General features: G+C 36.1%; 3 protein-coding genes across 5 annotated transcripts; 1 reads left to right on the plus strand and 2 right to left on the minus strand.

The window, feature by feature from the left end:
- Nucleotides 1-4,637: 4,637 nt before the first annotated feature.
- Nucleotides 4,638-39,405, plus strand: LOC104604870 (rab GTPase-activating protein 22-like). 3 transcript variants are annotated; one of them, XM_088903724.1, is made up of 12 exons: nt 4,680-5,228; nt 12,494-12,589; nt 14,306-14,409; nt 14,798-14,995; nt 15,029-15,204; nt 19,313-19,435; nt 29,044-29,132; nt 30,662-30,767; nt 36,661-36,758; nt 38,127-38,387; nt 38,622-38,705; nt 39,055-39,405. In XM_088903724.1, the coding sequence occupies exons 1-12, from the start codon at nt 5,139-5,141 to the stop codon at nt 39,067-39,069; spliced, it is 1,440 nt and encodes a 479-aa protein (XP_088759850.1). In that variant the 5' UTR covers nt 4,680-5,138; the 3' UTR covers nt 39,070-39,405. The 3 variants fall into 3 exon arrangements, with proteins under 3 accessions (XP_010267740.1, XP_088759850.1, XP_088759852.1); XM_010269438.3 differs by having other exon boundaries at nt 4,638-5,228; nt 14,798-15,204; XM_088903726.1 differs by lacking the exon at nt 19,313-19,435 and having other exon boundaries at nt 14,798-15,204.
- An 8,592-nt stretch (nt 39,406-47,997) lies between these two features.
- On the minus strand, nt 47,998-51,581 carry LOC104604986 (COBRA-like protein 10). Its single transcript, XM_010269578.2, has 2 exons — nt 50,814-51,581; nt 47,998-50,069 (listed from the first exon to the last, which is right to left on the minus strand). Exons 1-2 carry the CDS (start codon nt 51,370-51,372, stop codon nt 48,649-48,651), a joined length of 1,980 nt encoding a protein of 659 aa, XP_010267880.1. The 5' UTR covers nt 51,373-51,581; the 3' UTR covers nt 47,998-48,648.
- Nucleotides 51,582-57,198: 5,617 nt separating this feature from the next.
- On the minus strand, nt 57,199-66,160 carry LOC104604871 (DDRGK domain protein). Its single transcript, XM_010269441.3, has 8 exons — nt 65,660-66,160; nt 65,149-65,248; nt 60,452-60,558; nt 59,838-59,939; nt 59,583-59,744; nt 59,245-59,301; nt 58,563-58,599; nt 57,199-57,670 (listed from the first exon to the last, which is right to left on the minus strand). The coding sequence occupies exons 1-8, from the start codon at nt 65,777-65,779 to the stop codon at nt 57,465-57,467; spliced, it is 891 nt and encodes a 296-aa protein (XP_010267743.1). The 5' UTR covers nt 65,780-66,160; the 3' UTR covers nt 57,199-57,464.
- Between the last annotated feature and the right edge of the window lie 5,929 nt (nt 66,161-72,089).

The following is a 72,089-nucleotide window of genomic DNA, read 5'->3' on the forward strand; positions in this document are numbered from 1 at the left end:
TTCTTGCTACAACTTTAACGCCAGAACCGAACTTGAACCAAAGTTTAACTCGCCTGAAGAAACAAACCTGCAATATTAATGCTAAATAAAAAACAAAGCTGAAAAAGAATGTTAATCCAACGAAAGAAAAAACAAATCTGAAAGTGAGTTTGAATAAGGAGAAGAAATTAACTCTGCAACCAATGAAGAAAACCTTGCAAAAATATTCTCAATCGAATTCTGTAACAAAAAATAATTGGTTTGAGAGTTGGAATAAGGAGAAGAAAACCAAACATGAGGGAAAAAAGAAGATGATCTCATACATTTGGAACTAACTCTGCAACTATCTGGAAACTGTCTATGCAACAATCTCAACAAATATGAAGAAGAAAAAGAGAGAGAGAGATAGAGAGAGAAAACGATCTCAGATGTTTGAAATACAGGTTTGAAGCTAAAACCTACAAGCAAGGTTCAAAGTATCGATACAATACGAGTTTCGGTACTTAGAAACGGCTGATACATACTTTTTTTTTTAGTTGTTTTCAAAGTTTAGTTTTTTGGAAAACTTATAAGATATTTTTTATTATTAAAAAAATTGGGGGTCCAAAACCCTAGAAATAGGCATTTCGGACTATATCTTTTTCAAAAGATACGTTACGATACATCCAGTATCGAGCGTATCGTATCGATACTTTGAACCATGCCTGCAAGAGATGCTTTGGAAGTTCAAACGAAAACCTCTGAGAGAGATGCTTTGGAAGTCCAAACGAAAACCTGCGAGAGATGCTTTGGAAGTCCAAATGTCTCTCGAGTGTGATTGGCTTTCATAGTAATTACGTGGATTAAAAAAATAGAAAATTCAAAATTCTAAGAAATTAGGAAAGGGGTGGGAGAGAAAGTATATATAGATTTAGATTTAGATTTAACTAGGGATGCTCACATTTCGATTAATTGAATTATGGGGTTTTTTGAAAGTAAATCGGTTTTATCAATTTTTGTACATCTTTGAACTAAAACCAAACCGGTACCATTGGTTAACTAGTTGACTGGTTTTGGTTTTTGACTGATTCGGTTTTTTTTTATTTTTATATTTATAATCCGTGTTTTCAACCCACCATTGACTTGGTTGGTTGAATTACTCAAACCGTCACTTGGTCAAGATTCTGGGTCTTGTTTTAGTAAAACCTGGTGGATGGTCAAAACCCATTGACTTAGTAAAAAGTGTCCAACCCGGATGGTTGGGCCGTTGACCCATTTGACTTGGAGACCGGGTCACGGGTTGCACAACTAAATGTGTATGCAAACTTTAGGAGGCCATAACTTTGCACTTTGATTAATGTTCGATTGAGGGGATTTTTTTTTTATTTTGGGTAACTTTTTGAGATATATGCATCCCAAAGGGCTGTAGGTGCCTTGTCCCACTATTTTTGCCAAAAAACCCTTTTTTTTGCCTCAATTGCAATTTTTAATATTTTTATAAATAAAAATTAAAAACATAAATTAAATATAAAATAATACATATATTACATGTAGAGCACAGTTATATATTATTTATTGATAGAATACATATTTATATATACCTAACACATGTACATAAATGTGTATATATATGTGTATATATATATATATATATAGATAGATAGATATATAAATTTATGTATTGCTGACATGACATGGTCTGACCCATTTGACTTGGACGATCAAACCGGTGACTCGCAAACCTAGAGGAAAAAACAGTTTGGCCTCCGAATCAGTTTTAAAAACACTATTTATAACATATATTATAAATAAATATATATAATATATGTAGTATATCTATAATATAGTATATATTATAAATAGACAATTATAAATATAATATATATATATATATATATATTTATATATAATATATAAATAATATTCATATAAATGCATATATCAGTCAGTTCGGTTAAATGCATTTTTTGGTTCGATTTTTTAGATTGGGCTTGGACCTGGGGCTGTTTTTTTTTTTTTTGTACTAAAAAGCAAAAAATCCATTAGCAAACCCAGTCATGAGACCTAGGCTGGGTTCAGAAAGGCCTAAAACATCCATTGGTCTTGATAATATATTTTCCTTTGATCTCGAAAATCTCAATAGGATTAGGGTTGTGGATTGTATTTTAGCAAATTGCGTTCTTATCCACCATAGGCTCATAAGAGAAAAAGTTCGGCCCCAAAAGCCTTATCATATAATCTAGATAAGCCCTACGTTATTTATGGATAACTTTTCTTTTAATAATTGAAAAATTAGATGGCTATTATTAATCGAAAATGAAAAGCTGGGACCCTCCTCGGGTTGGAATTGCCCAAGTTGAATCCCATTATAAAAATGAAATTTCCTAAATATTTTTATTGATTATTAGCTTGATGAAGTCTTTTCTGTTATAAGATAAAATTATTGATGCAAAAAGGTTGAAAATTAGGTCCATATCCAGTCCACCCCTCGTAAGACCCCAAATAGCAAGATCAATATTAGGTAATTAATGGCTTTTTCTTTTACATATTAGTGGTGCAAGATTTCAATATTGACTAATGAAAACAATTATGGTAGACAATTTGATGTTCTCTCTATGACTTAAATTTTAAAACTACAGCTTTTTGAGATAGTAAGTAACTAAAGGCTGTGTTTGGTTTTAAAGAAAAGGTAGGGAAACCTGCACAAGGTTTGTATAAGTTTCCCTACCTTTTCCTTATGGCCATTTAGTTCATTAAGACTTGGCACTATTTATTTTCATACATTTTATTGCTTTAGTTTATTGGCTAATTATGTTTTGATCGTATTTTTAGGTATATTGACATTATTATATAATAAAGATAAAATTATCATATGAATGAAGGTATGCAATCAACATGATAATTAGGTTAGTAACAAAAGATTTATTGTTTGTTCTCTTTACTTTTTGTCTCTGAGAGGGAGCCACTAGAGGTAGCTAAAAGTTGAGGGGACTTTCAGACATTTACCAAGTAAGGTGAAGAGAGATTTTAGATAACTTTCCTATGTAAAGAAAAATGTTTATAATATTGAATGCAACTAACAACCATGCTTCTAAGATGGGGTTGGTTACATGAATCTTGTTTTTCTATTCTATTTTATTTAATGTCATATATTTATTAATAATTTATGAGTATACCTGTTGTATTCTTTAATTAAAAACCAAGCAACACGAAGAATTGCCATTTAATGCTCATGCCAGCGAAAGGAAAAAATAATAAAACTTCAATCAACAACCCCCTTGGTGTGAATTTTGATAACTACCACCTGATTGGTTATAAGCTTTTCAACCCAGAATTTTGTTTTGTTTTCTTTTTTAATGGGGGTAGCCTGTTCACAAACCCATAACCCCATCAACCTTGGTCAAGGTGGGACTTAAATCCCAAGTTCCAACTAGGTTTGTCAATGAACTGGATATTGGTCCAATCCAATCTAGTTCAATATGAGTCCATTATATATAGACCAGGTTGAATCCAATCCAATAAATATTTTGCGTTGGACTACTCTAGTTCAATGTCTTATTTGACCATCTGACCTGTTCAAATTGGGTTTAAATCAGATTGTGTTCAACCCAAACCTGATCCATTGACACCCCTACTCTTATGTTTTGTCTATAGACTGAATATTGGTTCAATCCAACCCGATCCGATGTAAAACCATTACAAATAGACCAGGTCCTATCTAATATAATAATTACTTTGGACCAATAAGTTTGGATGGGTCTGATTCAATATGTCTTATTGGACCATCCAATATGTTCAAATTAGTTTAGTTTAGACTGGATTCAACCCAAACATAATCCATTAATACCCCTGATCCCAACTATTACAACCAACCAACCAGAGAGCTTACCAACTGAGCCAAGCCAATTGACTCTTCAATATAGATATAGAAATAATAAGTGGAATAATGAAATATTCGAGCATAGAAAAAGATGGGAGATTTTTTTATTAGTACCCTGTACTTTGGGCCTAGTGCTACTTTGATCCCCAAACTTTAAAACGTGATAATTTAGCACTCGAACTTTCAAAACGTGTCAATCCAATACCTACCATTAACCAGTCTGTCAACCAGCCGTTAAGTGGTACTTGAAAAGATATAAATGCCCTTTGAGTGTTATCTAATTCCCTTTATCAATCATTCAAATGTTGATAAAAAATGAATAGTCCCAAATCATTGCCTCTTCTATTCAAGAAAGTTGGGGCCACGTCTAAGATTTGGGACTGTTCATTTTCTATCAACATTTGTATGGTTGATAAAGAGAATTAGATGACACTCGAAGGGAATTTATGTTTTTTCAAATGCCACTTAATGAATGATTGATGGACTGGTTAATGACAGGCACTGGATTGACACATTTTGAAAAATTGGATGATAAATTATCACATTTTAAAGTTGGAGGACTAAAATGACACTAGGCCCAAAATATAAGGTAGGAGAAATGAATGTATTGACCGATTCCTGTTTGATGGATGGTCTCTGGTCTTTTACATCAGATTTCTTACCGCGTGCGCGTGAGAGTTGTCTTAAGTCAACAGGAGAAGGAGTCGCACGGACAGGACGCGCGCGCGCGCTCTCTCTCGACTGATCGACTCTCGTCTCGTTGGGTAAATTAAAGTAATGGAAAAACCGGAAAAAGACCAGAAATAGATGTGAAATAAGAAGGTGGAAAGCGATGGTCGGAGAAGTTGGAGGGAAGGAGAAGCGCATTTAACGGCCGTTCCATATGGAGAGGATGGGGGAGACGCTCCGACCATTTTCAGCATTTTGGCGGACAAAACCATGATGAGCTCCACGTAACAAATATCGAAAAATAATAAGAAAAACAAACTAACTAGTAAAAAAAAAGCCAGAGATAATCCTTCTTCGTCTTCTTCTTTCATCGTTCCCCCTTCTTTCTATTTCTGTGAATCGGTCGATTGGTCTTGCTTTCACCAGCACCCGATCTGGTTCCCCTGTAAGTGTTTAACATTTTCTATTGAGTTGATCTTGTAAGGGGGGGGGCCCAGTTCGTTTGTGCTGGTCGAAATTTTTGGCACCTGGAGATTCCGTTTCATCCCCAATCTGGTGTTTCTGAATATATATTTAGTGATTGAAATTCGCCTCCATTTCTTGATTTCTTGGGATAAGCTTTCGATTCGGCATGTGGAGGGACCCCGGAACTCCTGCGGATTCCTTTTATGAAGTCCGGCCCGAATGCACCGATGTTCCGAAGAGTCGGTTCAAGATCAGGGTTCGATTATTTTGCTTTTCTGCAATCTTTATTCTATTCGTATGTTGTTAAATATTTGAGGCTGTTGCTGGTTTTGTTGGGTTCAGTGTTTTATTTGCTAATTTAGATTACTGCCAATTACACATGCAATTTAAGAATTTTATGTTCTTGGGAGAATATATGCATTGTCGAATTTTGATGTGCTTGTGTCTCTCTTTGTTGCCATTGGAAAAAGTTGTTTTGCCTGCGGCATTTGCGAATTTTACCTGGTTTTCTTGATGCCAGGTTATAAACAATACGTTCCTACTAATGTTCCAAGGACATCTTGGCAAACACTCTAACAGATTGAAACATCTAATGGCACCATTTGGTTGGGGCCTCTGTCAAATTGACCTTGGACACATTCCCGGCAATTTCAGCATGCTTGTTAGGTCTTTCTTTCCCTGCATTTTTAAATTATCTTCCATCGTTTCAAATCCAAGATCATCTAAAACATATTACTAACCAATTCCCTCCCAGAGAATGGTTCTAACTACTAGGACATTCAATCACATACTGAGGTATTTCCAGATCTTAATGGTAACATAAACAAGTATATAATTTAGAGTAATTGATTTACTATAAAAAATGCTATATACAAGTCAGCTAGACCTGCACATTTAAGCTTTGAAATGCCAAGAGCTACTGCTGTTAAGATAATTATTCTTATTTAATTTGTATTAAGTTATAACGAATGTTCAAATGATTTCATTTTGTGGGAGAATGGACACCTAAAAGAAAATACAAACAATTTCACTTTATGGAAAAGTAGAAGTGAACTCTTTGTAGATTGATGTTTTAAGAGGTGCATCTAGACTTGCAAGCGAGACTCATTTTATGGGGTGCATCTTACTTGTCTTGTTTCTATGTTTTTCTGAATTAACTCTAAGTTGATGTTTGAATTAGGTAATTTACTATTGTTTCGACTGCTGCTACAGTAGTTCGAACAGGAAGAAGAAGAAGAAGAAGAAGAAGAAGAAGAAGGGTCTGTCGAAAATTTGATGGTTTCCCATCTAGTCGACCCCCTTAATCTATATTAGATTCTAATAATGTTTACAAAGACAGAAATGCCCTTACTTAAGTGTGGGGCAGAGTAACTCTAATAACACTGCCACATAAGCAAGTTACTTAATAAACAGAAGAAGACTAAACTACCCCTATTCGACACATCTTAACACTCTCCCTCAAGCTGGAGAATATATGTCATATAATCCCAGCTTGTTACATAGATAGTTCACTTTTCTTGAGCTTAGAGCTTTTGTAAACAAATCTGCCCACTGGTCATTGGAGCCCACATGTTTTGTATTTATCTCTCCAGTAAGAACCTTCTCTCTCACAAAGTGGCAATCAATCTCTATGTGCTTTGTTCTCTCATGAAAGACAGGATTGGATGAGATATGGAGTGCAGCTTGGTTGTCACAGTACAATCTCATAGGTTTATCCATGTGAAACCCAATTTCTTGTAGGAGATTCCTCAGCCACACTAATTCACAGGTAATGTGAGCCATGGCCCTATATTCGGCTTCAGCACTGCTTCTGGCCACAACCGTCTGCTTTTTTACTCTTCCATGTCACAAGATTTCCTCTTAGAAATGTGCAATAGCCTGTAGTAGATCTTCTGTCACTCACTGAGCCTGCCCAGTCTGCATCTGTATACCCAACTACTTCAAGTTTTCCTCCTGGTTTATACAATAGCCCACGGCCTGGAGCTCCTTTCAGATACCTCACAATTCTAAGGACTGCATCCCAGTGAGGTATACGGGGGTTCTGCATGAATTGGCTCACCACACTGACTGCAAAGGAGATGTCGGGTCTCGTGATAGTCAGATAGTTCAGCTTTCCCACTAGTTGTCTATACCTTCTAGGATCTTCAAATACTTCTCCTGTATCACTGCTCAACTTAACATTTGGTTCCATAGGGGTCTCAGCCGGTTTTGCACCTAACAGTCCTGTTTCTTCCAATAGATCAATGACATATTTCCTTTGGCACAGATTCACACATTGTTTTGACCTGGCAACCTCTATTTCCAAGAAATACTTTAATGTTCCAAGGTCCTTTGTTTGAAAATGATTTTGTAGAAATACCTTTAGTTTGCCAATCCCCAATTTATCACTACCAGTGATGACAATATCATCCACATAGACCACTAATAAAATCTTCCCAGCTTCTGAGTCATAGCTGAACACTGAGTGATCAACTTGGCATTGCTTCATTCCAAAACTCTTCACCATTTCGCTGAACTTCCCAAACCAAGCACGCGGAGATTGCTTCAACCCATAAATTGCTTTCTTTAGCTTGCACACCTTACCACCCTCCCCCTGAACAACAAACCCAGGTGGTTGCTCCATATATACCTCCTCCACTAGATCACCATGGAGGAAAGCATTCTTTATGTCAAGTTGAAGGAGAGGCCAATCATACATAACTGCCAAGGAAATTAGGACACGAACGGAACCAATTTTAGCCACCGGAGAGAATGTCTCCATGTAGTCCACACCATACAACTGTGAGTAACCTTTAGCAACAAGTCTGGCCTTCAGGCGCTCCACACTACCATCTGGCAAGTATTTCACAGTATACACCCATTTACAGCCCACGGCATGCTTGCTAGGTGGGAGAGTAGTAAGTTCCCACGTTTGAGTATGTTGAAGAGCAGAAAGTTCCTCCTCCATTGCCCACCGCCATCCAGGTGAACTAAGAGCTTCTTGAACATTGTTAGGTATGGAAATAGAAGACAAAAGTGAAACAAATTGGCGATGTGAGGTAGAAAGACGAGATAATGAAACAAAATTGGAAATGGGATGGAGTGTAGAACTACGTTTACCTTTCCGTAAGGCAATGGGTAGGTCAAGGTCTAAAGGTTCAGTAATAGGAGCCATGAGAGGATCCGCAGATGAGGTAGGATCAGGAGGAGGGGCCGGTGTTGTTCGACGTGTATACACTTGTCGGATCGGTGGTTGTTCAGTGGTGACCTGCACTGGATGAGATGATGAGTCTACTCCAACAACAGCCTTTGGAACTGAATCACTGACAGGAAGAGGAAGAGGAGGTAAGGGTGAGGACAAGGGTGCTTCATGACTGGAGAAGAAGGGGACAGACTCAAAAAAGGTGACATCAGGGCAGGCATAGCACTTTCGGGCAATGGGATTATAACACTTGTACCCTTTTTGAGTCCGAGAGTAGCCAAGGAAGACACATTTAATTGAGCGTGCATCTAGCTTGTCTATTCCAGGACTCAGATTATGAACAAAGCACACACAACCAAAGACACGAGGAGTTAATGGAAACGGAGATAAAGTGAGAAACAAGATTGAGAAGGGGGACCGACCATGAAGAATAAAGGAGGGCATCCGATTAATGAGAAAACATGCAGTGAGTACAGCATCACTCCAAAACCGTTTAGGAACATTCATGTGGTGAAGCATAAACCGAGCAATTTCAAGAAGATGACGATTCTTCCGTTCAGCCACCCCATTTTGTTGAGGGGTGAAAGCACACGAGGTCTGATGAATAATGCCATGCTGTTCTAAATACTGTTGAAATGAAGTAAGAAAGTATTCACGACCATTATCTGAACAAAGAACTTTGATTGGAACACCAAATTGTGTGCGTATTTCAGCATGGAATTTTTGAAAAATGGAAAATAATTCACTTTTTTCTTTCATTAAGTAAATCCATGTCATTCTTGAATAATCATCAATAAAGGAGACAAAATACTTGTACCCATTATAAGACTCTATTTTGATTGGATCCCAAACATCTGAATGAACCAAAGAGAAAGGACTCAACATACGGCTCTCAACTCTTGGACTGAAGGACACACGACAGTGTTTACCAAACTGACATGACTCACATTGTAAAACTGACAACTAACTCAATGATGGAACCAACATCTTGAGAACCTTGAGAGATGGATGTCCCAGTCGGCAATGCCATTGTAGAGGAGTAAGAGAAGTCTGAAGTGCAATTGAAGATCCACCACCGTCAAGGTAATACAATTCACCAGCTTCATGCCCCCCACCAATCTTCTTCCCCGTCTTGAGATCCTGAAAAACACAAGTGGAAGGAAAGAAGGTAACAGAGCAGTTAAGAGCTTTGGTTATTTTACTAACAAACATAAGATTGAATGGAAACTTAGGTACATATAAAACAGATGATAAGGGGACAAAAGCCATGCCAACTTTACCAACACCACAGATGGGAGATGAGGACCCATTGGCAAGTGTAACAGTTTGTGATGTGGAGGTTTTAGAAAGAGAAGAGAACACACTTGGAGTCCCGGTCATATGATCTGAGGCTCCAGAGTCAATAATCCAAGAAGGAGTTTTAGATGACATGCAAGCAATACCTGATTGGGCATATGTGGCAGTGGTATGCTGTGAAGTAGTTTGAAGGAACCGTTCATACTCATCACGCGGAACACTCACCATCTTCCTCCCAGAAGTAGAAGTAGATGTAGATGTGGGAGGTGTTCGGTTTGCCAGTTTACTGTCACTAATAACAACCTCGCCTGCTACAGCATGATTAGCCCATTTAGAGGGAGGACCATGTAGGTCATAACAGAAATTCACTATGTGTCCTTCCCTACCACAATGAGTACACTTGTAGAGTTATTTTTTCCTCTGCCACGGCCTCCCCCTGAGTTACGGCCACCCCGACCAATCATGGAATTGCCACGGCCCCCTCTGGGAGCATGACCTCCCCCTCTTGTACTATGTCCACCACCTCTAGCTGTCACAAGTGCTGATCTATCAGACTGTGTGGGGTTCTCTGTCTGTCCCAAAGAAATTCTACGAAGTCTTGAGAATACTTCCTCAAGTGTAGGAAGAGTAGAGCCCCCCAATATTTGAGCTCTAACTGGTTCATATTCCGACTTCAGCCCCACTAAAAATCTTGTAACATCTAGCTGCTCCCTTTGCTGTTGTTGAACTTGAATATCTGGAGTAAGGGGATGATAGACATTGAGTTCATTCCTTATATTCTTCATGCAGGCATAGTACTCTTCTAGTGTTTTGGTTCCTTGTTGTAAATCAAAGTACTCCTGATACAGCTGATATACTCTTGTTGTGTTATCTTGTCCAGAATATAGCTTCTTAGCATGCTCCCATATATCCTTAGCCGTATCAAGGAACATGAAGTTGGCACTGATTTTGGGTTCCATACTATTCCACAACCAAGTCATGATTTGAGCATCTTCTTGTTCCCAATCATCAAACCCTGGAGAGTCAACTGGTGGCTTCTCATCTCTTACATGCTTTACTTTCTTCTTTGCCTTGGGAAAAACTTCCACTGATTTAGCCCATGGAATATAGTTCTCCCCATTTAGCTTAATTGAGGTCATTTGTACCCCTAGGTAGTCGGAGGAAATTACTACACTAGGTTTTTGATCATTGTAGCCATCTCCTATTGCTGCCATTGTACTCTTTCACAGTTGCCTCTAACTTTACTTCTCAGCTACAAGCTGATTGATGTTGTTCACAGTTTGATATTTCAGCACCTATTGCAGCCTCTAAACACAACAGTGGAAGCACACACTTGTTCTTATTCACACTACTGCTGACTTCACACACTTACGTCACACATAAGCATCAGTTTACCATTCACTAATCACAAGTAGGCCCTCTTACAACCACTCAAAACAAATTGTGCATCACAAGCACCACAACACAGTCAAATCTCAAAACAAATTGTGCATCACAAGCACCACAACACAGTCAAATCTGCTGCACCCAGTTCAGACTTGTTTAACACACTTAAAAGGGCATTACACAACCACAAGGAGTTCGGCAAGGTCACTGCATTCCACCTTACACCACTCGGCCACTTACAGCAGCCCTAGCACCACTTAACAACTTACAGCAGCCCTACACCATTCGGCTACTGCACACACAACCCTTCCTAGGGCAACAATGAACCTAGTTCTCTAGGTTCTAATCAATACTAACAGCTTCTTGTAGGGTTTCTACCCAGAAATATAAGTAACACTAGAAGAAGAGAGAACCGACCTTCCTTTGAGAATATCAATCAACCATTCACTACTGAAGTCACTTTCCTTGTTGAAGAAGGTTATGCGCAACAGAGAGACAAGTTGTAATGTTTCTGACCTAGGGCGAACCAGTTCTCTCCATTGACTGACCAAAAACGAAGGTGAAGAGTCACGAACAATGCTGAGGTGCTTTACCAACTGACGTAGGTCAGGAGCATGGCTCTGATACCATGTTTCGACTGCTGCTACAGTAGTTCGAACAGGAAGAGGAGAAGAAGAAGAAGAAGAAGAAGAAGAAGAAGAAGGGTCTGTCGAAAATCTGATGGTTTTCCCATCCAGTCGACCCCCTTAATCTATATTAGATTCTAATAATGTTTACAAAGACAGAAATGCCCTTACTTAAAGTGTGGGGCAGAGTAACTCTAATAACACTGCCACATAAGCAAGTTACTTAATAAACAGAAGAAGACTAAACTACCCCTATTCGGCACATCTTAACAACTATGTTCTAGGTTCTAACTACGATTTTGTAGAGTTTGAAACTTTGAATAGTCTAGTCTATGTAGGACTTGAACCTACTACACTGTCACCTTCATGTTGATAACATTGATGATCTAACCGATTGAGTTAGCAGGATTCTATTTTTTTTTCATAATTTATGTTTGCACATTGTTATATATTAAGATTTTCTTTTCTTCTTTGATAAGTGGTGTCTCATTTTGTTTAGGCATGTGTCTTCTTGCACCTCATCCATCAAGTTTTAAGAATCTCTTTCACTTACTTGTTCTTTTCAATTTTTGAACACTGACAGATGAAGTTAGTGACCCACTTTCAATATCCAAATTTGGGAGAAATTTCTTCTCTTTCACTTTCCTGATATGGACATTGGTCTCCAATTAAAGTTGGAATAAGAATCAATTGGAGTGGTTCAATGTCATGTGTAAATGGATCAATAATTAGCTTCTCGTCATGCCAACTTCAACTGATATGTAATGCTTGTTGGCCCAACTAATATGCAATGCTTGTTAGACTACTTCCTAATTTCCTTATGATGAGTAGTGTTGTAGGAACTTGGATAATCAAGATTAAATCCATTGATAATTCTTCTTGTTGAAACTCTTTAAATGTGACATTTTGGATCTTGAGCATCTGTTTATCTATTTCTGTCAGTTCAGTTTGATCTGTATTTCCAGATCCACTATGGTTTTGTGCATTGATTCCTTCCACATCTAAATTTTCCTGCCTAATCTGTTTATGCAGGCTGGTAAAACTTTAAGTGCAAGAAAATGGCATGCTGCATTTAGTCCAGATGGTCACTTGGATATTTCGAAGACACTTGGCCGGATCCAACACGGGGTATATCATATTTTCTCAATGAGCTGTTAAAAATGTTGTACAGTTTGGCTATGCACTATATTGTAAGAGAGATGGTATTCTTATAACATTGTTTATTATGTGTATTCAAATCTTTAACTATTTATGGTCTCTGGACAAACTTGTCTTTTGATAGTTGTCTGTGCTGTATGAATTATTTTTGTAGGTAACCTTTTAGAAACCAGGTTATTGAAGTGGGTGCTGGAACTTTTAGTGGATCATCTATAAGTTTCTTATTACATGATCGGTTAACTTTTCTCAAAAAAGTTTCTTATTACATGATTCTATATATATATATATATATATATTTTTTTTTTCTTTTTGAAAAATTTGGTCATTGTTGACTCTGGATTACTAGAAAATCACCCTATTTCAATGCTTTCAAGTTAGAATTGCTTGAGGCCAAATATTAGGCTGAATAAATGTATTTCACGGAGATGGCTTCTTGAAGTATCATCAACAATTGTCATTATGGATTTTTGTTTCTACATGAAATGGGTGGAGAAATTTTCAGTTTAGAATATTTCATTTAATTTTTTAATCTTTTACAATCAAAACTTTTGTTTTCCACCCTTTTTAAATAGAAACCAATGAAACCCATATTGCAAGCTTTTAAATTGGAGATCTTGAATTTTCATTATTTTGAGTTTCTTTTCTTTGTATTTATTTTTTTTATTTTTCATTAAGCTTATCTTCCAGTTATTCATACCCTCTACTATTAGGTTGGTATCCAATACTGTAATTATTCTTCTCTGTAAGAATTGGTAGAAGTATTTCCTTGTTTTTTTCCCTTTTTTCTTTCTTCTTTTCTCTTCTTAAGAAAAGGCTAAAGAGAGGCTACTTGATGTCTGCACATTATCCAATTGCTTCTGATTTCTCACCTATTTTTCTGTTCTATGGTTTCTTTGGTTTTATTGGACAGTTTTTTTCTTTCATTATCAGGTCTCTCTTTATTTAATACCCATGCTAATTAAATGCTTTAAAGGATCATAGCAACTTCGTTGTCACTAATCTCAAATGTCATTTTAATATTTTAAATGGTTGAAAACCCACTTAATGTTCTCCTCCTCTCTCTCTCTGTTCATTTTTTTATTTTTTGTTTTTTTTATGCTGTTGTGATACCTTCAACAAGGTTTTATTACATAAATCTATATGTATTGTTTATTTTTGTATTCAAGCAATTTGTTTTTTCCTGGCATTCCTGGTGAAATCTACAATTATGTATGATCACAAGATCATCTTTGTCCTTCACAGTTTAGTCCATGTCTTCATTTTTGAACTTCATGTTTCTTTGGATTCCATGCTCAGAAAATGATATGGAGTTATAAGGAATCTATACATAAACTTAAGTTTTTAATATCTTTGGCTTTGTTTTCTCCTTCTGTATCCTTCAGAGGAAAGGGTTTCATGTACTTTTTTCTTCTCATTCCCTTAATTTAATAATTGTGCTTTCTGATTATCAAAATTACCAACAAAAGTGAATTTGGTTTTCTCCAATGAGCATTATCATTTGTTAGTGGATTATGAAAGAGATCTTCTTGACTTGTTAATAAATTACCAACATGCCTTTGGTCATGTTGGTGAAAGGAAACTTGTAGCTTTTAAATAAGGCACTGGTTTTTAATTTTATTATTTCTATCAATTTTTAGAAGCAAAAAATCTGTGAGTGTTAAACTTCGTTCTTTTGGATGAACTCAGGGTATTCATCCTTCAATTAGAGGAGAAGTTTGGGAATTTCTACTTGGTTGTTATGATCCTAATAGCACCTTTGAGGAACGAGAACAGATACGGCAACATCGAAGGTAACTTGGCTTACCTACTTCATACAAAATATTGGAAACTTAAAGCATGATATCGTATATCATACCGGTGACTATAAAAAAAGGGACATGGGATAATGAGGGTTAGTGCATAAATGACCAGTCAAAAACTGGTGTCAAGCCAGGGTTTGTATTGTAGTCAGGCCAGGCATGGGCTTACACCTAATTAAAGTATCATAAAATCTCATCCCAGGGTTGGATCATCTATAATTCCTAATTTAGGGCTAAAAGGAGAAGGAGAGAATAGTGTCAGTAAAAAGATACTTAGGGAAATACTTCCATTTGGTTTGAAGCCATACTTTGGCATGCACATTCGAGGGGATTGATACCACTTTTTTCTATGAAAACATTCTTGTGTTTGCAACTTCAGGGTGCAGTATGCCTTGTGGAAAGAAGATTGCAGGCAGATGGATCCTGTTGTTGGCAGTGGAAGGATTATCACTGCACCCTTAATCACTGAAGATGGTGTACCTATTCAAGATCCTTTAGTGCTTTTAGAAGCAAATCCAGATAAAGTTCCTACTTCAACTGCAGAAAAAAATGAAGATGATGTGAAGCCAGAGCCTTCTAATGACAACACATCACATGATGGTACATTAGATAATGACAACACATCACATGATGCTACATTAGATAATGACAACACATCACATGATGCTACATTAGATGCTGCAAGTTCAAATGGATCAGAATCTGTATCAAAGCCACCACCACCAGTAGGTGAAATTATTCTGGACAAGAAAATAATTCAATGGAAACTCACTCTACATCAGATAGGTAAACCTTTCTCTTTAATTATGGTATTTCATACATTTAAATGACAATTTCAGCACTATTGGCAGGTAGTTTCACCTTAAAATATTGTCTATAATTTCTTTTTCTTTTCAATACTTGGTTTTGCATATAGAGAGAAACAAATAGGTGGTTCTTATGTTGCCTTCATGAGTTGCAAACTGATGCCACCTGATTCAATTTAGATTCTTGCAGTAACTATTTACTATTGTGATTGCAAACTGAATTTGAACTTTCAAATCAATGTGTAGCTTACACAGTATATGCATATAAAAACTGTTGGTTCTCTGGGCCTTAAGGCATCATCAAGTTTCATTATATTATCTTACCATTTTCTTTAACTATTCCAGTAACATAGAAACTGATTATTATCATGTGATAAAGAGACATATTATCTATGGTAAGTTTTAGGAAATGTATAGAACATTCCATGTTAATTCCAAGGTTAACCTTGGAACCAGGATGGTTATGATGCAGAGTTAACACTTTCAAACCATGTTTGTTTTCCTTCTTTAACTGTACTATGCAAAGTTGATAACTGAATTTAGTCAAGTACTGGGTTCTTTGGGAAGGTAGTGTACTGCAATTTGTGTTCCTAATTTGCATCATAAATATAGTCCATGATTGGGAAACGAAATACCTCTTCTTGTCTGTTCCTTTAAGTAAGCTAAATTTTGTCTACCATAGCTAGATGTGTATCATTGGGTGTATGCATAAACTGACTGACAATACTTACCACATATGAAATGTCTAGCTATATTATACAGAAATACAAGAGCTTCCCAACTGAGCACTGAATTATTCCGTTGTGTTTTAATGACTTTCTATCTGATGTTGATAATATAGGTTTGGATCAATTTTCAATAGGTGTATCAACTAGTTTGGCCCCTAGTTTACCTACATCCTTTGGTAAATCTAAAACACATTTCTCTGAGAAACAAATATGTCATGCTTGTATCAAGCTACCTCAATAATCAATACCCAGGAAATATTGTAGTTCTCCTAGGTCCTTACATATGCAATTTCCATTTACACATTTTTCTGAGAAATAAATATATCATGCTTAGATCAAGCTACTATTTCCATTTAAAATGATGTCATCTACATATGCAATGAGGGCTGTAAGCAAAGTACTTTTCTTCTTGATAAACAATGTATGGCCTAACTGTACTTGAGTAAGTCTAATTCTCAACAAGTCTCCCTTAAACTGATTGAACCAAGACTAGAGAGACTACAGCTCATATAAAGATTTTTCCTACTTGCATACTTCCTCTTTTCCAAATTACCATAGAAACCACATGGGAGAATCATATAAATCTTTTCATTTAGATTACTGTTTAGAAAAGCATTATTTACATCTAATTGGTATAAGGGCTAAGAGTAGAAATTGTAAGCGATAATGAAACTCTAACATTGTTCACTTTTTGTAATAGGTAAAAAAGTCTCTAGATGATCCAACTCACATGTCTTTGTATAGCTTGTAGCCACCAATCTGGCTTTACACCTATTTATGGAGCCATTTGCCTTGTACTTCACTATGAAGACCCATTTACAACCCATTGATTCTTTCCCATCCAGCAAATCAACAATATCCTGAGTTTGATTCTTCAATAGGGCATCCTTCTTAACTTGCATAATTTCCTTTCACTCAGGCCTAGACAATGCTTTGACACATTCTTAGGAAGAAACTTAGAGGATACAAAAGAAAAAACCTATAGGAAATTAGGAATGTGATAAAAGATCATATAAAAGTACTAAGACATATGATGAGAATAGCCGAGTAATGTTTCCGCTTTCTTAAAGCAATAGGAATATCAATGTCAGTGAAGTCAACAAAACTGTGTAAGTGCATACTTGGATCTGTCCTTTCAGAGTTATGAGGGTGGAAGAAGCTTTGCTTCTGAAGGAGGAACAACCTTCTTACGCCTTAGATAGGCCTGTAGCTCCTTTTGAGGACTCATAGCTGAAGTAAAAGAAGAAAAAACTGAATGAATGGAAGCATCAATCAAGGTAAAAAGAACTGGAACTAAAAGAGGAGCAACCTTGGAAGAGTTAAACATGTCAATACTCCCCTTCCACCAAAAGGATGAGGAAAATATGGTATGAATTCAAAATATGTAACATCCATAGACACAAATCAACTTCCAGTAATAGGATTAAAATAGTCATACCCTCTTTGATTTGATGCATAACCAAGAAGCACACTTACTAGCTTTAGGATCAAATTTGACCTTTTTTTTGGTAAATAAAATTTGACCTTTGAGGACCATGAACATTCACTGAAATACCCTCATAGGATTATAGGAATGGAGAACAACTCATCATTAAGATACAAAAGACTAAATGGTATTTTGAAACCAAGAACATGAAAGGGTTTACTATTAATCAAATAAGTAGCAGGGTGGACACATTTCAAGAATCGAATAGACATAAGGTTTGATTATAATACTCCTTGAAACTTCAAGGAAAAAAAAAGAAACTTCAAGGAATACTGATTTTTCCTCTCAGCCACTCCATTCTGCTGGGATATAAATATGTATATTTTTTTGAAAAAGGGTAAAGTAAATTTTATTCATGATGAAGAACATCATACAAGAAAGGGGAGGATCATGAAACATAAATCCCCAAAGGGACTGATTAAAGCCCCCACAGATTGACAGAATTAAGCATCACAAACATGTTCTGCTGGGATATAAATATAGTAACTCCAGTGAGACATATCTTGCACAGCCCCCCTTTTTTCTATTTATACGAAGTAGTAACACTGCAAAAATTGACCAATAATACTCATAGCCAACCACAGCTATATAAAAGAATTAACATAAAGGATTCAGCGGGACATATCTTCTCTTGACTATGAACTTTTCAATAGGAGGCAATTGCATAAATCATGTTGCTAGAGAAATTTGAAGCTGATTAGCAAAACAATCATATTTAATCTAGACTTAACCTTTTGAAATTTCGTTTTCAACAACTTCTTTCTTTTGACAAGTAAGATGTAAATTATATTACTACACCAAAAGAAGGGTTAGCACCATTAAGGCCATAACCCAATGTTGGTCCAAGCTATATACTGCAAAAATTGACCAATATACTCCTAGCCAACCACAGCTATATAGAAGAATTAAAATAAAGGATTTAGAGGGACGTATTTACTCTTGACTATGAACTTCTCAATGGGAGGCAATTACATAAGTCATGTTGCTAGAGAGGTTTGAAGCTGATTAGCAAAATAACCATATTAAGTTAGAATTAACCTTTTCAAATTTCATTTTTCAACCACTTCTTTTCTTTTGATAGGTAAGATGTGTAAATTATATTACTACATCAAAAGAAGGGTTAGCACCATTAAGGCCACAACCCAATGTTGGTCCCAGCTATCTGAGGTCATGGGAGGGGTAGACTGGGTACAGTCCTAATGTTTAGAATTTTTGTATAAAGCAGCCGCTCTCAGACTTGAACCTGCATCCTCACACTTACCATCCTGAGATTTTACCATTACATAAAGTTGTTCAAAGTCTGATCAAACCTGAGAGACGAATTGATAACAAATGAGTATAAGATGTGTTACAAAATTCCTCCTTATCAACATTAGAGAGAATTAAGTTCTCTAAGTCACTTCCTCTGTAACTCAAGTGAGATATTTACAAGGATACATTGTAATTTCTACCAATAGATATTCACTTTCAGGATCATATCAGGGCATTGAACATTGTTAATGACTTCCTATTTTCTATGCTTAAGCTAAAGAGTCTGATTTGTCTCTATTCAAGGTTTACCTCAACTGCTTCTTTGTTATTACTATTTTATATGCTTTGTTAATAGGCTTCTGGATAACATGACACGATATTTGGTTTAGTTTAGATTGTTCTCTGGTTTCCTCATGAATGATTTTCTTAACCTTACACAAGTTCTCGAGAAACAATTTTCTTTTGGGACAGAAATGGTACAATTTTATATCCTATTACAGAGTTTGAAAACTTTTCACCTCAGCTTATTATTATTTTTTTGATTGTTCAAATGAGCTTATTAAAGTTATTTGTATGGTGTTATCTCAACTTTTCTTTTAATGAATGATTGTTATTTATGTTAGGTCTCGACGTGGTTCGTACTGATAGGACATTGGTTTTTTATGAGAAGCAAGAAAACTTATCAAAGCTTTGGGATATTCTGGCAGTTTATGCCTGGATAGATAAAGATGTTGGCTACTGTCAAGGTGGGTAATCAAATATTGGGTTAGTAGGGGTTTACCTGATCTCAAGAATAAGTTGATTATTTGTGAGTGCCACTGCCACATAACCAAGCCAGCCTTACAAGATTTGCTACTAAGTTTGTAGCTCAGCTTACAAGAGACAATAGTGGAAGCCTTATTTTGCATTTGGTTAACAACAGATCTAAACAACCAAATGTGAGTGTTGCTATTGTCATTTCTTAGCTATAGCATCCAAATACTTAGAATGAGTTCAATGCCTGTGGCATGGTTCATTATTAAGACTACATGTCATTATCTACACTGTAGGTATGCCACATTCTTGTTGCATCTGGTAACCAGTTTCAGAGTCCAGTTTTGTAATGAATTTGTTTTTTTGGTCAGCAAAGGTAGAATTTATTAAGTATATAATTAAACTGGATGTCACATTGCTGTGGGTAGATTACCCACTTCCAACTGATTACCCCTGTAAAATTTGAACTTTAATCTCAGAACAAACATTATAATTTAGCCCAAAATATCTGCTGCCTATTTGCCCCTTGTTTAGCTAAAGCATCTGCCAAGCCATTTGCAGATCTTCTCACCCCTTTAGAAGTAACATAGGATTCCCTTATTAAGCATTTAATTTCCTGGATCTTGCTCTGTAAATACAGCGTGTTCGATTGCGAGTTTTGTCCATGAAATAACCACCTGGGAGTCCCCTTCCACTTCCAGCATTTGGAACCCGAACTGTTTTGCAAATTTCGGCCCTTGTAGCAGAGCCAATAGTTCTGCTGTCAATGAATCTCCTTGCTCTACAGGACCCAAATATAGTCTAGTAGATTACCTTCTGAATGTCAAACGACACCTCCTAAGCCTAAACCAGTCCTTCCTTCACTTCCCAAAACCTTCCGTCAAAATTTAGTTTCAAAGCATTGGTTGTTGATGGTCTCCATTCTATAATCACTCTCTCCTTCTCCTGGGCTGAATTTGCCACTTCCTTCCATGATCTCAAAATATCATTAAAGGAGAAATCATGGAAAGTTTCAAAGGTTTTTACCTGGTGTGCAACTTTTATCTTTATGGTATCTGTGATATCCGATTCAGACCTGCTCTTCTCATTGAAGGTCCTCTCATTATTCTTCTTTTCAAACAGTTTAAATCAGTGTTGCTCGCACTGCTTTCCACAAAATTCTTCCTCTCTTCTTTGGCTGTCTCAAAAGGTTTGGATCAAAGAGACTCAAGGGGGGGGGGGAGAGACATTTATTTGGCCTTGTTTTATGCAGCAAATCACAGGTATTATCTTTCCAAGAAAGATCTCCCAATAAAGGGATTGAATTTTTGGTGGAATTGGCTTGCTCCAAATTTCTTTCATTGGGAGGTTTAAACCCAAAGTGGTAGGCTGTATTAGGATATTGAAGAAAGAAGCACATGTGAAAATACCATCTGTAGCAATAGCCCAAACCCTTGAGTCCTCTGTACTTTGGTCAAAGAAAACTGAATCTAGCTTGGCCAAGAGAAGTATGAGTCTTACCTTCTATCTCCTTTAGACCCCTTATGAAACCAAAATCCCAGTTTAACCCATGCACCATAGTTGCTGATCACAAATTTGGAAATAGGTTCAGATTTATAATTTGACAAAGCAAAAGGTAAGGGGAATTGGGTCTTTAAAGGTTGTTCCCCTAACCATAGGTCTTCCCAAAACAGTACCTTGTTCCCACATCCCACATCAAAATGAATATGGCTAAGGAAGGAAGGATACACCTCATGAATTGCTTTCCAAGGAGATGAAGATGATGCATTGGGAGCTACTTTTGCATCCCCACCATTGTCCGACAACCCGTGTATACTTTCAATCTCCCTATACCAAAGCCTTTCTCGTTCTAAGGAAAATCTCCATAACCATTTTTCTGGGAGAGCTGTATTTTTCCAAACTAAGTTCTCTATCCTCAGCCCCCTTTGTCCTTTGGTCTACAAACCTGCTCCCATAATCCCATTTCACTGAATGATCTTTCTTTACATCTCCTAGCTCTCATAAGAAGTCCCTCGTCATCTTCTCCAACTTTCTTGCTATTTTGATTGGAATTTTAAAATTGGATAAATAATACACAGGAAGGTTAGCTAGAGTTGCTTTGGTTAAAGTTAATCTCCTCCCCCCCCCCCATTGAAAAATAGTTCCTTTTCCACAAGGCTAGCTTCCTAGCAAATCTCTCCCCCACCGGTTTCCAAAAACCATTAGGCCTTGGGTTTCCTCCCAATAGTAGACCTAAATAATCCAAAGGCCAGCTTCTGATTTCACAACCTAAGATGTCTGCTATTCTAACAATTTCCTCCTCTTGCAACTTTAAGCCTACAACGTAGCTTTTTCCTAGGTTCACCTTCAACTTTGAAACATTTCCAATGGAGGTTCCCTAAGGAAGGAAGGCTAACAAGTAACATCGTCATAGAAAAGAATTATATCATCTGCATATCGCAAGTGGGTAACCACAACCTCATTCCTCCCCTCCCTCCAACCTCTGATCAGGTTGTTTAAGTCAGCCTTGATGATAATTTTGCTAAGCACCTCTGCACTAGAGTGAATGGGAAATGAGATAAGAGGTCTCCTTGCCTTGTGCTTCTTTTTGCTCAGAAGAAATCTCTATCAGTTCCATTGATCAGGAGGGAGTATGGCACCAGACTTTTTTTTTTTTTTTTGAAGGAGGTAAAGTATTGATTGTATTAAAGTAAAAAGTAACAGCCCATGTACAATGGGAATATACAGTGTCAACAAAAGAAAGGTCCAGCTTGCAAAAAAGAGTAAAGCTGGACACCCCCTTAACCAAGAACACCAAAAGCCTATAACCTTGTTCTTTACTGAAACTACAGAAAAAGAGTTGTCAAAAATTCGACTGTTCCTTTCCTTCCAGAGGGCCCAAATGATGGCAGAAGGGAAAATCCTCCAAAGAAATTTACCCCTATTGTTCAAACCCTTGAGAGACCATCCTTGCAAGAGCTGAAGGGCTGATTCAGGTGGACAAGATTGGACTCCAAAGCAGGAGAAAGTCAAACCCCACAGCTGGGAGAAGAAGCTGCAATGAATGAATAGATGGTTGGAGGATTCAGGAACTTCGTTGCATAGAGGACATAGGATGTTTGGTAGGGACATCCCCCTTCTGAGCAGCCGATCAGTGGTAAGACATTTACCCAAAACAGCAGTCCAAACCAGAAAGAAAACCTTAGAAGGGGCATGAGAATTCCAGATCAAGGCCCATGGGAAGTCAATACCCTCATATGGAAGCAAGCTAATGTAGAAAGACGGGAGAACTTTCCTGAGGGGCTCCAAGCCCAAAATCTTTCATCTTCAGTCTGTAGATTAGGCTGGATGCTTTGAATTAGATTTAACAGCTCAGATAGAGGACCAATTTCCCAATCATTGAGGTTTCTTATGAAAGTGGGACTCCAAATAACCTCTCCATTCACACAATCAAAACAGTCTTCGACCACAGCATCCTTGTCAAGAGCAATCTCGAAAAGAGAAGGAAATCTCTCTTGTAGAGTCTGGTTTCCACACCACCTGTCATGCCAGAATTTGAGGCGATTGCCTTTACCAACCTTGCATCTGATACCCCTCAAGAAAACAGGGAGAATAGAGGCTATGTTACTCCATAAAGCACATCCCTAGGAGATAGACCAGGACCTGAGTCCCCACCGAAATACCCATATTTGTCTTCAATAAGCCTTCTCTAGAGGCAGTATCTTTCCTTGTTGAACCTCCAGCACCACTTACCCAAAAGGGCCTTATTTACCATTTCGAGATTTCTGATGCTGAGGCCTCCAAGTTCTCTAGGCTGGTACACAAATTTCCAGTTCACCAAGTTGAATTAGAAGGTGTTCCTCCAACCTGCCCAAAGGAAGTCCCTCATTTTCTTCTCTAGGACCCTTGCAACACTTACAGGCATCTGGAATTAAGACAAATAGTAGATAGGGAGTGAAGAAAGAACACTCCGGATTAAGGTGAGCTTACCTCCTTTTGAAAGGTATTTAGATTTCCACAAAGAAAGTTTCTTATCAAATCTGTCAATAACAGGATCCCAGATCTTCTTGGAGCTGCATCTGGCACCCAGGGGAAGGCCAAGATAGGTGGAGGGTAGTTTCCGTACCTTGCAGCCTAGAATGCTAACCAAAGTGGGGTCAGGTAGCCCATCTTCAATCTTTAAGAGCTCACTCTTAGAGAGGTTAATCTTGAGACCTAAGATAGCTTCAAACCACCTTAGAATGAAGCCTAGAGAAGTCAATTGTTTGGCTGAAGAGTCAAGAAAGAAGATGGTATCATCAGCAAACTGTAGTAAGGCAAAGAAGATTGAAACCTCCCTCAACTGCCCGAAAACAAGTTTGCTTAGGGCCTCCATAGCTATGATGAAAAGAAGAGGGGATAGGGGATCCCCTTGCCTTAGGCCTCTAGAGCTTTTAAACTTCCTGCAAGAGGTCCCATTGAGGAGTATTGTGAAAGTGGGAGTAGTGACACATACCTTGATCCAGCTCCTCCATTTTGAGCTAAAATTCAATCTCTTTAGCATGTAATCTAGGAAGCTCCAACTGACATGATCAAAATCTTTTTCCAAATCTGCCTTGAGAATCAGTCCATCTCTGCCTTCCCTCCTTTGAGAGTCAATCAGTTCATTAGCAATGAGGGCGCTATCAAGGATTTGTCTCCCTTCAACAAAAGCTCCTTGGGTAGGGGAGATGAACAATTCCATCACCTTTTTCAACCTCGAAGCCAAAACTTTTGCAAGAATTTTATAAACACTTCCAAGGAGGCTAATGGGCCTGAAGTCCTTCAATCCTAAGGCTCCTTCCTTCTTGGGGATTAGAGTGATGAAGGTGGAATTGAGGCATCTTTCCAAAGCAGCCTTGGAGTGGAATTCCTCAAAGTATTGCATCGAACTTAGGCATCCCTTAATCCACATTTTCCATTTTCCCCCAACCCAATCTTCTCCATAGCCTCAAGTGATAAAGACCATCCACATAATCATAGACTTCTCTAGATCAAGTTTACAGATGAAGCCTTTCCCTTAGCTTTCCTTTTTTCTGCTACACACTCGTTTTCCTCTAGGATTTGGTAAACTATTTGTCTCCCATCCACAAAGGCTCCTTGAAACTGTGAGATCATTGAAGGTAAGACCTTTTTCAATTTACCTGCCAATACTTCAGCTAAGATTTTGTACAGGCTGCCCACTAGACTAATAGGTTTGTAATCTCTTGGGGTTGTGGCAATTTTCTTCTTAGGTACTAGGGCAATAACAGTTGCATTTGCTCCTGGTGAAATCTCTCCTTTTTGATGGAATTTCTCAAAGACCTCTAGCAAATCATCTTTTAAAATCTCCTAATAATGTCTTGATAGAATGCCATAGAGAATCCATCAAACCAAGGGTCTTTTATCTCTCCCTAGGGAAAATGACTTCTTTGATTTCCTCAATTGTAAAATTGCTCTCCAAATACCTAGATTGATCATTTGTCAACCTATTCCACTCAAGATCAGGTAGTTCTTGGCTTCTATTATCTCCTCTGGAGAAAATACCTTTGAAGTGATCCATAAGTAATTTGATGATCTCCCCTTCCCTCCTGGTTTCCTGTCCATCCACCTCTACCGAGGTGATAAAGCTTTTCCTTCTCCCATTTTCAAGAGAATGGAAAAAACTTGTATTCCTATCCCCTTCTTGAAGCCATTTACTTCTAGATTTTTGTCTGCATGAGATTTCTTCCTTCCTTATTTTCCTCCAATTGTGCCTTCAACCTCCATCTTTCTTCTCTTTTTTCCTCACTCAAAATTCTTTGGGTTTCTTTCTTATCTAAGGCCTTAATTTTTGAAGAGATTTTTTCTTGAGCCTCTTCTAACCTTCCAAAGTGAGTATTGTTCCAATCCTTGATTCTTTCTTTTAGGTCCTTGACTTATGAATCTAACACCCTTTTTCTTATTTCTAGGTCTACCTTCTCCCCACCAAGACTTAATTCTTTCTTTGAAAGTAGGTAAAGGGCCACCTAACAACTTTTCTTGTTCTAAGGTAAAGCCCTTGCAACCAAGTTTTCTCACAACCCTTCCTAATCTATTGAAAAAGAGGAACCTATCGAGCTTAGAGCAGGTTGGGCTGGTTTGGAAATTTGACCAGGTGAAATAAGCTTGTAGTAGAGGTGGGTCTCAGCTCAAAGGTATCAGCTAGCATGTTAAACTTTCTCATGTTTTGGGTAATGCTTTGGTTTGGGTTGTTAGTTTCCCTTGAAAATCTTATGACATAGAAATTTACCCTTAAACACCAAGGTCCCTCCCACAAACCTCTTGCTGCACTTAACTCCTCCCAAAACTAGTCCCTCTCTCTGTACAAGTTAGGGCCATAGACATTGGTCAATACCCACTCCCCCCCATCAACTACCTTTTTAACTTTGATTGAAACTGTTCCTATGAGTTCTTCTACACAATCCAATTCTTCATTCTTCTAGATTGTAAGTATACCCCTTGACCCTTGAGTCTCTCCAAGACGGTACAAAAGCCTAACTTAGTCCTCTAATTCCGCAAATACTTCTAGTGTCCACCTTCTATCTAGTTCAGGCAGTTTTGTCTCTTGGATCAAGAATACATTTGGTTTCTCTTTCCACAAAACCCTCCTTATTAACCTCCTCTTCCTTGCACTTCCTAAACCCCTCACATTCCAACTAATAATTTTCATTCTAAGATCCAGATGCTGTCCGTTGAAAACTCCCTCTAACTGAAGCCCTCTCCCTTTTTATTTCCTTTTATTACTCCACTTCTCATAAGTTATTTCAATCACCAATCTCCCTACTTTTTTTTTTTTTTTTTGCTTTCCCCCTTCCATATCTTTTCTTGAGTAAACATTTACTTTCAGTGGAAGCCTCCAAGATATTGTCTTCCTTCAGATTCTCAAATCCTTCTTCTAGTACAAGGGCTTCCCTTCTTGTAGGGTTCATGAGACACCTCCAACACTACCCCTCTTCTCCTCTACTTCCAATAAGGAAGATAAATTATCCAACACTAGGCTAGGAATTTTACCCTCATCTTTCACCTCCTTTCCTCTCCTGAGATCCCTACCCCATTCTCATTGGCAGTTTGGCACTACAAACATCGGAGACAGGAACAAAGGGCTCCAAATTAGGACCAACAGAAGAAGGAATTGAAGAAAGAAGAGGAAAAACAAAAGACGAGGAGTTAAAAGGGTTAGAACCTCCTTGCTCCACTCTTTAAACTATCCCTCTTTTACTGTTGCGCTTATATTAGTAGCAAAATCTAAGTCCCTCTGCTCTAACACCTGCTCTTGGCTTTGGTTGAGAGGCAATTCTTTGTCCTTCTTGGAATTAGAGTTTATCGCGCCCCCCCCCCCCAATCAAAGGTATAATTTTCAACCCCAACTCTCTTCAATTGTGGAGTATGCAAATAACAATTTTGTCCCCAAATCCTCATCTTCCCAATTCTTACAAACCTTCGTTAAATCAATGCTCCCTATGTTGGTGGGTTGATTAACTTCCTCTTCCTCTTCAAATTCAAAATCTTGTGAATCTTCCGTAACTTCACAGTTCACACGTGCTTGTACAATACCTTGGATTTGGCCTATTTGGGGTTCTAGAGTTCTCTGAGCGCATTGATCTCCAAACTAGAGAGCAATTTCCACAAAACTCCAAAGGGGCGGAGCTCTTTTTGGCTGAGCCAAGACTATTGAGCCACACTTCTTTGAGAGATCTTTAACAGGGGCTTCTCCATCAAGTGGAGGGGATGATGATAGACTCCTATTAACATCTCCCAAGTCCTGAAGTACTTAAGTGGGGCACATGCTCTTTTAAGTTGTCATGTGCCTTTATAAGGCTCGGTTCCAAAGAGTTAGGCTTCGTCTTACAAAGGGCTTAGTCCGGCTTGGTTCACCAACCCCTCCAACTCTCACTTATTTTTTTTTTTCTTTTATCTCCTTTCTCGAAGTAATTGGCAACCCTTCCACTACCTCTGCAAACGATTTGAATTGGACCCTGTGATGGCCAATTGAAGGTTCTTGTTTTACCATCTTGGTAACCTGCAAATTACTTTCGTCTTGAAGTGACTGTTGGCCTTCTTTGGCAAGAGGCCATTTGCCTTCTCCACCCCAACACCGAGGTGCCAAGTGTTCTTCTTGGAGCCACGTCATCTTCTTCTTCCTCTGCTTCCTCCCAACTGCCTCCATTGCTAAAAGAATCTAGACCTTGTGTTCCATACCTTCTGCCTGAACTTCCACCATTTGGGGAACATTCTCTAGTTTTACTCCCAGCAGTTTGAAGGAAGCTGCACAAGGGTTACTAATGTTAAGCTCTTCAAGTACTGAACCACATAGCTGTGCAATTTTCCATAAAGTCGATTTTGCCCAAAGATGGAAGGGAAGTCCCACAATCTTCACTCAAGGATTCTCCCCCAGGGCAAAGCCAGGGCTCCAACACTGGGCATTGATACAACCAAGGTTCAAAGTATCAATACGATACGCCCCATCGGGCATATTGTATCATATCTTTGGGTGTCTGATACACCTGTTTATAGGTGTTTTTAGGACCCCCAACTTTTTTATTAATTAAGTAATATAAAAACCTTTATAAAAATGAAATTTGGAAAAAAAACTAAAAAATAAAAAGTGTGGTAAAAAAAGTATCAATGCACCCTTGCCTATACACAAAGGTGTATTGATACTTTAAACCATTGGATCCAACCTTCCTTCATTTGAATCTGCATCACCCAGAAGTCAATCAAAGGGAGTGGGAGCTCCATGATTGCTTTGCAGTTCTGAAAGGGGGCCGAGGATAACTTTTCCTGATGCTTTCTGCAACTTCTTCCCAATCAGATTTTTTTTTTTTTATATTTGCAGCTATGATCAGTCTTTTGCCCCAGACTTACTTTGTTTGCATTTGTCCTTAGCTTTGGTTGCTTAGTGTAGCAAGAGAGGTGTAAGTCTTCCCCCTCTGCAACCTGTGTATCCATTTTACTCACCACCATTTCCTCTTCCTTTGTTTGTTCCTCTGCTGTTCCTTCAAAACCGGCACTACTGCATCAACATAATCCACTTTTTTCCTCTGTTGAAAGCCCTGTATTACTTCCAGGATTTTGTTCCATCCCAATCTCTGTTTTCCCATTGGAAATCAGACCATCTGTTTTCTATCATTCCCGAATCATTCAGTCAAAGTAATGAACCACCCATTCTTGTTGTTTCTTGTTTCCACTTCAAAGTATTTTCTATAACTCCTTAGACTCCTCCACTCTTGTATGCTAAACAACTTGCAAGCCCCTACCAGGAAACACTTGAACCACTGTAGGTCTCCTACTCTCCTTCCATCAAAAAGACTGTACCCTTCTTCCCTTCTCGCAGCTTCAGTTTCTCCAATCCTTTTGTTCTTATTTCTTCAGCGATGAAAACCTTTGCTTATATATTCACTTGCTTTCTCCATCTTCCAGCCAGATCAAAAGTTCTTTCACTTACTTTCTCCATCTTCTGAGTTCTGACTTGCCCACCATATCTCTGTAAACTCTTTTTCTCTTTAGCACAATGCACTTCCTTGTCCAGTTTTGTAATGATTTCCATGTTTATCTGTTCAAAACAAAGTGCTAAAACATTTGAACTTTGTAAATTTCTGAGCAGGAATGAGTGATCTCTGCTCTCCAATGATAATGCTTCTTGAAGATGAAGGAGATGCATTTTGGTGCTTTGAACGTTTGATGCGCAGATTGGTATGCATTTCTTATTCATAGCCTTCATATTATTCACCTAAATGTAAATATGTATCTTTGAAGTTTAGATTCCCATCAGAAGGGCATAGAACATTCATGTACCTCCTCTTTTTTTGTTTTCTTTTGTTAGTGCCTTTAAATTTTCTTCTTGTATTTTGGTTTGTTGGGCACCTATTCTATGAAAGATTTCCCTGTCAATTTAATACTCTCATAGAACTCATTGATAAACTCACTACAGTAATGTGTTCATTTGCACATAAATTAGCATAACAAACTTTGTCTTTTTGTTTTTCCTTTATTTGGCATTTCTTTTGGTAAATTCTTGGTTCTTTAACTAAAATAATTATCTAATTTTCTGAGTATCTCTATGGAGCTTTGTCAAAATACGTAATTCTAGTTATTAACAGGGTTCACTATGTTTCTTGGGCCCATCTTGTTTCTCTTTTATCATACTATGTAATAATTCAGTTGTTGTATCTGCTAGAAATTCATGAAAGTATTCATTTCTTCCACTGTCAGAACCTTTTATTGAGTCTTTGAGCTGGAAATAAAATTGCATTCCAACTTCTACAATGTATTAAAAAGTTCTACAATGTATTAACAACTAATTTCTAAACATTTTAGTTAAAATGAAGATATACTCCTTCACTGATTTGTGAAAAGATGAGTATTTGCAATTAGGAGGCGATCTTTGAAAATGTAAAGTGCCTTTTTTTATTTCTCCCAATATTTTATGGATGTTATATTCAGTGCAGTGTATTAAATGAATAAAGTATGAAGATTTTGATTCATGAAAATTCAAGTATTGGGACTATAAGCCCCTCATTTTTTAATAGATTTCTGTGTTTGTTTATTGGTTTCTTCTTTCTTTTTTCCTTTCTAAATATTCATGTAATTGTGTAAAATGTATTAGTTGGCTTATAGGGAATTTCGTATTTCTTTCTGATATCTTTACATTTTGTAATGAAATCTGAAGAGAAAACTACTTGCCTGCATCAAATGATCTTCTAATTATGGTTTCCTCTAATTTTATCTAGAAACAGATATATGAATCTAAAGTATTTCTATTGGATTTCATAGGAGTTGATTCCTTCAATCTACTTATTCAAATGGTTTAGTTATTGTTTTGATAAATTAGAATTTGTATTAATTGCAAAAGAGGCCAAGAGGGGGTTAGATTCCATTGAGAAGAATGAAAAAAAAAAAGAATAAAAAATGATGTGTTCCAACTGCTTCCTGATCTTTTCTTGTTTGATACCAGCAAACTTATTTATAATTACCACCCATCTACATACAGACCTTCAATCTTCCCAATAATTGCTCCCACCAGAAGGATTAAATGATATTATTCTTGCAAACTTGTTTAAGGCCTTGCAGATTCCAAATTTTCTAATGCTTATAATTTCTTTTTATATGAGAAATCCGTTCTTGTTCTCTTGAAATTGCATCTTGTTTACTTTTTGTTATTTTTTTCTAATTTGTTCGATTTCAAGTTGCTTATGATGTGCATTGCTATTTGATTTTTAAAGCGAGGAAATTTCAGATGCACGGACAGCTCCGTTGGTGTGGAAACACAATTAAGTAATCTAGCATCAATTACTCAAGTACTTGACCCAAAGCTTCATCAACATTTAGGTACTATTTTGATTACATGTCTGGTTATTCTGAAATCTAGTTCATTAGTTTTTTCTTTTCTTTTCTTTCTATTTTTTTGAGTTTCATACTTCTATTTTTTGTCGCAATATGTATGTATATATATCATACTCTTTGATTAGTTATAAGAAAAAAGATAAAGCTTTTTTCTTCCTTTTTTTGTTGATAGGTAACAGATCAAAGAGATATATTAAGGAGTAAATAAGAAAAGGAGATAGAAAGTCATGAAATTTTAAACTGAATACATGCAAAAAGACTGAGGCTTTTGACTTCACCAAGTCCCTCCCTACCAAAAGGAAAAGGATGAAAAAGTATCCAAAAGAACTTTTCAATTTGGTGTTTCTACTCTGACATTTGAGAAATCAAAAGTGGCATCAGGATGGGGGATTTGGGGAATGCTGAAAAGTATTTCAAAACATGGAGATTTGGATTGTGGATCAATGGAGCATCAAACTTGGTTGGGTAAATCAACTGATTGACAATCAAACTTGATCAAAGCTGGATTTAAAAGGAAAAAGGGAAATAAAAAAAGCTTATCTTAAAACATGTTAGGTTACACAGTCATTCTCTAGTTTCAAGGCCATAGTTGTCAAGGTGTTGCCTAGGTGACTAGGTGCCTTGCCAAACACCTTGACTTTTAACAACTAGGTGCCCTTCTAGGCAACAAAAATGACAAGGTGGGCACCTTTTATAATATCATTTATATTGCTATATCTTATTAATGTATGTATTAATACATTTTATTATGTGCTATATATATCAATTATACTTTGTTTTAATGTTTTACTATTGAAATTTAAAGATCAAAGGGTTTTGAGGAGAGAAAAAGAAAGAAAGAAAAAAAGAAAGAGGAAAGAAAGAATAGAATTATAAAGAGGTTCTGTTTTTTTCTATTCTCTCTCTCTAATTAAATAAAATAGAAACTCCATCCTTTTTTTTGATCAGTAAAAATCTTTCATTAATAACAGAGAGATTAAGATACAATAGCTAAAGATTGCATAGGAAATTGCAATCTCCAGCAATCAGTTACAATTCTGCCCAATACAATGAAGATCTATTTGCCCCTTGTTTTGCTAGGGTATCCGCCATCCCATTTGCATCCCTTTTAACCCAACCAAACTGAGAGTTGAACTTCCTTGCAAGTGTGTCAATTTCTCTGAAAATAAACTTGAGCTTCCAAGGTGCTGATGTAATTTTTTGGCCCTAGAGATGACCAATAGAGAGTCTCCTTCAATTTCTAAGTCTGTTGTTCCTATCTGCTCAGCCATCTTTAGACCTTGAAGTAGGGATAGAGATTCAGCCTGTATTGAATCACCATAACCTATTGGTCCAGAGTAGAGTGCCACCACCACGCCCAGATAATTTCTAAACACACCCCCTATGCCTGCCCTTCCAGGGTTGCCAAGAGAACTCCCATCAAAATTCAGCTTTAGTTTGTTCCGTGCTGGTGGCTTTCATTCCATGCTTACAAGAACTTTGGGTACATCTGTTTGTGCTATTTCAGCCCAATTCCTTAGTATCTCATTCGTGGAGTAGTTTCTAAATATCTCCATGGTCTTCACCCAATGTGCAGTTCTGATTTTTATGGCTTCAATAACTTCCTCCATTGTTTTGCTTTTTCCTGAAAAGATTCTTAGGTTTCTTTCCTCCCAAATAGTCCGTACTGTATCTGCTCTCATTGCCTTTCATATACATTTTCCCCTTTTCTTCCGTTGACACAGGAAAGAGGGGCTGAATAGACTTACCACATCCTGTGGGGGAGCCCATCTGCATCCAAAGAGAGAACAAACAACATTCCAAATACCAGAAGCAAAAGAGCAGGATAATAGTAAGTGGGTTAGAGTTTCACCACATCCCAAACAAAGGACACACACATGAGGAGAGAGGCAATTGTTTGGCCTCCTTTTCTGTAGCACATCACAAGTGTTTACCTTCCCTAGGAACACTTCCCAACAGAAAGCTTGCACTTTTGGAGGGATCGGTTTAGTCCAAATTTCTCTCACTGGGAAGTTCACCCCCATAGGGTTAATGAGTGAGCAAACCAAAGAAAGATGCACAGGAAAACAAACCATCAGAAGTTGGGGATCACACTCTACAATCAGCTATAGATTGGTCCACGTAGGCCCTCTCAAGTGTTGAAATCAACAGCACTAGAGACTCACTCATTTTCCCTCAACCCTCTTCTAAAGCCAAAATCCCAAGATATCCCTGATTCTGAAAGCACACTAAACCTAGCAACAGGTTTGTTTTTATAGTTTGATAAAGAGTAGAGGTCTGGGAAATTGAACATAAGAGGCACATCCCCAACCAAAAGGTCTTCCCAGAATAAAACTTTGTTGCCACAACCAATATCAAACCTGATAAATTGAAGAAAAGTTGGATATACTTCAAAGGTCTTCCCAGGTTTCTGTTATCAAACCTGATAACAGAAACTCCATCCTTGTTTTTTCTATTTTACTTTCCATCTTGAATATTTATCATATAAAGTTGACCTTCTTTAGCTGCTAATTGATATGAAATTTCTCTATTAAATCCTTATTATAGTTTATTTTTGAAAATAATGAAACTAATATATGTAAAAGATTTTTATCTTTTAGATGTGATCATTTGCCACATTTTTAGAGGAAATTTAATGTTCTTAATAAAGGAGAATTGCTATTTTTTCAATTAATATACATGCTGAATGGTATATAAAACTAGGGAACTAGCCAAAAGTTAGTTTTTTGTATTATGAATTTTTTATCGCCTAGGCGACCAGGCGCCCCAGTGTCACCCAGAATCACCTATGTCTTGAAAACTATGTTCAAGCCCTAGAGTCTGCAACCTTTTTTTTTTTTTGGGGGGGGGGGGGGCAAGGGGGTGGGGCTGGGCCTAGCCCTTAGGTAGCTCGAGCCCGGCCTGATCTTATGGCAACCCTAGCCCAGCCCAAACTTGGCCTAACTTTGCATACCTGTATATTCATATATAAAATTCCTATATACTTGTTTGAATTACTGATGCTAGATAGGTTTAGGACAGTTTTTGAAACATTGGGCCTAATAGGACTGCCTGGGCCTGATTGACCAACATGAGCTCAGCCCAAGCTTGGGTCTTAGGCCCTAAACTCCTCAAAATCCAAACCCATAAACTCCTTAGAAATGCTATCCCATTGAAGAAGCATTCTCTCCACCTTCCTGATCACTGCCTCATAAGAAACCGCCTTGCCTCTGAAAATTCTGCCATTCCCCTCATTCCAAATTGTCCGACAAATGACAAGAGGACTCCTGAAAAGCATTGGAAAGCCATGCAGCAATTAGAGAATCTAAATCACTGGGATGGCAACCTGACACCAAACAGATTCAGAAAGTGCATCAATATGTTGAAAGAGAAATCACAATGAATGAGCAGATGTGCCACTGGTTCTTCCTTCCTATCACACAACCTGCACATATTTGGGATGGCCATCCCTTTGGACTGGAGGTGATCAATGGTCACTATTTTATCCAACATTGCAATCCAGAGGAAAAAATGGCCTTAGAAGGGACTTTGGACTCCCAGATCCACTTCCATGCCTTCAGGGGTGAGTGCTGACCTAATTTATTATAGAAATATGCTGATAAAAAAAATATTATAGAAAGATTTGACAGAAAATATGCCATCCATGGTTGCAATCGACCTCATTTGATCCTACCATCCTAGCCATCAGGCAATACCTTGACCTGGGAGATGACTTCTAACAATGCCAATAGGTCCTGAACTTCCCAATCAAAAACATGTCTTCTCAAAGTAGGAAGCCAAGATACCTCCCCTTCTGTGACCTCAGTTATCCTTAATTGATGCTCCTTGATCATGGTTGTAAGATTGTAAATGAGAGGAAAAGATTGGCTAAGGGGTCTAGAACTCTAGATCCACACCAGACGTCCTGCCAAAAGGATATACGTTCACCACTCCCTACATTGAAAGCCACAAGACGAGAGAAATCCTCAACATAACAAGGGGGATCGGTGCATGCTTCAAATGGACAAGGAGATCAGCTAATGGTTTAGCTGACACATTGGCTAAACAAGGGACTGTGAGGGAGAGAATGTTCTGGGCAGTTTTGTAAGAAAGATTACTGGGAGCTCAACACCTACTTGGGGGTTGACAGCTGTACTTAAATCTGGAAAGTTCTTCTTAAGTTATATTAATGAAGTTACCATTTCCAATAAAAAAAAAATCCTCTTTTATGTTTCTCGCCTTCAATAAAAGGTATCTTTGTTCAAAAAAAAAAAGGCCTTTTCAGCACAGAAACCTCCACAGCCACTTCCCTAGCAATGCTCTATTCATTAACTGAAGAGGTGTTTAATGCCAACTCCTCCCCTAGAGAAATTTCATATCAATTAGCAGCTAAAACACCTCTTCAGTTAATGAATAGAGAGGCAAACTCACCTGGTACCATGCCAACTTTCCTTAGAGAGGCAAAGTTATTATTTCAACCTGAATTGTTCATCCAGATGGACGCTTTGATCAGCCGAGGGTGGTGGTACTAAGGGTGCATTAGAAAGAGGAGTGACAAAGGACAACTTATTATAGGACTACCAGTCCCCGGGGCGAATGTGTAACAAGGTAATTGTTTAAGGACTATACTGTTTGCAATATTCAGCCTATGGCCATTATTCTGTCCCCTAACTTCTTTTTTCCAAAATGAGGGGTATTTCTTCTTTTTGATAAATCATGATTTAACGTTGCTAATGTTTCATCTTCCTTTAATTTTTCCATTCTAAAGCGGTAGTGTTAAGAAAAATGAAAGTTATAAATAAGTACCATATGTGGGAGTTGTGAACCATAGAGAGGTGCATCATCCAAATATGTAGCACATTGGTTTCAACCACGGACCTTTTTTTCTGGAATGGTAATGTATGTAACTTGTATGTATATCAAATTCCTATTCTTCCCCGTTTACTGTACTCACAAATTAAAGTCTTGCAAGATTGAAAGTTAATTCTATAAACTCAAACATCTATTCTCATAAAGTGATCCTGAATTTATAACTATCTTTTTTTCAGGCCAACAAAAAATTAAATCAAAATAAAAGAAGATGAGAGCATCTTGTTTCCTTGAAATACATTATTAAATTGTTCTTTGTTTTGTTAGTACTATTGAACCTAGAACATTTTTACGTTGCTGATCAACATTTTAGGGCACTTTCCCTTTTCTTTTCTGAGAGGAAAAAAAAGCTTTTGACATGTAAACATTCCCCTTGTCAAACCTAATAATGTTTCCTTGAATTAGATTTTTGGCTCAAGCATGCCAAAATGTTCAGTTGGAGCAAAGAACTTGGAATAAAATTATAATGGAATAAGTTTTTTTTTTGTGTATATTTCTCTGCTTATACAATAATTTAATAATGGATATGGCATTAAACAGAATGGAATAGAAAAACAGGATTCATGTAGCCAACCCCATATAGTTGGGATAAGGCTTAGATGATGTTAATGATTTGTCTGCCTATGCAAAGGACAGTATCATCCTGGAATTTAGAAGTTCTATGAAGCTGCTAACTGGACTGGTTAAAGTATGAATTGTGCTATTTTTTTTTATACTTTTAAATAATTTTCCATCTCCAATTTTGTTTTTCCTTTTTGCTTTCAAGTTTCACCAATGATTTACATCGGACCAAACATTTGATGGATTTTGCTGCAGTTAGTTTCAAGTTGCATGTATTTCTTTTATCTGTCTGTAACTTCTGATTATAATCTGGGATAGACCTTTTTTTGACTATTCAGTTGTTTCTGTTTTCTTTTCAAGTTAAGGAACACTACAGTTATTTCTTATTTGCAGTCCCCTCTCAGATTCTTTCCTCAAACTAAAAACTAACAAGAAAATTTGTGTTACATCCTTGATCCTTGGAGCACAGAGACACTAGGTGGAGGTGACTATCTATTTGCATTCCGTATGCTTATGGTCTTATTCCGTCGAGAGTTCTCATTTTGCGACTCATTGTACCTTTGGGAGGTATGTATGAACCGCTCTAGCAACACCATCATTCCCATTCTCCTGCTTCTCCTTCCTTTGTTCTTATAAATTAAAGTTTCATAAATTTTGATGGAAAAGAAATCCGCCTTTACGGTTTGAATGATTCTGTGGATTCACCTTAGTCTACTTTAGCAATCCTTATTTTATTCTTCTAACAGTTTGGTCTAGTTGGTTCTCATCTTCTTATAGTGATGCATATGCGAGTGGTCTAGTATAAATTGGAAACTGATAGACCCTTTTCAGGCTTCTTTCACCAAATTCGCCTCTCAGATACAGAATATTCTGTCTGATAATTTGGTGTGGCTTTCTGTCAGATATGGACCATAAGTCCATATCTTTTAGTTTGAGGTGACAGTAAGACATTGTAATGACTATTGGCATGCATAAGTTATGGGATAAGGGCTTTTCCTCATGATGAACAAGGCAAGAAATTGCTCATTGTTCAGTCAATTAGGCACAAGGTTGAAACTTTCACCCAGTAAGTTTTCTGCATCAAGATCAAGGTTCAGGCTTCTGTATTGTTTTGAATTCTATATATGTGGAGGCATCTAGGACACCTATTGACCATGGCCTGAAATCACTCGATTATGGGATGATCTAACCCACTGATCTAGATCCTTCATTTCCTTTTCCTGTTTAAATGAATGCTTTAGGAGTAAATCTAGTAATTTTCTTGTCTTTAAAGCTTTTGATCCAAACTTCCACAATTTCCATCTCATTGTTCAGCAGCTGTTGAATTGACCATGGCCCATTATACATGCTGCTTCTATATGCTAACCATTCAATCAATAAATTAGGTTCTAGTCAATGCCAATCCAACAATGGTTTTAGTGTCTGGATATTCTGGTTAGTGTCCTAGGCACAAAGAATCTGTGATAGGATAATCGTTTAGCTTATCCATGACAGATTTGATGTTTAAGAAAACCTCGTTCACATTTGTGGTCTGTGGTACAGCATCCTGTTAAAATTTCAGGACAGAGATCAGTACTTTTTTCTTGCAATTCTCTCAAGCATCAAATCTGAAACTAAAATTTGAATTGACTATTAGAAAAGGTTCATAATCAAGAGGCATGTCATTAGTCTATTTGAAAATTTCAATTTGGCTAGTTAGTGTTATGTCCAACCCAAGCAGCATAGTAACAATAAAGGACCTAGATCTACAAATTGGTTAGTAGTAATCTGGAGGCATAGGCGTAGAAGGCTACTCTGTATGTGAATGTGGTTTAGTCTTCCTTCACATCTATGTGGATGCAATTGTGAATTTGTTATGCAGTCTGGTTTCGGTCCTTGGAGTTTGGTAATGCCTTTTTAGTAGAGCCTTGACATGTGGTATCAAACTTTATACAGATGATGTGGGCCCTAGAGTATGATCCTGATCTATTCTCCATGTATGAAGAAGCTGACTCAACAGGTGAAAAAAGTGAGGAATCTAAAGGAAAAACAAAGGCAATTCGCCAATGTGGGAAGTTTGAGAGAGAGAATCAGAGATGTGCAGGAAAGAATGGGGATGCTCCTCTCCCTATTTCACTTTTTCTTGTTGCCAGTGTTCTGAAAGAGAAAAGCGCAAAACTACAGCAGGAAGCCCGGGGTCTGGATGATGTTGTCAAGGTAAGAGTCATGTGAGTTGTGCATATGTGTGTATGCATTGTGGCACCATAAAAATGACCTAAGAGCTAAAACAAACTGTGGAGATTGCTTTTCTTGAATGGTCGTACAACTCTGGTTATTCCTTGCTGGATCTTAAAGTTCTATATTCCATAAAAAGTGTAAATGGTGGAGCAATTGATCTGCCTTGTTTCTGTTATCTCATATATTCATATATATTGGCTTCTTCCCTTTCAGATATTGAATGACATAACTGGAAATTTGGATGCCAAAAAAGCATGCAATGGGGCAATAAAGCTTCACAAAAAGTATCTGAAAAAGGTAATAACTCGTACTGCTCTATTGTTGACAGAATTTTTGGTTTACTTCTCTGCATATTGTAGAGTGTTTCACACTCACGTTTTAAAAATTTTTGAGGTTAGAACATGGTGAAACATGGCAAGATGGCAGTCTCACCAAAATTTTAAATGCGTTCAGATTATGCACCTATCTTTAGTATATTGAAAGAAACATATGCAGCCAGCCACATTGTATTGTTAGCTTACACTCTGCCAGAACAACTAAAAAACCATTGTTAGAACATATCCACCAACATAGTGCTCTATTGAACATTCAATTTCTGTCAAAAGCTCTCCTTATATTTCTGACTGTTCATTTATTGTCTCTGCAGGCGAAGAAGACATAAACCTTGAATTGAAGCAAACTTCAGATCCTAAAACATTTTTTTCATCCTACTCTGGTATAGAGAGAGCTTTTTATGCTCTATATCCCGAGTTGGCAAAAGAATAACTAATTACATTAAGATAGAGGATAAATCTTGGCTTCGAGGAAGGCCACAGATTGGTTCCTCCAACCAACAGAAAACTCCAGGGAAAGTAATTGTTTTATGTGGAATGAGTTCTCATTGTTTTGTATATCCAAAGCTCTGTTGAATGTTGTACTATTATCTTGTATTTTATAACATTTCTTGTAGTCTGTAATTGTTGTTGAAGTGAAAGAGAGTTTGCCTCAGGGCCTTGAATGAAGTTCTTCAAATTTTTTTTTTTTTTTATTTGATGTCATTTGGTTGTGATACTTGAGAATATGCGCCTTCTAAGGCCCTGTTTGGCAATGTTCTCACCTGTTCCTGTTCTCAAGGAAATTTTTGTTCTGGAACACTTCCGAGGTCTACCTTGGTCCCATCCTTCAATGTTATAGTAATATCTCCCCATTCACCAATAAAATGCGGCACCGCTCGAACTTTCTTAATCACTTTTTAATAGAAATTGCTCCTGTCTTGTCCCGTTAGTAATGGGTTTGCTTTTGCTACCTGTACATTTTGGTTTAGATGGGAAGTTGGTGGACAGATTAAAGGAGATTTGCAGGGTTTGGGGGGTTGAACTTGCACAAGGGTTGGAAATAACTGGGTGGAAGCCATTGTTGGATTATTTGTTTGAGAGAAGAGCGTGTGGAGGCTGACATGCTGTATATCCATTACCTCACCTTGCTTGTAACGTACGTGTTAGATTCCATGATTTTGGGAGAATAATTACGTTTTAGGATTTAAGACCTAGCTCCAACAAAAACAGGTTGGGAGAAATGCAGATTCACTATTATCTATTAGTGTTTTAAGCTAGTTATTCTATCTCTTAGAACAAGGGTTGGGAGAACAATAAATCAGAGGACCAAAAAACAGAGCATCCACATGTCTACAACAAAGAAACGGCAAGAAGGAAAACAACCATGCCTGTGTAAATGGTTTTGGTTGGAAAAAAGTCGTCGATGTGTTTCCGACCATTCACCATCCTTGACTCAGCGTTCACCACCTCCCTAGGTTGTGCTATCGCCACAAATCGGCCCGTAGCAGCCGATACATATCATTTCGGGAGCTCCTGATATGCCCCTATATTGGGGTTCTGACCGGTTCAGGGGGTGGAGGAGCTTTAAACCGGCCCCCCTGAACTGGTTTTGAAAAAAAAACATAAAAAAAAAAGTATAAAACAAAGTACCGATATGGCCCGACACGCCCTTATTGGCATATCGATATTTTGAACCTTGCATGGTAGAGATGAGGTTGAAGGAACGATGAATGAACATTATGGCTTAGAGTTTATTAATTTAAGCGGAATGACAAAAATGCCCCTACTCTCACGTGGGAATGTGGCACACGTAAAGCGATGTTGTGGGAACCATGCATTCCCAGAGAACGTGTTCTTTGAGAGCACCGATTTGTCACTGCCAAAGAACACATTTTTTGGGTGTCATTCTCACGTGAAAATTGCTCATTTCTTTTGTTTTATTTTTTCCAAACATGTTTTTGTTTTGCGGAAACACCAGAAAATAATAGAAACACTCTCACTTACATGTTTTGCATATAGATCCAGATCTTGTTCCTAAGAAAGAAAATGCGTCAATTTGTATCATCGAATATCAAATTAACCCATAATCGTTCTTAAACTACATGCACATCTTTCACATTGAAAAGATGAGAAATGCTTCCGTAGTTCCTGATGAAGGGTTTTTTGGCAGCACCCTGTTGTTCGGACTACTTCCAGGTGGCCGGTAACTTAGAGGCCGAAGTGGAGGATTTTTGCTGGATGAGGACTTGGATGCCGAGCTGAGTAGACCGAGCTGGAGGTAGATTGGGTGCCGAGCTGGGTTGATTGCTGAGTTAGGTAGCTCTTCAGAGAAATCTGCAAGGAATCAATGTTAGAGGACCCGGGGTGGCTAACCCGGCGAGGTCACTCCAATGATTAAGTTAATACTTTCGTAGTAGACCGCGAGCTAAAAAATCATAAGTATGAGAGATAGAATGTGCTTACTCGCCTCTCTCTTGTGTCATTGGGGTTTGTGCCTTTATATAGGCATTGTTTGGTTTGGTCCTCACACACTACATTCGAGATTTCCGAGAGGTCGTGCCTAACTGGTCCAAGATCCTCGGAGGTAACCGTCATGCACATTGACCATCCTCCGGAACATTCGATACGTGGGCCAACTTCCGAGAAACCTGGGAGTGTTGGGATATTCATGCCAATTTGTCGGTGAGCACATCTCGCAGGTCACCGCCTGGTCCCTAGTCAAGTTGGCAAGCCCCCGAGGGAGGTCACTCCTCGCATCAATGTCACTTCAGCCAGTGACGAGGTGCTACAAGTTGACCCTGGACGAGGTGCTACAAGTCGACCTAAGTTGTGGTCGAGGTCGCTAGGTCGGTGTAAAGGCAGGTCGCCAGGTCAGCGGTGAAGGCAGGTTGTCAGGTCGGCGGTAAATGCAGGTCACCAGGTTAGGGTAAAGACGAGCCACAATCTGGGATTCCAAATCATCACTTAGATGGTGTCTAGGTGTCATCTAGCTATTCTGAGATGCCATCTGTCACAATATCATTGGAGGGCCAAATCCGCCCTCATCAATTCCCATTGACATTGACACGTTATAAAGGATCTTTCTCTTCACTCAAAGATTTGAGATGCACAAGTAAAAAGAACCAATACACCATTTATGTGTTTTCACTTTTCATATGATAACGAGCTAAACCATCAATTGATAATGTGATATAACAATGGAAAAGATACCCTTAATTATTAGGGCTCTAGATGGTATCAATTTGTGAGTTTGAACTTGAATTTGATCAGCTAGGAGTGATCCTGATCTGGATTCAATCCATTTTTAGTTGGGTCAGACATTGGATCTTTGATGGTATTTAAATGTATATGCTTATATTTGTGTAAAATTTATGCTATATCTACGAGTAAAGTTCGTTCCAATGTTTATGTTTATTAAAGAGTTTAGAGGTTCAAATTATTTATGATACACCATCACAGTCAGGGCCATTACTTGGTGTAATGGAAAAATATCGGGCTGGCTAGCATGAAAAAGCAGGTTTAGGGCTACAAACAATATCTAATTGTTCGAATTCGAATTCAGTCCATTTATAATTGGATCAAATATGGATCCAACCTATTCGATGAGATATAATCCAATTCGATTTGAATATATATATATATATATATATATTAACATTGGTCCTGTCATGCCAGTATATCTCTCCTTTGAGAGAAGCTATTTATCTATTTTCTTCATTTTTAATTTCTTTTGTATTTTTTGTATTTTCTCCATTGCTTATCTTGATTAGATTAAACAACCAATGAGATGCACTTTTCCATAACCTAAATAATCTCTTCTCCTAAAATTTCTCCTAAATGATCTCTAATTACTAATTATCTTCTAAGTTATCTCTAATTCCTATTTATCTCCAAAATTATTTCTAAAGAAAGTTTGGATTAAAAATTTAAGAATTATTTAAATATTCTAACAAAATTATATAATAAATTTAAAATATTTATTAAAAACACAAAAAGTAATTTTATATTTTTACAAAATATATAACAAAATTATGTACTAACAATTTAAATTATGTTTTTCCGGATTATCAATTTATATGTGTTTCAAATATTTAATAATATGCAATAGCTTTAAATAAATAAAATTCAAATAACAAAAAAAATTAAATTTTTTAAAGATTATTTAAATATTTATCATAACTATATTTTAAATAGATAAAATAACAGAATTATGTAATAAATTTAAAAAAATTTCTTCAAAGTAGAAAAATAATCATAACGTAATATTGAAATTAATAATAATTTAATATATTACAAAATTAATATGGAATTATGTAATAATAGTATAAATTATGATTTTATGGATAATTAAATTCAATAAATAATTGATATTTTAAAATTTAAATATTTTACATATTATTTAAGTATTTAAATAACTAAATATTTTAAATAAAAAAATATTTAACATAACTATATTTTAAATAGTTAAAATAAAGAAATTATGTAATAAATTAAAAAAAACTGAAAAGTAGAAAAGTAATTATAACATAATATTGAAATTAATAATAATTTAATATTTTTACATAATATTGTAAATAAATAATTTCACTTATATCAAGTAGTAATTCGAGAAAATGACTTTCAAAAACATTAATATGTATTAATAATAATTTTAAACTCTTAATCTGTATTTATTATATAATTATATATACTAAAATTAATATTTATTGTATTTTAGTAATTATTTATTATTTTTTATGATAAATATATTTTCAATGATTATGTATAAATTTATTTTGTTTTGTTATTTAATAGAAAACTTTCAATAATTATTAGAGATTAAACTACTATTATGGAATTTTTTAAATTTAATTTATTGTATTTATTGTATATATTGTATTTTTGTTATAACTTATTGATTAATTAATATTTATTAGAGATTAAATTACTATTTGCGATTATACTATTTATTGACTAAGTTAATATATTTTCAGTACTTATTGTATTTTTGTAATTATTATATTTTTTTCATTATCAATATATTTTCAATAATTGTGTGTTTTCGCTATAAATTTTTAATAATTATTGGAGATTAAACTATTATTATTTATCGGAGATAAGACTATTAATTTAGCTAAAATTATGAGTGTTCATGAGTTGGTTCGGACTGGTCGTAGGCTATTTGGCCAACCAAATTGACTTGGTCGGGTTGGGGAATTGGTCAGCTAAAGTCGATTGACCTTTTGTGAAAACGGACCCATTCAAGTTGTATCGGTTTGGGTTGGTTTTCACAATAGGTCTATTCGATTCAAAAGATTTAAACTTAAAAATTTAATTTAATTTTAAAACATATAGTGCAATTGTAGGTACATAGTGGTCACTTAGACCATCAGAATAGATGAGGTATCAAACTAATACTATGCGAATGCTTGAAATGAGTCCACAATTCGTCGCACATCTGCAATGAGTTCATAACTCATCATACATCTGTGATGAACTCATAGCCGAAACAGGTTGTGATGAACTTTGGACCCGCACGGACTTGTGATGAGTTTAAATCCATCGTAGAACCTTAATAAGCTTTGGACCCGCACAAACTTGCGATGAGTTTAAAGTCATCACATAATTGCGATGAGTGCAGACTCACTGCAGATCAAAAATAAATAATAGAAACACGTGCGTCATTTAATAACATGCGTGACGGGACACCCCATAAGCCTAATGAGGGTGTGCAAGCTAAATAATGACATCACCCATGCTACATCTTTTTGAAAGGGTCACGAAAGGAAGTAGCACGTATATTATGAGAATCTTTAGACGAAAGGAAAGTTCGTTCTTGATATATGTCATAAGACACGTGACGAAACCCTAGTAGTGTTCCCTAACAACTGACACAAAATCAAAGATTCCCTTTCCTAATGGGAACTAAACAATTTTGGGTTTTGTCTCCTTCCTTTTGGGACCTTGGGATCCCTCCCTATAAATAAGGGTCCAATTCATAACGAGATAATCATTCTATCACCTCATTTGCTATAGCCTTTAGCCTATCTCCTGCACTCGGCTTTCCTTTGTCCTTCAAAGAGACTTTCATCCGTAGCCTAACCACCTCACTCACAACAATTATTAAAAAATAAATTTAAAAATTAAATATATAAAATTAAACATTTTAGACTAAGAAATATGGAAAATTTATCACTTTTTCATATTAAAAATTACATTTAAAATATAAAATATTAATATATATCCATGGTTAGGTCATTTGATTTTGGTCGGTTTACAAATGGACAAAGTGAAACTAATCCAACTTGGTCAGTTTTATACTCTTATGTGTTTCTATTAGGGTCATTTATTAGAACAAACCTTATAGTTTTACATATTTACTTAAATCTACTTTATAGTTTTAATTTTACTAAGATATCACATATATTTTACAATTTATTTACTTAATCAACCTTTCATTAAGGAGTGTTTGTTTTGCTATTAGGCCCATGATTTTTTATTCCAAAAAATAGCCTTAATATTTTTTATACAAAAAACAAAATTGGCCAAATATAGCCAATAGAGTGGTTTCTCATGTCTTATTAAGGGAAAAATGGTATTTTTTTATTTCTATTTTCTTTTGATTAAATTTATTTAAATGAACATTAGGGTCAACACTATCATTTTTCACTATCATCTAATGGAAGATTGATTAAATCCATTACAAATTATAAGTGGTGTTTTAGTAAAATGCTAACTATATGGTAGATTTTTAGTAAATCCATGAAACTATAAGAGTATTTTAGTAAATGACCATTTCTATTATTTATCTTTTGCTTAACAAATCATGTGCATCACACAGGTCCCCACTAATTCAAATATAAATAATTCAAATATAGAACCTATATCCAATTTGATTTGATCCATTTGCAGCCCTGAGTAGGTTTTAGTCTCAGAGTGGTCACTTTGCGCCCCCCACCCCAACCCAGAGAGAGAGAGAGCAAAAGGGTAGGACCTAACCCAGTTTATCTCTCCCAAGACCCCTGATAGTTGGGATTTACATTTGAGTAATGTTCTCTCTCTCTCTAATACAAAATCAAAGTTGTCATCTATTTTGGGATTTCAATGTGTTAGGGCGGAAGTGTATCGATCCATATGTTTTGTACATGAAGCGTAAGAGAGGCTCTTTAGAGAATTTGAAATGAATAATCAGCAGAACTAGATCTAGAGACAGTAGTAGTAGTTAGTACTGTCCAGGAAAGCTGTTTGGAAAGCAATTTTGAATTCATATCGGCTTTATAATCTCAACTAATTACACTTTATGATGGTGGGATAGAAAATTCTCATTAGCTAATTGAATCATCATTTGAATACTTCTCAGTGCTCGTTGTACTAGGTCTACACTCAGAATGATCTTGTGGCTCAGAATTTTCCTGTTCGTCCCCAAAAGTTGTATACACAGGATCATTTTTATCAACTTTTTATAATACGACGCCTTCTACTGTCATAAATTGTGCAAAAATATGCATACCGTGGCATGGAGTTAGATCAAGAATGGACTCTAATTTGCTATGTTATCAAACTCTCACTACCAGACCCCATATATATGGTAGAGATAAGGCTTCAGTAGTTTTTCTCTATACATTCGACTTTTGACTCATAAAACATTGAGATCTAAAAAAATCTGTAAGTGAGATGATTGTCTGAGTTCCTATAGTTTCCTACTAACAGCTCCCATTTATTGATTGCTGATCACATTCAAAGATGAAATCACAACTTTGTAATTTTATTTGCGCTTGTGTTTAAATTGTACAGCAGATTCATAAAAAATAATGGGTTGTGAAAGGTAAATTGTTTGGTGCTCTCATTGATAATGAATGCCTAAAGAAACCTATAGTCTGTACGTTTCCTTGAAGTTATATGAAGCTTCTTCATTGCGGCAGCATACTTGTTAAAGGGACCAGGCCTAGTAGACACAACATAAGTAAGCACGCTAAAAGAGCACTTGATAACTATTTTGACAAGTGTCAAAAGTGGGTTTTAATCGTTTTCAAGGGTGGGGTGAGGGTATTTTAAGGGACAGGTGTTATAAAATTTTTTTAAGTGCTTATTGAACATGCTTACAATGTTGTGCCTACCAGATCCAAACTGCTTGGTAACATGGTTCCTATATGACAAACCAAGTTATATTAAGTGAGGTCCCCAAATAGGTTCTTATTTTTTACGCGCCCCCTCAAATGAAAGCCCATTGAGCTTGAAGCGCGGGTAAACATAGGCCCATCCACTTGGTCAAACAGGCTCTGATACTATCTCAAAAAATCATTCAACCTAAAAGCTTAATCTGTTAGCTGTGGTCCTTGAATAGATTTTCATTCTTCAACAGGAGTAGTCTTAGGACTTTGGTCTGTGCTTCATGACAATCATCATCATCCATGCCTTATCCCAACTATATAGGGTGGGCTGCATGAATCCCGTTTTCCAAATCTGTTATATTTAAACCATAACAGATGTTAAATTATTATTGATTAAATCATTTATTAGTACTTTTATCCATGTTCTTTTTGGTCTACCCCTAACTCTTCTAGCCCCTTCCACTTGTAATAGATCACTTGTTCTAATTGTTGCTGTTGGTGGCTGCTATGCATGTGACCAAACCATCTTAGTCTATTCTTTCTCATTTTATCACCTATCGGAGCTACTCCTAGGTTTCTATGAATGACTTCAATCCTGATCCTATCATTTCTAGTTCTTCCACTCATTCATTTTGTGCTTCATGACAATTTTATTGTTTAATGTTTATTATTAATCTTGTGAATACAATTTTGTAACTAGAAACTAATCCTTCATCAACATGGGAATGAAACCGTTAGTTGTGTCCTGAAATGTTTTGGGTTTGATTAATACAAATGGGTGAGAAATATGTGTTGTAACATTACATACACGAGTCCCTTCAGATAGATGATTAAACTTCACCCCCTGAGCAAGAAACATTTTTACAAACAGCCTCCCATACATGCATTTTTATTTTTTATTTTTAAGTAAATATATACCTGTTTCAACTATAAACGGCCTCAAATAACAGTTGTATGCCAATTTGTATTGATCCCAAAACAGTTGTATACCAAACAATCTAATGGACCGTCCTAAAAGCCAAGAAACTTCTAACTTCAACACTAGAACTCCTTTCTAAGAATTCATGATTGGAAAGAATGGCTCCTCGATCGTTATTGCTAATAAACATTGAGTGCTGAATTATGAACTAAATATAATGATGGAAGAATTAAATTGACAATGTATAGCAGTGCTGAAAGATGGAATTTAAAGGAATACCGAGTGAATTTCATCACCTAACTGCTGTAACTGAAAATCTCTTCCTAGCACAGCATGTACATTGAATACAAACCGTCATACAATCAGAACAAAGTAAGACAAAAGACGTCAACCTATGAATGGTATACAGAGAAACTGAAAGTTGAATAGTTCTTCCACATAGGGTAAATTTCCACAAAGAACCCCCCTCCCCCTCATTAGACACAGATATCCATTTTAATATGTATATAGAACTTTAGCTTGATTCATAGAAACAATCATATTTCTTTGCTTCAAGAGCTTGTTAGAGCCTCTTGCATGCACTTCAGGGAATCAACTTGTAGTAGAAACCTGCAATGATATCCAAATAATCTTTGTCATGGTTGCATGGTTCTTCATCTGCTTGTTCGAAGCTCACTTCTCCAGTATTTAGAGATAGAATAAGGACCCTTGATCTGGGAAGAAGAAGAAGAAAGTTGTTGCTTGTTTATGGAAGCAGGTTCTGCAACTAAATTCTGAACCTTGAAAATCAGATCAAAATCTAATTCCCTTCAAAGTGAGGACTCTCATCTTGCATGCCGAATTGAAGTGTCGTTCAAGGAACAAATATTCCAAAGATCTGAGGGCAGAAGTAATAAAAAGAGTCCTGGGTGATAATATCAGAGGGGACCCGGCATAAGAACAAAGGTCATCAATGCGAAGAATATTACTTGCCGAAGCTTAACATGAGATCGATGACCATCATTTGCCATAGGAAAATGTTTAGGAAGTGAACACTCTTCCCCATTGAAAATCACCCTTTTAGGAAACCCATCTCCTTGTATTATGTTTAAGCCGTGTATTCCGCTCTTTTTAAATGAAATTACTGATTGTTGCTTACCAGGTACCCTCGGACTGTGTATATCAGTTCCATTTGTCTCTGCTATCAGATAATTCAGACCTGGTAATCCTTGGAAGAGGATGGTATCGTTGTTTCCTGGCAGCCTGGTTCCATTGAATGAGTAGACATTTTCATAACCACGATTAGCTTTGTCCATTTCAATTGCTAGGAACCAATCTTCAAAAGCGTGATCTTCCCAATTGAACAGAGTGACCCTAGCCGTCCATCCGTCGCTGTAGTCAGAGTGGATGTGCCAATTGATGCTAACCCCACAGTTGTCGGGACAAGGTAATGGCTTGGGGATGTGACGGTTTTTAATTTGCGCCCAAGCTTTGGCTTTCGCAGTTCTGTTGTCAAAAGGAACTAGTAGAGCCTCCGGAGGAAGAAGCATTGGCGGTGCGTCTGGATTGCAGGTATCTGTGTCTATGTCATCACAACCACACGCACAAGTATTGCAAGGGATGACAGTGTCGTTGTAGAAAGTCGAGAATGAAACACAGCAGTGAGACTTCTTCTCCTTTGGCCGAGATATGTTGCAGACAACTTGCCAACTTGCAATGGCTGAGCTTGTCTGTTGAAGCCCGCTTGGGTCTGGAAATTCTGTTGGGTCTACTCTAATGGGAGGCCCACACTTGTAATCTGGATTGAGAATTCCATTAATTTTCCATTTCTGAGGAGGATTAATAGCAGTTCGGTTTATATCAGGTGGAAGCTTAAACACTTGCAATTGGAAGATGGCCCTGGATTTGGTCGAGTCCATGGTGTTTGGTAGAAGAGTTCCATTTTTACAGCAGTAGGGGAGATTTCCAATTTTCTCATCCTTGGCTTTTTCTGGAGGGAGATCAGTTATAACTGGCCTCTTTTCACAGTTCATGACAGGGGAGAAGTCAAAATCCTGGTAATATTTTCCAGCATCACCATAAATGCACCCTGTAAAATCCTTTTTATGAGTGTATGCTCCTCTCATTGAGTATATGAACTCCCCCCTCGTCCATTCCCAGGTCAAGTTCCAGCGATCAAGACGTCCAATAGGATGGTTGTTATCAATTGTTACCTGAGCGAAATAGTTCCCTGGATAGGCTTGGAGGACATCATAAACGAGTAAGAGATCACCATTCTGGCGAGGCAAGAATTTTGTTTTCTTGACTGGTTTTGGTTTGAATTTTGGGTTCTTTACGCAACATACATGCATTGTGCTCTCTGTGGAGACAAAAACAGCAGAAATAAGTTCAAATGCCTTCAGATCAGATTTCGCTTTTATATATGCAGGTAATACACTAACACAGAACAAGCTTAGAGCCCAATAGATTTCCAGATACAATAAATACCAAGTAAAGCTTTCAACCTTCTGAATGAAGATGCATTCTCTGCATACTTATTTCAGTCATCCAAATTATGGCTATTGTCCGCAGAAAAATCAGAAACCATTCCAAAAAGAAAAGAATTTTTTAGACTACCTACGCATGTCTATTCTATGGATGATCAAATATTTCAATGTCTGAAAGGATGGATGGCCTTGTTGGCCACTTGGGTTATTGAGTTGGAAAATGCCCAGAGCGTAGATACTGTTCAAACTTCAATCTGATTGAGGTCGGTATGCCAGTTGAAATTCATTAAACCATATGGGGTTAATCCCATGGACCCGATCTGATTGATAACTGGGTTGGAAAAAGGAGTGTAGGTTATTGCAGGTTGGGTCAAGTGGCAATGAAGTTCCTGATCAAATTTCAATATTTTTCTCATCAACATCGATGAGAATGGATGATAATAACAGATAGCATTTCTGTGTATTACAGTCCTAAAATTGAATGATTTTGGATGGAGAAAAGGTGATGATGATGATATACAAATTGTTTTGACATCATTAATTGCAAAGAAGGTGCAGTGCAGTTATCTATATCAACTATCAAAATCCCAAGGCAACCAAAAGTGAGAAATACTTACTACGTCGAGTGGGTGCTGGACACTTGTACCCATCGTTCACAAGCTGTATGGTCTTGGGCATCGGAATTCCGGGTGGCTTCACCCCAAACTGTGTTCCCGTCATCTCAATCTGAACCTGAATTTGGTTTATGTCTCCAGCTGTGTCGATCGATGTCTTCAAATCTGTCTGCGAATTGCCTGCAAGATACGTGCCATTACCAACTGCAGCGGGGAAATCATCACCATCCACGATAACAGCTCCAGTCGCTGAGACTAAAACCTCATCATGTTGAAACCCAATAAAGATCTTCCACGCCTTGAGCTCGTAGGATCCAGCATTCAATACCGTTGCCATGGATTTGAAAGCCCAAGCTTGAGCTGTTGCATTCTTCACACGTGGGTATTCTTTCTCTCTGGATATGAACACATAAGACAGGAAGATCCCGTTGCAGTGTTCTTGTTCAGGTGGAGGGGCAGCTGGTTCTGGTTCTGGTTCATCATAATCCTGGGCTCCGCCTAAATAAAGTTGGTAAGAAAACAAGAAAAACACGAAGACGAGCGCTTTCCACGCCATTTTCATGTTTTTCTTTGTATCTTACTGTAAGAATTCAGAAGCACAGTGGAGCCTGAGACATGATGCTGTCTGTGTAGATTCGACCAGGCACGTAATGGACTGTTAATGGCAGACTCTTCGAAGACCAGACACAGAGAAGATGAGGGAACGCAGACGCAGGGTAATTCTGTGGTTGTTTCGAACCACCCGGGCCGCGCAAGGTAACACAGCAGAGAGGGTGGGTGGGAGCAAGGGGGAGTTAAGGGGAGACCCATACCGGCCATGTTAGAGGTGACCAAGTCAGCTGAAATCTCCTCCTCCAAGTTAGCGTCGGAATTGGAGGAGAGATACAATAACGGTCTTTTTTTTGTAATTCTGGTATAATTTTTTTAATGACCATAATACCCTTTTCGATTTCATTGTCACCCACGCCACACAAACGTCCCGAACTCATCAGTCTAACCCGTCCAAAATGTCATTCTGAAATCATCTGATTTGCTTGCCCACGTGGAATATCATGAGCTGTTAGAACTCAGAAGGTATGACCAATATTAATTGGGGTAATAGCATATAAGGGCAACTTTTGGGGGTTTAATATCAATAAAAGTAATATATTTAAAAAAAATCAAAAATAGGTTACCTTTTTAAAATTAATATCAATAAAGGGCAAAAATACTGTTCATCTTCTTCTACTTGTCATTTGTTCACCAGAGCCACCGTCCGCCGATGCCCGCAACCACCTGCCACCGCCGCCTACTGCTGCTGCTGCCTCCACCTCCAGCAGCATTGCCGGAGGTGGCCAGAGGCAAAGGTGGCGGTGGCGGTGCTAGTGGTTTCTCTGTCCAATGCTGCCACCTTCGCCCACCTCTGGCAACATTGTCGGAGGTGGCCAGAGGCAAAGGTGGCGGCGGCAACATTGGTGGTCATTCTCTGCCACTGCCACTGCCACCTCTGTCTCCATCCATCTCCGGAAACGTTGCTGGAGGCGGAGGTGGAGGTGGGCGGAGGTGGCGGCATTGGACAGAGAAACCACCAGAGCCACTGCTGCCACCTCTGGCAACGTTACCGGAGGTGGAGGCAGCGGTGGGCGGCAGCTCTGGTGAACAAATGGCAAGAAGAAGAAGATGAATAGTGTTTTTGCCCTTTATTGATATTATTTTTAGAAAGTTAACCTATTTTTGAATTTTTTTTAAATATATTACTTTTATTGATATTAAACCCCAAAAGTTTCCCTTATATGCTAGAAACCCATATTAATTTTCATGTCATCATTGACCTAGCCGGTCTGACCAATAACTTGGCGATCTGATCATGATTTTGGTTGGATCAACCTGCGACCCATCATTTTAAAAATTGAAAAAAAAAAAAAAAACATTGATTTGATCAATGACCTATCCACCTATATGGTTAATGGTTGAACCACTAACCCATTTGATGGGTAATTGCTCACATTTGCTAATGACATAATATTACTTGATGAAACTAATGACGAATCGGTAATAGAAAGATAAGGTTTTGAAAAGGGTTTTACCCTTCATTATGTAGTCACATGTATGGAGGAGTGGGCAGTTTAAATATAGCATGTCTAGATAATGAGCATGGAAGAAACGGAAATGCTTATAAAAAGGAACCCAAGAGTGACTCTTATATCTTACCCATTTATAAAAAAGAAGAAAAGGATGAATCGTCTAATATACTGATTTTATATTTCCAATTTTATCCCTTTATGATTTTATATTTTCAATTCTATTCCTTCTTAAAATGCCTGAAGAGAATGGGATAAGTAGAGTTTGGGGGTTTCCAATCCTATCCCTCCCAGATTTCATATTTCCAATCCTATCTCCTCTTAAAATGCTTGAAGAGAATAGATTCATCCAACACCCCGATTTTATATTTTCAATCCTACCCCCTCCCTGATTTCATATTTCCAATCCTGTCCCCTCTTAAAATGCCTGAAGAGAATGGGAGTATGGGACAAGTAGAGTTTGGGGGTTTTCAATCCTACCCCCTCCTTGATTTTATGTTTCCAATCCTATCCCCTCTTAAAATGCTTGAAGAGAATGGGACAAGTAGAGTTTTGGCGAACACCCTAGACTACAAATGTTTGGTTCATTTTTAGAACAGGTATAGTCCAACCAGATTAGTAAATGAGATAATAAATAAATTACTAATGCACTAATTAATAAATAAGTATATTACAATAATCTATAATTAATATATTAATTAGCGAGGCAATAATTAATAAATTAGAACAATTAAAGCATTGCTATTATTAATAAATATATTATTTATAATTATTAATCAATAATATTCATTTAAATTTACAAAAATAATAATAGTAATTTCTGAAAATAAATACAAATAAATTATTATTAATATTTATCAATAATTTCTAAAAATTTTAGTAATTGATTGTTGGTAAAAGATATTGAAATAATTACATTTCTAAAAATTATAATTATGATTTCAGATAATTATAAATTATTGATTAATTTCATTCGAAAATGACAGATAGTTTGGTTTAGTTTTTGGAAATTATGGATAATTTATTGATTATTCAATTGATTACTGAAAGTATTGAAAATTTATTGATTATTCAACCAATAAATAATTATTGAAAATTAATAATTTATTATTAATAAAATTAGCTTAATTCTCATTATTACATTTTCAGAAAATTATTGATTAATTTTAATTGAAAATAACAGACAAGTTAGTGCAATTTTGGAATTTTATGACATTTTTCAATTTTTGGAATATTATGGAAAATTATTGTAACTATTAAAAATTTATAATTATGTTATCATAATTTATAATTACTGAAAATTTTATTATTATCAATGTAATTATAATTATTACACTAAAATAATTGTTAGTGTAGTTTAACTAATTCCTTTTTTCATGATCTCAAAGAGTAATTCCCATTGTCTAATATTTTATGAAAAACTAATAATAGACAAAACTGTGAATCTTGATTTAAAATAATGGAAATTAATAGTAATAAACTAATAATTATCATTACATAATTAACAAATTTCCATTTTGTATCAATTCCAATAATGTAATTATTAAACTACACAAATTTCCATTATTTAAAAATAATAATTACTACAGACTTATAAATTACAATAGAATCTGTTATTTGAAATTACTGTACTACAGTAATTTTGAAATACAGAAATTCTAATAATAATTATTAGTGTAATAGTTACAGTTTGTTTCAAAATAATTTTAATTCAATTACAATAATTATTGTAATGAAAATTTTATTTCTAATTACAGATTTGTTTTTCATATTAACTTTATTATTACAGACATAATTATCTTTGAAATTTTAGTGTAAATTACTATTTACGGAAATTTATAAAAATAATTATTATTGGAATTTTATTGCTGATAATAATTACAGTAATAATTATCATTGGAATTTACATTTTCAGAAATTTATTAATGTAATTTTATTATTAGTGTAATAATAATTATTAAGTTACATTAATTATTATAGTAAAATTTGTTATTTTCAAAACACTATAATTGCAATAATTTTGAAATAACTGTAATTCCAATAATAATTATTAGCATAGTTAAAGTAATTATTTTTTTAAAATAATTATTATTGGAATTTTGGTGTAGTAATTAAATAGAGTAATCATTGTAATAAATATTTTACTATAGTTACAATTTCTTAAAATTAATTTTATTACACTAACAATTAAATTGTGTTATTTCCCAGAAAAATTACTAGAAATCAATGAATATACAAAATTTTCAACCAATAATTTCTTTATACTAAAATTAATTAAAAATTATAAAATTGAAAAATAAAGTAAAAAATTATAGCTCTAGGAAAGAGTTTGTGGAGTTTGCAAATTGGCAAACAAAATATCATAATTTTGGAGAAGAAAATAAAAAATATATTAATGTAATTTTGAAAATTTCTTTAAAATGTAGTAAATAATAACTGAAAATTATTGTAATATTTTGGAAATTTTATTACATTTGATAGATTTTGAAAATTTATTTAAAATTTGTGTGATTTTAATTTTAAATTATTAAAGATATTTTAGTATTGCTAAAGTAAAACAGTAATTTGAACCAATAATTACACAAATTATTTCTGTTATTAATATAAATTAGTATAATATTGGAAAATTTTAGAAAAGGAATTTATTAATTAACTTCAAATAAAAAATAAAAAGATAAATTAGTGTAAATTTTGTAAATAATATATTTAAAAAGAAAAATTATTTAATATATTTAAAAATCAATAATTTAGTATATATACTTTTGGAAATTTACCAGTAGCCGACATTCAATATATCCTTTTGATCCTTTTTACCAGCAAATTAGACATTGGGTTTTCCCGTGCATTGCACGGGTCCCCTACTAGTATGATAAAATGCAAGAAAGTAGACTGCACTGGTTTGGTAATGCTCATAGAAGACCATCTACAAAACCCATTAGAACAAATGATGTGGTACAAGTTGAAGGGGCTAGAAGAGAGAGGGTTGAACGAAAAGAACTTGGATAGAACCATTAAGGAATGATTTAAGGTCTTGTTTGGTTCGTGGGAATAGGGATCTAGAATCGGAATCGGAATGGACCATTCCAATTCAACTGTTTGGTTGGGTGGAATCAGAATCTCATTCCCATTCTTTCCCCCATTTGAGGGAACGGTCATTCCCTCCCCCTCCCTTGGGAATGAAATCCCATTCCAGCTGAATCCAACTCCCATTCTGATTGTTGTCTGAGCCAAACAGTATGGGAATGGACCATTCCGATTCTTATTCTGGCTGCAAACCAAACAGACCCTAAATTCCCACAATTTTAATGATAAAATATGACACATAAATAGTGAAACAGGGTTCACATACCCAATTCCATATAGTTGAGATAAGGCTTAGATGATGACAATGGTGATGATTTTAAAAATGACCAAGCTTTTAGCTAACACCTCTGAATAAGAACCCTAGTGTCTACTTTGTATGCAAATGAATCGGATTCGAAATTCGAATCAGGGTTATTCAAATCCTATCTAACATTGTTCATGTCAGATCCAATCTGATTTGACTCAATTTGAATTTGAATCCTATTAGTAAGTCAGATCTTTGAATCTGATCCAATCCAACTTGTTTCCTTTAAAAATTAATAAATTATTAAAAGAAAAATGAAATATACTAATTTAAATAAAGTAAAAACAAAAAATACAAGTATTTTTTATTATTTTCATCATATATATACATGTTTTTTTATAAAAAATAAATAATATAACAAATTTATAAAAAATTAAAAATATAATATAAAAGATATATTTATAAAAATAAATAAATAAATAAGATATATATGTATTATATATATTCATATTTATAAATATATAAATTGTCGTAAGAGAGAAAAAATGCTAGGCTCAGATAGCATAATTAAAAATAAAAAACACTACAGATAGGTGAATGTCATGAAAAATTGGGTAAACACTTGGAAGATGGTGGCGGTGGTGTCCATGTGAACGGTCCAAAGTTCTCTTCATTTTAAGGGATATTTTAGAAGCTGCTTCTTTTTTAAATGTGTCTTTTGTTTATATAAATAGAAAATGTAATGCCTAGCTCACTCTCTAGAAGAAGGGTCTCCAGAATCAGGATCATTTTGCTTTCGATTGCCCTGTATTTAGCTTTGGCTGATCTCTGTAGGCCTTCCTAGTTCCCCCGTTTTGCACTGTGTTGTTATTTTGATTGAATGAATTATCTGTTCGAGTCAAAAAAGAAAAAGAAGAAAAAACACAATGTAATTTATAGAAACCAGAAACGATTAAATCCTAGGACGAACTGGTTTCTCCTTTTATTAACACTATCAGTCTATCAAAGATAATCTGTTTATTTATTTATTCAAATGCAACAAAAAGCGAAACGAAATTCCTTTCATTTGTACATGTTACCAAACTATGTTAGTGGATTTTATCATCCATTGAGCGGTTTTCCTGTTAGCTTTTCAAATATTACTACCCAAGCCCTCTTGAAACAAAATTGTATCATCTCTCTCAACTTGTGTATCTAATTCAGATGCTTTTTTTTAATAACATAATTCAGATGCTTTAAGAACACAGATGTACACTGGGTTTCGACTTAAGAAACAGTAATTCCTTCTGGGTTGCTGATTTCTTCAACAAACTGGGCTTTTGGCTCCAAATCAATGAATTGATTGGACTTGCTTGCTAAATGCGAAATGCTAACCCTTCCCTGGCGCTTTATGTAATCAGCAACTGCTTTCATCTCCTCCTGGGAGATGTATATGTATTTCCCCCGATCATCCATAACTCCAGACAGTCGACCTAATACGCACCAAAGAAAATAAAGAAACGAATCAAATGATATTTTTTTTCTTGGTATATGTGGCTTTCATATGACTTTAAGGTGGTACACATACAAGTCGCCAAGGTGCTAACCAACTGATGGTGGCTCAGTTGGCAAGTTCTCTGGCTACTTGCAGCAGAGACTTGGGATCAATCCCCGTTGCCACCAGGGTTTGGGGGGTTATGATATTGGACAGGCTACATGAAGAAAACAAAAATAAGGTGGTAAAGGCCAATATGTATGATATTTTTTTTTCAAATCAAAGTAGCAAGAAACTGCCACATAAGAAAAATTATGGGTAAAATATAAAAATCTCCCCTGAGGTTTCTGACAATCATAAAAACCTCCCTTGTAGTATTGAAAAAACCTGCAGTTACCTCCCTTTATTATTGTCATGAACAGAAAATGTTGGTCTAATGCATTAGTTTTTCAAGAATACCCATTTTACCCTTACATCTATCAATTTACATGAAAATTTACTAAAATACCCCCCAAAAGAATTTCACTTTTAATGAAAAAAGATCTCCGAGTTAGATTGAAAAGAACAAAAGTAATTTTACTCTATAAAAACGTTGGGTCTAGTGAAGTTTAGAAGGGAAAATCTGGCATTTTAAATTATATTGAAAGGTTCCCTAATAAGTTGTAAGGGTAATTTCATAACTTTGAAGTCTTCCTTACTGGAACAAAGATGGAAGGGAGGCAGCTGCAGGTTTTTGGTAAACTAAAGGGAGGTTTTTATGAAAGTGAAACCTCAAGGGAAATTTTTGCTGATGTGGCAGTTCTGTTTTGTTTAGAAGAGCAAAATCATACATATTGATGTAAACCCCCCAAGTCAACATGAATAGAAGATGCTGCAGAGCACATACATACCCATGCTTTCCAGTGAAGTGATCCTATTGATGCAATCCTGCATTAACCAAGATCATTATTGTGATGAGAAAATCCCAATCCATGATTCAATAGTTCCTGTCATCTATCATTTAATAGAGTAATGTTGATACAAAAGGTAAATGCCAATTCCCAAGCAGCTTTAATTACACCTACTAACTTGACTTTCCTCCTAAATTATCTTTACTTAAAGTTACCACCAAGCCCAAATTCAAAATCAAGTTCCTATTATCTTTACTTAAAGTTACTCTCCCCATTCAATCCTTGAATCCTCCCTCCCTCTCTCCACCAATTGATGCATATACTCGTACATCAGCTGGGGCATAAACTTGCATCCTAATGCTTGTACATAAACTACAGATTTGAACACTCAGACCATCAGTTCAGAGAGGAAAGGCCCCAGCTTGGATGGTGCAATTCCCCCAAATCTCTATTATATCATTTCTTATGCATGAACCATACAGTTGGGGTGATGAAATGCCAAACTTTAGAAGATTAGATGCAGTCCAGATCCTACCAATTTTTTTTTTCTTTTTTTATTCCGGTAAAGAGGTCCAACCAATGTTGAATGACAGACATAACTTCTCTTACACTGATTCATAAACAACTATTGTTTGTGGATCCACAGTAAAAGAATAAAGAGATTAATGTGGATGGAAATTACCTGAGTCCGTAGCTTGAACTCTGCAGCAAGATCTTCTAATGGAACGCACTTGTTTTTCTGCATTAACATAGAAAATAGTTAGTTCTGCTTTACATTGTCAGTATACCATCCAATTTGCCACCCATTGTCTCTATATCTGTCTCATGTTTGTGTCCATATAGTTGACATTCTACTAGAATGCTCACTTTTGATAAAAATTTCTCCATGTTATCACACAGTTCACATGTTAAAATTACATTGAAGTAGTTGAAAATTACTGAAATGTAGAATTGGAAATGTAATAATTGTATTTCTTGACCAAAGGCCAGCATAATAGTAGAAACCAAGAAAATAAATACCTTGATGTATTCCACAAAATCAAAAAGTAATCCCTGATTCCCATCTTGCACCTCACTCTCTGTTGTACCTTCAGCATCAACAGAAAACTCCCCTTTCCATTTCTCAAATTCTAATGCAGCAGCTTCCTCTTCCTTAGCCTTTCGAGCCCTAGCTTCTTCTTCCTAATACGGAAATAGCGAGTTCCTTAAATTAAAATAGGGACATTTTATATTAAAATTCTGAAAACCACACAGATTGAAGAGTAATCAACTTACCAATAAACGCTCCTGTGCTTCACGCTCCTCATCCTTTTTCCTCCGCATTTCTGCATAATGATCTTGTTTTGTTTTCCTTGACTCACGTGCTGCTTCCTCAGCCTTCAAAAAAGAAGATAAACAAATGTGTTTATCATTCAGAACTTGGGTTAACAGATAACAAAATGACAAAGAAAAGATAAATAACAATGTCACTGAAATTATATGGAAGTCCAAGATGTATCACAGTATAGGACACATTATCTAGAACCAGAGATGCCAAATTCTGAATAAATGGTAAAACTTCACTACTCGTGAGAATTAGGTGTACATATTCAGATTTAAGAAATGTGGTAAACAATTTTATGCAACTCTTGATTTTCTTCACCTTAAAGAAAAGGTCAGACCAGTGAAAACAAATGCCCAACCTTGTCTTCTAGTCTGCCTGTTCATGTGTCCCACCTTGTTTATGGGGAAAGAATCTAGGAGTTGCATAAAATCATTAATGTCAGAATAGACAGGGATATATAAATTTTCCAATAGAATACAAGACCCATTTAAGAATATAGAACCTTCCATACAAAAGAGATGCCATGGAATCAAGATTTGTTACAGTTGCAATACTATATTTGCACCTGTCGTTGGGCTTCTCGCTCTTGCCGTTTCTTCTCCTTTTTCTTGGATGCTTTAGCAACGTAGTACTCATCTTCAGGAGCATCATCCTCACTTCCATAAACAATATCTGTATTTTGCATATATAATTGGTTAGTCCATACAAAAAATTATAATCCTCCTAACCAATTATACCAGAATATTTGTATTTCAAGTTTATAAATATTATCTGAATACTCTAAAGAGATATCTATATCTAATGTTGGCCAAATATGTTACCTTCTTAAATGAAGATGCAAGGAATGGGACAGTGACTTCAAGGGATCTACCATCAAGAAATATGCTTGGGAGTTTATTAAATAAATAATTTAATAAACAAGCTATACTGAAAAATCCTAAGGAAATAATGTTATTTCCTAAGTCTACACCTCTTCTTCTACACAGCATCTAATGCCTTATTAAGTTAGTTTAATTACTACAGAACTAAATCTTATCTCTTTTCTCATAATCTAGCTTACCTAACTAATAGCTAAAATATGCCAAATTTATAGCTTATATCTCCAGAAAAGAATAATTAAAACTATCATTAAACAGCTTCCAACCCCAAGGACTTGATTGAAAATCAAAACTATCATTCTAGCTTACCTAACTAATAGCTAAAAACTATCAGTCTACCCTGGATCAGGTATGAATTGCACTCTGGTAACCTTATTAAGTTCTGGGAACAAGTTTGAATTAGGAATTCCCCCTTGAAGGATCAATTCCCATCCTTGTTTGCTCTATCTAACTTGAAAAATCAGCCTATTTCCAAATTTTTGGTACCTTCTCAAGAAAATTCAGGTTTCGGGTGGAATTTGGGACTGAGAAGAGCTGTTAGGAATTCAGAACCGAATAGTACCTCGTCTCTCCTAAACATTCATGAGGAGGTTTTATAGAACCCACTAAATCTGACAACAGGGTTTGGATTCTGTTGGCCTCGGGGGGTTTTTCATGTGTTTCCTATTTCAAAGGTTAAACTCAACCATCTGTGCCACTAGGGCAGCCTTTCCTGGTTAAGGAAGTCTGGTGTAAACCTATTCCACCAAGGGTAAGGAGTTTTTGTTGGGAAGCTTTCTTGGAAATATTCAACACTTGTGATCTTCTTCAGAGAAAGAGACCTAATTGTTATCTATCTCCTCACTGGAATGTTCTCTGCAAGCCTATGGATGAGACCAGTTGCCACTTACTGATTTCTTGCTCTTTTACTAATTATATTTGGGAGAGGTGTTTCTCTTTATTTGGGTGCAGGTGGTGTGCCCTGCCAGATGTACAAACTCTTTTTGCCCTTACCTTGTTTAGTTGGCCAAAGAAGAGAGGAAGAGTATTGTGGAGATGTTTAAGGGCTTCCGTCTGTTAGACTATTTGGGAGGAAAGGAATGGAAGTCTTTTCAGATAAAGAAAGAAGTCCACAAGACCTTCTAGCGGTGATCCTCCTTAGAGTGGTGCAGTAGCTAAAATCATTGAATTTGTTTAAAGACTTTACAGTGACAGATCTGATAAGAAATTGGAAGGAAATTGCAAGTTCAGCTCCAGCTAAGAACACCCCCTACCTTCTTGGACTCCTCCCCCCAGCGGTTTCTTCAAATTAAACTTTAACAGAAGTAGCATTGGCAATCCAGGTCCATCAGGTATTGAGGGTGTCTTAAGAAATGAGGAGGGTCAGGTTTTAGCTATGTTCTCAGGGCCAATTGGAGTGGATGATTCTCTTAGGGCTGAGATCTCAGCTGTCCTAGAAGGAATTCGAAGAGCTAATGAGCTAAACATCACTACATTGGTTATAGAGGGGGATTCCAAATTGGTGGTGGGCTGGCTAAAAGAAGAAAATGCTAGCTTTTGGACTTACAGCAACAAGAAGAGGAAATTCAAGTGGTTGACTTTAAATATTTAAGTCAAATTGAACTGGGTGAAAAGAAGTGCCAACTCCTTTGCTGATGGGTTAGCCAAACAAGGGGTGACTAGGGACTCAATGTTTTGGGCTATCTTGTAATTTTGTCTTGTTTGTGTTTGCCTAAAAGTGAGGGAGTTAAGTGTTTTTATCTCCCTTTCTCCAGTAATTAATTCTTTTCTGTTAATGAAAGTTACGTGTTATTGATCAAAAAAAAAAAAAAGGGAAAATCAAAATCCCAAAGTTTGTAATGCACATGCATAGTATAGCTTGACCTGAAAGCATATCACGCATGGCCATCTTCTCATGAAATTGGATAGCTCTTGCTTTGTTATATGCTTAGCATCCTGTAACTTGAGAAATTGAAGGAAATATCAACTTAAAGAGCACAGATAGCCGTTACGTGTATAAATATATATTTTAGCGATAAAATAATGTATAAATATGTTTTAGATATGTTATATGTCTTATTTTATATTTAATATATGTTTTCTAATTCAGTTTTTTATTTTTTATTTATAAAAAATATTAAAAATTGCAATTTGAGGCCAAAAAAGGGGTTTTTTCACGAAAGTAGCAGGGCAAGGTCTCTCCCTCTCACCTCTCTCTTTACCTAGGTAACTGTTAGCATACAAGAATGCTAGAAGCATGCTTACCCAAGCAAGATTTACCTAGGAAACACTTGCCCGGGTAAATGCACTTACCTAGGTAAGTAACGAACAAGGCCTAAGTGCAAAAGTAAGCGACTTTATTGTGGTAATTAATCATGATTTATTAAAACCTTTGCAACTTTATTGAGTTTCCATCCAATTTGATCACCAAGTGAAATGAGATGTTCAATGAAAGGGAGAATTTAAGTTCGTTTTTATCATCTTCATCTTTTTTGTTTGATAAGGATGTATCAAAGAAAGGAATAAGAGAAAAAAAAAAAACACCCATACAAATAAGAAAAAATAAATCATCTCTTTGTAGTGAGTCATGTAAAAAATATACATCAATGCACTCCCATTGGACATAAAGATGTTAATGTTCTAATCTTTGCAGAAACTTAAGAAAAAACGGCTATTACCCAATGTTGGCCCCAGCTATTTGGAATCTTGGAAGGGGTGAACTGAATACAAACCCAACCTTTGGCCTTTCTCTTTGCACAAAGTGACTGTTCACAAACTCAATTCTCGCACTTGTCATTATAGAAATTAGCAAATCTTACACTCATAAACTCCATCAAGGAGGAGGGGGACCAAAAGTAGATCAGCTGCTCTACCTTCCCAATGATGTCAGATCAACACACCTCTTGCCTTGAAAATTCCTGTTGTTTCTTTCCTTCCAGAAGCTCTAAAAAACAGCAAAGGGCATAATGAAGTAAAATTCTTATTGTTGATAGCAGTCCACACAAGGCCGTTACCCAATGTTGGTCCCAGCTATCTGAGTTCTTGGGAGGGGTAGACTGGATATAGTCCTAACTAGGGCAGGCTCAAGTTTGTCTTTTGCCAAAATTTGAATGGGCCTGGCCTGAGGCAGTGTATAATGTTAACTCAAACCGACCCGAGTTGCACCCCTAGTCCCAACCTTTGGCATTTTTTCTGCACAAAGTGGCTGCCCTCAGACTTGAACCTGCATTCTCATGCTTGCCAGCCCAAGATTTTACCATTAAACCAAGTAATGGCTCATATGCATCTGTACAGGAAGGAAGAATACTAATCTCCTATGAAAGATAAATAACATGATTGACTGGAAATAGGAAAATTCACTGGGATCCAGGTCCAATATCCTTCTATCCTCCCAATATATCTTGATTTTCTAAGTCCAGCCACCTCGATCAATAATGCTGTCATGCACCATATCGTTTCTTACAAAGAAAATGTGTCTTCTTTTGCTAGATTTTTTACTATTAAGCTAGCATAATTGCATAAATCCCCCCCAGGCCCCTGTTGCTATTTAGGCCATTGCATTACATCTGATTGCTAATTATTAATTTGTCATTTCTGTTATATCTTCAAACTTGTTGTGTGGTAATTAACATTTGTAACTTTGTTTCTACCTGTACTTGGTATTAGATTTAAAACATGGCCAAAGGTATCAGAGATAGTGGTAATAAAATCAATGAAGCCATGTTGCACAATACATAATAAATATTATGGAAGCACTATACCACAAATGAGAGAATAACTAATTAAGTTCATAGACATGACAGACACTCTAAAGCCAATTGAGTATGCTGTCATACATAATTAACTAAGAATGGGTTGAAATACCTTATTGCCTGTGAGGATCTAACATATACCCATAGTCCCATATAATATGAATCTTAATTTTATTGTGCCCTTATCTTCTTATGCAATTGCCATGCATCAAATGATCAAATGTTAGGTTATTACGATGTTTAATGTTTAAGTACATAAATGCAAGCACATAGGCACCTGATTGATCTAGTTACCTCAACAATCAATGATGGAACACCATCATAGAATTATAGCATAAATATTCAGAAAACTCTTTATTGATTGTAACAAGAATAACAGTATCCCAGATGTATAACTCAATTCCTCATCCTGTTCGCTGATAAAATGGGAAACTGAAAACATCCAATTCACAAAATAGTTGCCTTTGTTTGATACATGCATAACTGCAAGATGGGACAAAGGCAATTCGCATTATTAGCTAGCAAACAAAAGATGAGCTCTAAAAGCTATTTAAACACCATTTAAATTATATTTAATAACCATACCAAGTGAAGAATCACCAGTTCGGATTAGCACTTAGAAAGATAAAAAATTCATGGCACTGATTACTGACCCTCTGTAGCTTCCGTGGGGGCTGTGGACGTACTGGCGGCAGCTGGTCTACGCCGCATTCGACGAGCTCCAGGGCGAACTACAGCTTCTCTCCGTGGTGCCTGAGATGTATATAAAATATTGATGACGAAAAAACAAAAGAAAGAAATATCCAGTTGAAATTTCTTTTAGGGCTTTCAATTGACTAAGAATCAAATTCTAATTTCCAACAGACTACAAAAAAAAAAATTGATAAAAGATAAAAGCAAAAAATAAAATGAAAATCCGGCACACTATGCTCATTTCTAAAGTCCTAAGTGAAATTAGGGGGAAGAAAAAGAAAGACACATAGAATGTATTCCGAGTAGTATCACGCGATAATCCAAGCCACCGAAAAAAGCACAATTAGAGCTAGGGTTCAAGTTCTTGAAGTTATAACCGGGAAGGAAAGGGGAAAAAATGAGATTGCATTGGAAGGATATCAAAATTTCAGAAAGCAATCACGTCTGAATTTATAATTGAAAAACACGAACCTGTTCATCTTCTTCTCGACCATCGGAAGATCTAGAAACCTGACGGCGTTTCCATAAATAAAGAGGGAGTAACGCCAGAATAAGAAACACGGACAAAATTGCAACAAAAATCTCTTCCATCTTTTTTGCTTTCTTTTGGCCTGCAAATTTCTCGCGAGAATTACAGTGGGTATAGAAACTTCAGGCTTCGGTTTTCTCTTCTCCCGGCCAGATTCAAAAGGAGTGACTTTCAAACTGAACAAGGACGAACGAAATTGTAGCGATTTGCGAATCCGTGAAAAAAATCAATTAACTCGGGAAGCCGCCGATCTGAGTTACTGCCGAGTCAGTAAAAAGTGAACGCGTTGGATGAACTTGGATCTGGGTCAGGTTCAAGGTAGAACCGGAACCGAAAGGACCCTGAACCAACCCAAATCCGATAGGGGTCTGTAATTTTATACCCATAACTGTTTTCGAGACAACCGGGTCTGACCCGGTTGGGGACTCGTTGGAATTGATTTCGAACTAATAACAATTGAAACAATATATTAAGAACTAGAACCATTCTTGGAACCAGAACGGACTTAGTCGGTTTGGGTCCGTCGGATCCAACCCTGATCCATTAACAACCCTAATTCCACATGCACATGTCACCATCATAGGAAACATCTTCCTACTTGTCAAGGGAATACAGTTGGAATGTGCTATGAGGTACGCATGGGGCATGCTATGTGGGGCGCCAATGCAAATTCAGGGTTGACATGCCCCACAGTTCCTTAAATCACATCCTACACGTGCTCCACATGCACATCCAACTGCGCATTAAGAACATCTCACCATTCAAATAGATAAATAAATATATAATATAAATAAATATTAAATATTCATTTATCTATTTTGTCCATGTCAGCAGTCTCTCCTTTAAGAGAATTTATTTATCTATTTTCTTCATTTTTTTGCATTTTTCTTATTTTCTTGTTTTAAAAATATTAACAGTAATCATTGTTTATCTTGATTAGATCAACACTATTGAAGAGAGACCTTTGGGTTTTCTAAAGTATCTTATTTTAATGCATGTTATAATTACATTAAAAAAATATATTTAAGAGAGAGAAACCTTTGGATTTTCCAATACCTCTTATTTTAATGCATGTTATTATTACATTTAAGAGAATGAGAGAGAGAGAGAGAGAGAGAGAGAGAGAGAGAGAGAGAGAGAGAGAGAATAGTAATAATATAAATAGGTTTAGGTTAAACAATAAAAAAAAAATTATTAATTTAAAAATCCACATACTAAACTTTCACTAAAAATAAATATTAACAAAACTTAGTAAATATTAAAAAATGTGTTTCAATTCCACTTAAAAATCAAACTTAATAAACACTAATAAAAGTTAGAAATTTAAATATAAAAATATTAATCGATAGTTTTAAACTTTTAATAATATTATTAGATAACTTATGAGTTGAGACCTTTATTGTGCATAATGAATTCATTAAAAATGATAAAAATTAATAAAAATTTAAAATGCAAAATCCATTTTATTAACAATATTTTATTACAAAAATTGGTTCGCCCATGTCTCCTTTGAGAGAAGCTATTTATCTATTTTCTCCATTTTTTGCATTTTTTCTCATTTTCTTTTGTTTTAAAAATATAAACCAGTAATCATTACTTATCTTGATTAGATTAATAAAGTTGCACACTATTAGAGAGAGGCCTTTGGATTTTCCAAGGCCTCTTATTTTAATGCATGTTATTATTACACTAGCAGGAAAATCTAAAAGATTTAATAATTTTATTTACTATTAATTAATATTAAATTATTAATCAAATGTTATTGTTAATTAACTAAAAGTATTCAAAATATTCCCACCAAGACTATGAAATGAATTCGGATTCAGTCCTCACAAAACGGTGCTCACACCATTCTTACAGCCACTTGCAACCGTGTATTGGGAATATCTCCTTAAGCACCGTTTTGTGAAGATTGAACCCAAATTCCTATGGAATATGGATCATTGTACTCTAGATCACCTACCAACAAATTTCATTCCAACACCCTACCAACATGTTTACACAAATGGGTAGGGATCAACTACCAATAAAATGCTCCAAACACCGTCTCAATTCTCTTTCATAGGGAGATATTCCTCATGTGTAACAATCATGACTAATTGGTGAGCATTTGTTGGTAGCAGATTTGAACTGCATGTCGTCTCAGTCTCATGGTGAGATAAGTGATGTTAGGTGATGTTGGGAGGGTATTCGAACATATTTTATTGGTGAGTGATCCTAACTCCTGGATCATTGGTACCAATTAGGATAGGCTCCCCACAAAATGTGTCCCACATTACATCTAACCATGCATTGCAAATATCTCCCACTAGCAGGGACCCGTGCGATGCATGGGAAATCTGAAAGATTTAATAATTTTATTTACTATTAATTAATATTAAATTAATAATCAAAATGTGTTGTTAATTAACTAAAAGTATTCAAAGTTATTGTTAATATTTAAACTTTTAATAATTGTATTTTTTATTTAATGTTGATTTATAGAAAATAATTATTGTTAATTTAATATGAGCAAATATTTTTTAATAAATTTAGTTTTATTAATAATTTGCAGTAATTTTAATAATTGTTATTATTTTTATAATTTCAAATGAAATTTTGATTAACTTTAAATAAATAAAAATAATTACAAAAGCTAACATTTTTATTAATTTCACTAATAATTAATAATTATATAAGAATGACAATGAGGTGGGTTCAGGGTAGGGCACCCCATCCCTGTCCCTGCCCCATAGTCAAGACACTCTACCCCATCCCCACCCCGTCCCCAGTGTTAGGTAGGTTCAGGGCAAGGCAACCACTCCTCAATGTCGGGCGAGCTCAGCGGCAAGACACCTCACTCCTTATCAAGGATGGAAAATCCTCGAATTTCCCCGCCCCGTCCCCAGTACTGGGTTGGTTCAAGTAGAGGTGTAAATTGGGTAGTGTTGGGCCAGTACGACACAACCCACATGTGGCCCGCACTTGTGCGGGCCGTGTCATGTTGGACTACGGGGCATCCCGAGTCGTGCCTTCCTCTGTTATGGTCCCGCGCGTAGGATCTCGTTACGAGTCGGTTTCGGCATTTAGGGGGGTTGGTTCGCCACACCCCATGGCCCAAGACCACATGGGCACATGCCGTCCCATGGGTCGGGCTAGTCCATGGGCCGAGCCTTGGGCTAGGCCAGGCTGTGGACCGAGCCAAGTTATGAGAGGTGCATTTAAAAAAAATTGAAAAAGATGTTTAAATTTTTATTTCATACAATTTTTTATGTATACAATTGTTTATATATACAATTAGACCTATTCAGGGGTTGGGTAGCCCGACGGCCCAGCATAGCCTAATTCGTTATTTTCAGGTTTGTGGGTTCAAGCTCGGGCTTTCTCAAATAAGCTTGGCCTGTGCCTGAGCCCAGCCCATTACTATTACATATATAAAAAAGTACTTATGTTATATTATATATATATATGCTTAAATTATTAATAAATATCAATTTACTATTAGGAAATATAAATTAGTTTATTAATTTATTAAATTGTTACTAAATTAATATAATATTAGTTTATAAAAGTATACTAAAAATAAGACATTTTGTGTATAGATCGGTCTTCGGGCTCGAGCTTCGGGCTTTATATAAGGGCTGGGCTCGGGCTCAAGATCTAGGTTTGATGGTCGGGCTGGGCTCAAGCTTGGGCTTGTACATTTTTTGTTGATAAGGAGGCCCGTGTTAATTATAAAACTATGATTTTTTACAAATTAAAATTTTTATTTAATTACAGTTTAGTATAAAAAAATATATAACATTTCTATATATATATTAATATAAAAATTTTTATTTAAATATTATATAATAATATTTACCATATATGCATATAACTTCCAAGTTGAACTTATTAGGGGTTGTTTAGCTTGAAATCTATCCGCTAAAGCCATCATTGGACTCTAAACGTTTGATACCCAATTAGACTTCAAATCTGATTATCCCTAATAATGTGTGGACATGGTGCATATCTCAGCTAGACCTAACTCAAAAGAAAATAGTTGCTCGTGTTGGCCCAACACGACCCAATTTACACCTCTACTGGGGATGGGGCGGGGAAATTCGATGATTCACCATCCTTGATGAGGAGTGGAGTGCCTTGCCCTTGAATTCGCTTGACATTGAGGAGTGGTTGCCTTGCCCTAAACCTACCTGACATTGGGGACGGGGTGGGGATGGGGTAGAGTGTCTTGATTATGGGGCAGGGACAGGGATGGGGTGCTCCACCCCGAACCCACCCCATTGTTATTCCTATATAATTGTTAATTATTAGTGAAATTAATAAAAATGTTAGCTTTTGTAATTATTTTTATTTATTTAAAGTTAATTAAAATTTCATTTAAAATTAATATAAATTATTAATAAAACTAAATTTATTAAAAAATATTTGTTCATATTAAATTAACAATAATTATTTTCTGTAAGTCAACATTAAATGAAAAATACAATTATTAAAATTTTAAATATTAACAATAACTTTGAATACTTTTAGTTAATTAACAAAAAAATTTGATTATTAATTTAATATTAATTAATAGTAAATAAAATTATTAAATCTTTCAGATTTTCCATGCACCGCATGGGTCCTTGCTAGTGGGAGATATTTCCAATGCACGGTTAGATGTAATGTGGGACGCAATGATCCAGGGAGTTAGGGTCACTCACCAATAAAATATGTTTCAATACCCTCCCAACATCACCTAACATCACTCATCTCACCATGAGATTGAGATCACGTGCAATTCAAATATGCTACCAACAAATGTTCACAACACTGTCCCAATTAGTCATGACTGTTAGCATCAGGAATATCACCCTATGAATGAGAACTGAGAAGGGAGATGTTCCCAATATACAACTATAAAGGCCTGTTTGGACAGTGTTAAGAGCAATTTATTAGTAGTTGATCCCTACCCATTTGTGTAAACATATTGGTAGGGTGTTGGAATGAAATTTGTTGGTAGGTGATCTAGACTACAATGATCCATATTCCATAGGAATTTGGGTTCAGTCTTCACAACACAGTGCTTAAGGAGATATTCCCAATACATAGTTGCAAGTGACTGGATGGTGTGAGCACCTTTTTGTGAGGACTAAATCCGAGTTCATTTCATAGTCCTGGTGGGAGTTTACTTGTGTTGGGACCCACCATTTAAACTAAAAAGAAGTTCAATTTCCATCATTGTCAATGAACCCAAAGAAATTTTCTATCACCGTTCTGTCCTGTGTGTGATTCATTGGGGGTTTACAAATAAGTTGCAAATGGAAGGGGATCGGATGTAGGCATATCCATATTTGATTGATTTATATTTGATTTTGAATTTGGATGGGATTTTATCCCTCAAATTTATATTGGATTTAAGATGAATTCAGATTTTAATTGGTTATTGAATAATATTAATAAATTAAATTAATAATGATAATATATTAATAATAAAATGAATTAAAATGACTATTTTATGAACACAATGAATTGAATATAATTTATATGAAACTTGATCTATGACAATCTATTAAAAAGCACAACACTCATACCAATTTTATATATAAATTGAATATGAATAGGATAGGGGTGGATCCCTGTTCCATCTAATTATAAATAAATCAAATTCAAAATCAAATAGGGAAAATTTCTGATTAGTACCTTGTACTTTGGGCCTAGTGTCACTTTGGTCCCTGAACTTTAAAACGTGACAATTTAGTATTCGAACTTTCAAAATGTGTCAATCCAATACCTGCTATTAATCAATTCGTTAACCAACCGTTAAATGGTATTTGAAAAGACACAAATGCCCTTTGAGTGCCATCTAATTCTCTTTATCACCCATCCAAACATTGATAAAAAGTGAACAGTCCCAAATCCTTGCCTCTTCTATTCTAGCGACCCCAATTTCTTGAATAGAAGAGGCAAGGATTTGGGATTGTTCACTATTTATCAACATTTGGATGATTGATAAAGAAATTAGATGACACTCGAAGGGCATTTGCATATTTTCAAATGCCACTTAATAGTTGGTTAACAAACTGATTAACAGCATGTACTGGATTGACACATTTTGAAAGTTTGAGTACTAAGTTGTCACATTTTAAAATTCGGAGACCAAAGTGACACTAGATACAAAGTACAAGGTATTAATCGGGAATTTTCCCAATCAAATATAGACACCATTTGCAGCCTTATTTACAAGGGAATGCTTCATACTCTTACTTAGGTGGTCACTTGGTAACTTTCATTTGTGGAAGCTCAAGTTCAAAACCATGAAGTTAAGGGCTCTTGACATCGTAAATGGTGGTTAGGTTGAGCAGATTCATATTGAACCAACCCAATTATATTGGGCTTAGGTCTGAATTA

The sequence above is a fragment of the Nelumbo nucifera genome, chromosome 1 (genome assembly GCF_055504915.1).
Source record: "Nelumbo nucifera cultivar China Antique chromosome 1, China Antique-T2T, whole genome shotgun sequence".
NCBI lineage: Eukaryota > Viridiplantae > Streptophyta > Magnoliopsida > Proteales > Nelumbonaceae > Nelumbo > Nelumbo nucifera.

What these genes read in the sequence shown, in the direction of transcription:
- LOC104604986 (XM_010269578.2), bottom strand. Translation starts at nt 51,372, where the DNA reads ATGAAAATGGCGTGGAAAGCGCTCGTCTTCGTGTTTTTCTTGTTTTCT. An exon ending in TCCAGCACCCACTCGACGTA is followed by an intron (nt 50,070 to 50,813) that starts GTAAGTATTTCT and finishes TTGTCTCCACAG; the next exon opens with AGAGCACAATGCATGTATGT.
- LOC104604870 (XM_010269438.3), top strand. Translation starts at nt 5,139, where the DNA reads ATGTGGAGGGACCCCGGAACTCCTGCGGATTCCTTTTATGAAGTCCGG. An exon ending in TTGGCCGGATCCAACACGGG is followed by an intron (nt 12,590 to 14,305) that starts GTATATCATATT and finishes GGATGAACTCAG; the next exon opens with GGTATTCATCCTTCAATTAG. An exon ending in AAAGCTTCATCAACATTTAG is followed by an intron (nt 30,768 to 36,660) that starts GTACTATTTTGA and finishes CTTGGAGCACAG; the next exon opens with AGACACTAGGTGGAGGTGAC.
- LOC104604871 (XM_010269441.3), bottom strand. Translation starts at nt 65,779, where the DNA reads ATGGAAGAGATTTTTGTTGCAATTTTGTCCGTGTTTCTTATTCTGGCG. An exon ending in GTCGAGAAGAAGATGAACAG is followed by an intron (nt 65,249 to 65,659) that starts GTTCGTGTTTTT and finishes TATACATCTCAG; the next exon opens with GCACCACGGAGAGAAGCTGT. An exon ending in CCCCACGGAAGCTACAGAGG is followed by an intron (nt 60,559 to 65,148) that starts GTCAGTAATCAG and finishes TGCAAAATACAG; the next exon opens with ATATTGTTTATGGAAGTGAG.